We start from the raw sequence: 71,928 nt of genomic DNA on the forward strand, positions 1-71,928 counted from the left end.
ATGAGAATGACTTACATACATATCAAAGGTATTCTTGATAGAAATATGACAAGGGAAACAAACAGACTTTGTCTAGTGATTTCCTTTCGTAGATGGTATTTCATAGTCACATGAAGGACTAAGTCATTTGGAGAAGACATGTCTGTCTGTCTACCATGCCTGTTGACTGTTGATTATTAAAAAAAAAAGTTGAGGGCCTTTCTTTCTTTTGTCATGGAGACCTGGAAATGAGTCAGGTGGTATACAATACTGTTTCACTTAAGTACTTGTCAATGTGCAATTATGAATCTTTTGTGCGTTAAGCATTTCCTTTGTGGTCAGGACATACAGAGCTCTCCCATACCTGAGCTACATTGTATGTTGAATGCCTTTCTAGAAATGACTCTGGTTAATCCCTTTTGGACAGAGCTTAGACAGGAGCAGCTAAACTTAGTTTAGTGAGATTCCCCTCAGAGTTTGACTTTGTAGGGAGGGGAATCATGAGCCAGAGAGTGTAAGAAAGGTCTTTGGGGATCTAGGTTCCCCCAGGACTGAACACTGCCCTCCTGAGCCTAGAACTAGATCCAATTAGGGGAAAGAGCAGGAAGCGGAGTCACCCTTTGGGGTGTGGGTGACAAAGGAAAGAATCTGATCAGTCAGGGTTGGAGTGGATTTTGGGGAGGGAAGTGGATTTGTCCCATCCTGCCCAGTAGCCAGGGAGGAGTAGGGAAAGAGAATGTAAAGTGGGTGTTGACACCTTGAGGACCATATTCATGCTCTTCCACCCTCATTATACCAGTTCTAGCTACCTGGGGAATGCTGCCAAGGTTGTCAGAAGGGGCTGCCTATCTCAGCTTATAACTAACTCAGTCTGATCTGAAGAAATCCCATTATAGCATCTTTGTTGCAAACCAATATCTCTAGTTATAATCTCTTTGCTGAATCCACTTGGATGTGTCAACCCTCACAATTTCTTTTTTCAACAATTTTTGTTATTTTTATCCATGTCTTTTGTTTTCAAGCCACATTCATTTCAGATTATCTTCCTCCCTACTTCCCAAGACAGTAAACTATTCCTTATGGCAAAGGTTTAAAAAGAAAGAGAAAAAGAAATTCAGTAAAACTAGCCAACATATTGAGTTAATCAGATAGTACTTGCAGTATTCCACACCCATCCTTCTCTGCCTCTGAAAAGAACTGCATATTCTTTATTTGTGGGTCTGCCTGCCTCAAGTCTCTCCCTGCTCCAATCTATTCTCCATTCAGCTGCACGTGTGATTTTCCTGAAGTGCAGGTCCAACTCGTCTACTCATTTCATGAGTTCATTTGGCTATAAAATTATTTTAAAAATTTTTATTCATTTTATTTTTAAATTATGGAATAAAACACACACAACATAGTATAATAACATAACAGTATAATAATAACAATTTCACATGAAAGCACATATCTATTATGTACAGCTTTCTATTCCTTTTAGATATTTAATAAAATTATCATGTAAATTTCTTTTTTTCTGTCCTTTCCCTCTCCCACCGCCTTAGAGATGGCTACCATTAGACACAAATATGTATATACACACACTTCTATTTGTCAGTTCTTTCTCTGGATATTGATAACATTTTCCTTCATATGTCTTGGGCAGTTAATTTGGGTATTTATAATAGTCAAAATATCTGATTCACTTAAAGTTGTTCTTAAAACAACGTTGCCATGACTGTATACAACATTCTCTTGGTTCGGCTCATTTTACTCTTCATTGTTTCATCAAGCCTCTCACATACTTCTAAAATCGTCGAGGTCATCATTCCCATCATTCCTCCATCAGCACAGTAGTATTCCATCATGATCATGTACCTCAACTTGTTCAGCCAATTGAACAGTTCAGTTCAGCTGAACTGCTAAGCATTCAGTCTACTGTAGAGAGCACAATTCTGTTGGATCAGTCACTTTGAATGCCATGTGTCCCTTTACCTAAAAGACTACTTTACAGAAAACTCACACAAGGCAAGCACTCACATGGAGATCAGAAGAAATCATACAAGGACATTCTCAAGATGTCTCTTGGAATCAATAGTGATACATAGGAGATGCTGGCACAGGACGGCCCAGCATGGGGTGCCCACAGCAGAAAAGGTGCTGGAGTCTATGGGCAAGGCAGAAAGGTTGTATCTCAAAAGAGACATGAGATGCACAAATTTAGAGCCATCTCCACTCCAAATGTTCATATAGGTTATTTGTGCCTGACCTGTGGTAGAGCATTCTGAGCTTGTATCTTCTGATCAGCCACAGCTGGACACAATCTTGACCTTGATGGAATGATGTCACTCTGGTCCTCTTCAGTGCCCAAAGGACAACCACCAACCAAATTGCATTGACTTCCTATCACCTAGACACCCCTCCCCCACCATTTCAGTCTTTTCACACCTTCTGCCCCATCCTGTACTCTTCTATCCAGTGACGCTGGCCTCCTAGTTGTTCTACAAGAAAGATGCCCATTTCTCAGGTTCCAGCCTTCTCTCCCTCTGTCCTCCATACCTGGAGCTCTTTTTCCTCCTCTGTTTTGCTTACTGACCTTTCCAGCTTCCTTTCAGTCTCAACTAAAACTTGATCTTTCACTGGAAGCCTGCTCCAACCCCTCTTCATTCTAGTGCCTTCCTTCTGTTAATGATTTTTTCCCCTGTATATACACAATTGTTCGCTTGTTGTCTTCCCCACTCCATTGAAAGCTTCTTGAGGACAGGGACTGTCATTTGTCTCTTTTCTATCCCCAGCTCTCAGTACAGTACCAAGCACATAGTAGGCACTTAACACTTTTGGACTGACCTACTACTCCTCTGTGGGTCCAAGTTTGGTAATTATAATCACACAATGTTCATCTTTACTTTGTGTTTCCTGCATCCATTATTGTAGGACTCTTCATCAGTGAATAAGCCTTCCCAGTGTCTCTGAATTTTTCATTTTCGTTATTTCTTATGGCACAACAACATTCTATTACGTTGGTCTACCACAATCTAATGATCAATAATGACTATTCAATAGCTAATATTTATATAGTGTGTTAAGGTTTGTGAATCCTTTTCTATTATTTCATTGTATCATCACGACTTCCCTATGAGTCAGGGTTTGCTATTGTCTCTGTTGTATGGATGAGAAAACTGAGGATGACTAAGGTTAGTGACTTGGCCAGGGTCACACAGTCAGTAAATATCTGAGTCAGGATGCAAACTCAGGTCTTCCTGATTCCAGGTCCAGCCCTCTTCGCTCCATGACAGTGCTGTCAAACTCCAATAGAAATGGATCCTTGGGTTTGGGAGGGGGGAGGGGTGCACCTATTGACTCAGAAAACCACATATCAGCATTATCTATGTTGTACTTTATTCTTATTTTCTTGAACATCACCCAATTGCAGTTTAATCTGCTTCCTGCCACGCTCAGGACTCTGGCTTTGAGTCTGACACTTCTGCTCTAGGCTGCCTACATTGCTAGTCATTCCCCAGCTGATGGGGACCACCTCCTTTGATCCCAGTTCTTCGTAAGCACAAAAAGTTCTGCTGGGAATATGTTGGTGTGTATCAGGCCTTTCTTCCTATCTTTGGCCTCCTTGAGGTATATGCCTGGCAGGTGGATTCCTGGGCCAGAGAGTATTGGACATAAAATGACTTCATTAACAGAAGTATCAGCAAAGCTCTCTGAATGATTATCTGCCATGGAGAACAGCTTTGAAGAAAGAAATCTATCAATCAGGCAATCACCAAATATGTATTAAGTGTCTCTCAAGTATCAGACACTGTGTCGGGTGCTGGGCATACAAATGCAATTGGTGAGACAGACAAGGATTTCAGATCTGTCAGGGCAAGTCAGATTAATGGGTAGAAGTCCTTGGGAGGCAGCGTGTAGGGACGAGAATCAGAGGGGCTGGCTGGCTGATTGTGGGGGGTGTTAGAGAGGGTATCCAGGGATGTTTCAGACAAGAGTCCTTCCAAGGTCCCTTCAGGCTCTAGCCAGTCTGTGGTTCTGAGGTCTAGCATGGGGATGACTTGAGAGGAAAGTATGATAGGGTCAAATACTGTGGGCACCAAAAAAAAAAACCGTTCTTTAAATGGTTTGTGATCAGTCAAAAGAATCATCCTGGTTCTGCTTTGTGGAGACCCCCGTGAGAGATTTCTGTATTGCTATATCTGCTCACCTGGGCCTTTCGGTGTGGGAAATGCTATCTGCCCATAATGGTGGTGTGGGGGATGGGGAGGGGATTGGTGAGATGCTTTCTCTAGGGCCCCCCTCTCTTCCAGAGGGACTTGAGAAATTCTGGTGAGGCTGAAGAAGGGGTCAATTTTAAAAAATGGTCTGTAGCTCTAGCAGACACCTTCTCTGGGTGGAAATGCAAATACAACCTGGCAGCCTTTTGGTTCCTGGACCAAATGTATATAAAAGGAGAGGTGGCCATTTGGTTGTTCCGAGAAATCTTGAGGAATGTTCCTCCTCCTGGAAGGACTTATATGACCTGATGCTGAGTGAAAGGAGCAGAACCAGGAGAACTTTGTGCACAGCAATGACCACAGTGTGCGAGAGTTTTTTCTGGTAGACTTGGAATTTTGTAATAACGCAAGAACTTCTCAAAAAAAAAAAAATCCCAAAGGTGGTTCTCAAGGCAAAATGCCTTCCATGCTCAGAGAAAGAAATATGGAAGTCATTTGCAGAATGTAGCAGATCATGTTTGTGTGTGTGTGTGTTTTTGTGTATCATGTTTTGATTTGTTATATGATTTCTTCCATTTATTTTAGTCCGACTACATAGCATGACTATAGTGAAAATATAGGAAAGTATATGTAGAACCTATACAGAATTGTATGCAGTCGTGGGGAGGGAGGGGGGTAGTGGGGGGTAGGTGGGGGGGCGGATAAAATCTCAATTGTATGGCAGTGATTGTTAAACATTAAAAAATTAAAAAAAAAAAAGGAATGTTCCTCCTATCTCCCTTTCCTTTAAGGGCAGCCATCAAAAAGAAATCCCCAGAGACTGGAAGAAGCACATTCATGTTTGAATGACATAGGTTTTTTTTTATTATAAATAGATAGCAAATCAACTTTACAAATGGTCAGCAGGGGAGAGAGAGAGAGAGAGAGAGAGAGAGAGAGAGAGAGAGAGAGAGAGAGAGAGAGAGAGAGAGAGAGAGAGAGAGAGAGAGAGAAAGGGAAGCATCTTTGGGCCATGTAAAATTCAATACCCCAGTCTGGAGAATCTGGTGAGAGAGGGTCCAGTCTTTGGAGTCAGTGAGTCATGGAAGAGGTGTTCAGCACTGAGACCTCCCTATGTGGATTTTCTCTATGAGGAGAGAAGCTCTCAGATTCAGGGTGAGATCAAGTATTGGATAGGAAAACTTTCTGCCAATCCTGTAGAAGGCTAGATAGAGAGATCAGCTCACCCTTCTCCTCCCCTCCCCACAGGTCTGATTCTCTGGTTAGAGCTGGACTAGAAGACTTTTGAGCTCTCCCACCATTTTGACATTATTCTGTGATTCTAGTTGGGCAGAGGGTCTTGTAGAGCCATTTATGATGGATGAGGACCTGAGAGAAAGATCCTCAGTGTCTGGGCAAGGCAAGATCGGTAGGTGGGTTGCCCCTTTCATTCTCCCCTGAGGATCCCAGCTCCATTGTGATATCTGTGCTGAACATATGAGGGTCATGTAAACATGCCCCTTGGGGGGGCTCCCAATGCTCCAGGGGACCAAACCTACCCACACAACATGCCTTAAGTGGAGATGTTTCCTGAGAGTGGATGCAGTGGTAACAGAGGCACTGGATGGTGTGCATGGGTGTTGGGGGAGGATGAAGTGTGGGCATCATACAACTAGCGGACTGATGTCTCCAGTGACCTCCAGGAACCCCCTCCTTGGCTTTGAGAAGATACTTCTCCTTTCCTCCTTATTCCTGACTGGAGACCTTGACTGAATCCCTGGGAAACCACAGTGACCAGGAAATATAATGTTGAGTGGATTGGAAGTTTCTGCATTAGGTAAGCAGGTTAGATAAGGCAATTATGTAAAAGACAGAACAGCAGAATCCTCCCAGCCCCTATTCCCATCCCTCTGGGACTGAAAGCACCCAGAAAAGGGAAAGATAACAACCAGATATTTGTATGCTGGCAACATTCACTGCCAGAGGCCAAGTTTTCTCTGTAAGTTTGGATTCCACTGCCCACCCCTCCACCCCGCCAAAATTGTTCTGGAAGAGGATGCTGACTCATTCTGAATTTGGGCCCCTCTTATCTCTTTGGACAACTTCCCTGAACAGAGATGGTAAGGACTTTGAAAGCCCTGCAGGTTGGACTTTTGCCTTTTCCATTAGGGAATTCCCTCAAGGCCTTGGCTAACAGCTTTCTGGCAGTGTCCAGGAAACTGGGCTGTGCATTAAGACAGGGAACATTCCCCTCCTGGGTTGACTGGGTAGTAAAGTGCCTGCTGAGCTCGTGTCCTGCCCCTCTCTTCCCTCCCCCCTAGGGAAGAAGGATGAGTGTAAGGAGGGAAAGGCAGAGACAGCAAAGTCCAGATAGAAAATGGAAAACCTGTTTTTGGGCAAAGGTGACTCTCACTCTTTCATCTTCCTGAAACTCTGTCAGAGGTGGTCACATGGTCTACAACTTCAAGAGTCTTTAGAGATCATCAATCCAATCTTCTCATTTTACAAAGGGGGAAATTGAGGCAGAAGGGAGGAAAGTCTCCCAAGATCAGAACAGTTTAAGTTGCAGAGCTAAGCTTAATATCCAGTCCTGAGTCCAAATCTAGCAGCTGCTCTTTCCATTGCTGATTTCTGATTGGGGGAAGTAGCCCCAGTTCACATTGTCCTAACTGGCTGAGCTAGGGCAATCATGATGATTGTGCTTTGAGCAGGTGTGTGATTGGAGAGTGCAAGGGATGAGATGTCTTGGTGGTTGCTCTCATCCAGTAACACGGTGCCAACTTTTAAAGAGAGAGGGATGGTGAGCTTCTGAGAAGCACTCAATGTGTCCCTGCCATCTGTTGACAATGGAAGGGAGGGGCTCGCCTGGACAGTTTCCAGGACATGAAGGGAGGGCCTCTCTCTTCCTGCTTCCCTGAGGTTGGTGGGAATGTGGTAGAGCTGGGCTGCTCAAGGCTGGCATCTCAGAGCTTGAGGAAGCTGGGGGAAGATCACAATAAATATGTCTGTCCGCAGTGCAGAGAACAAGAACAACTGGGTCATTTCTTTTTGATTTCGGAATAAACAGTGTCCTTGGGTGTTGGGGACTGAGCCGTGGCAGTTGGTTTCTGGGCATCAAAGTTCACAGAGGCATAGGTTACTTCCTTAGTCTGCAAGGCACAGAGAGGGATCAGTGGAAGACACATTTGAACAGAGGAGGAAGGTATCGCCCCTCAGAGCCCTTCCAACTCACAGAATCTAAGAACCATAGACTCTATGGGCTGGGAAGGACCACATCTAGTCTAACTTTTACCTGGAACACAACTCCCCCTACCCCCGCTACCACACCCAGCCAATCCCTTATCAGTGACCCTCCAGGCTATACCTGAAGACTTTTAATAACAGAGAGCTCACTACCTCCTGAAGCCCCCTCAACTTTTAAATCATTCTTGGTTATTATGGGAGGTACTTTTCCTTTTATGAAAGAAAAAAAAATTCTTTTTGTGATTCTGAACGATCCTGTTTGTCTCAGTCCCATTTCCCCTCTGAATCCTCTTGTTTTGGACATGCTCCTGGAGGGGCAAGGTCTATGCCCTATTTTTGTGTCCCTTGTACAGACCTTGAAAGACCAAGAGGTAACTACTAGGTGACATATCAGTCCTGGAGTCAGAAGAACCGAGTTCAAATTCAACCTCAGACGCTTACTAGCTGTGTGACCTCAGCATTTCATTTAACCTGTTTGTCTTAATCCACCAGAGATGGAAATAACAAACCACTCCAGAATGTTTGCCAAGAAAGTCCCTTGGGCAGTACTGGCATTTCATGGTCCATGAGGCCATGAAGAGTCAGATACAACTGAACAAGAGACTCTTATAGTGAGCTAATGGTTGAGACAGTGGTTTTGCGACAGAGGTGAATGCACCTGTGTGGTCCAGGGCAGATAGAGAAGCAGCCTCTTAAGGAATGGATGCAGGTGTGGAGTGAGGAGAAGAGGGTCAGCGAGGGGGGAGGGGCAGAACCCTGAGGACCCAGTGTGAGTCCTAGCCCTGCTTCTGGTCAGTTTCCTCACCAGCCAAATAAGGATAAGGCTCTAGATTTCAAAGTGTTAGGTATATGTAAATGCTTGTCGTTACTGTCATCTAATTTCTCTCTACCCAGTTTGTATGGGAGGGGTTAAAGCTTACCCTGTCAGGGGAGCTCTCACTGTAGGGTTGCCCTGGGGAAGCAGAGAGACAGCAGTTAGAAATCAGCGGCAGGTCTGTCCTGGGCAGTGAGCAGGGCGAGTCCACATCACCCTCTTCCTCATCCTTGCCCTGGCTCAGAATTCTCACCTTCTTCCCAGGGAGAGAAAAAGTGGGAGAAGGAGAAGTCTGCGTGGGAGGTGGGGGGGGGGACCCGGAGCTTGCAGAGTGACCACCAACCTCAGAAGGAAATGCTTCCCCAGTGTTCATAGTCCTGGACCAGCAACCTTAGCACCAGAGGATTGGCATGGAGAGGTACCTGGTTAACCCATTTCAGATTTCCCCCACTCCATAAAAGTCTCAATGTGATTCTGATGTCCCTCTAGATAGATTCCTCAGTAGCAATTTCCAGTCAAGAGAAGGGGCAGGAGGATCCCAGAACACCCACAAGAAATCCCACCAAAGCAAGACACCCACATCCCATGTGCAGTGCCATGAACAAAGGGAAGGAATAAGGCCACGGACATGGCTCCTGGAAACAGGTCCCTGTGCTGCAGGCCTTACTAGGCCAGCTTGGGATGAATGCTCTGCTAACCTGTGGCTCAGAAAACTGTAAGGATCTTTCTCTTAATGGCTTTGAGGGAACACACTCAGGACCCCTTTGCAAGTTAGATCAGGAGGGACCTGGCTCTGGGGAGACAAAGGTCCCACAAAGGGGGGTAAGGCTCAGGTCTGGAGGCTGGAGGAATTTTTCAGGGCAAGGGGCCCCCAGGAGAACCCACTGGCCACTAATGGGTCAGTGCCTTTACTTACTGTTGTTGGGTGCTGAGGATTTTTGCTCTGTAAGATGACGTTCGCTGGCCCTGAATAAATATCAGACATGATGTGACTGAGATCTCCATCAGAGCAACTGAGCCCTCTGCGCCAGAGGGACACTTGGAGCACAGAGACTTGTCTTTGGATCCCCTTAGATTTTGTGACTCCCCCCAGGCCTCTAGGCTCTTTTTCCCTCTGTCAGGGCTCATCCCTGAAGCACAACCTCCTCAATGTTAGTTCCTTCACCCCTGGGTCCTATGATTCTCCTTCTCAGCCCATTTATGCAGTGTGGATCTGCCTCAGTGGCCTTTTTCCTCACTTGGTCGCTCACTAGATTGTGAGTAGTTACCTATCCCCTTTCTCTCTGAAGTCTCTTCCTCTCTTTACCTCTGCCTTTTTGGACCTCAAATCCTGTGGTTGAGGATCTGAAAAACATGGTTATGTCTAGTCCACCCCAATGGGGAAATAAACACCTGTTTCCAAGAGGCAATTAAGTGTGTGGGATGGTGGAGGATGAAAGCCCAGAGGAGGCCACCCAAGGGAATTAGTGCTGAAAGGTAGGAGTTTGGGAAAGAGAGGTAGACCAGGTCCAGAAGTGGGTACAGAAGAGCATCCTCTCTGCCCGATTCAGGGACACAGACTAGGAGGGAGAAAAACCAGAGTACGCATTATTCTACCCTCCAACGCTTCTGAAGAACAGGAAATAGATGATGCCCCCAATGAGAGCCACTCCAGCCACGACTCCAAACACAATGCCAACGATGGCCCCTGGAGAGAGTGAGTTAGGACCTGGAGACTGTTGTTTCACTGTGGACAAAGAAGAGAAAAAGAACCTTGAGTGTGTTGAGAGGTCTCCAATATGAAGTGCCTCCACCTGTGCACAGTGCCTGGCACTCTGTAAATACTTAGGTAATGCCTGTTGATCAATGAAACAGTTTTGGCTTTTGTGCCTCAAAATCTGGGAATCTCCTTGGCAAGATCACATTGCAGGGTGTCTGGTAAACATTTGGAAACACGTGAACTTTGGGCAAGCAATCAAACTCTACATGACCAACTTCTGAATTCATAATTTCCTCCCCACATTGTGCCCACTGCCCTTCTCTCTTTCTATTGATGGTACCACCCACCTCCTGATAGGCTCAAATTGGCAAACATCTTTCACCTTCTCTCTCTTTCAAACCTATCAATTGTAATCAATTTCTATGACATTCTCTCTAATGTTGTGGTCATTTGTGTTGATTCTACTTGGACAGTATCTCTCGTATCTACCCCCTCCACTCAGCTTCTACTCCAGAGCCCCTCATCTCTTCTCTTCCTGATTATGCTAATAATTTTCTGACTGCTATTCCTGCCTCTGGTCTCTGACTTCTTTAATTCATCATTTTTACCACTCTCCAAATGTAATCTTCCTTAAATATCATCCTGATGATATCACTTTTCTCCTCAAAAACCTTTAAAAGAGCATCTCTGGACAAGACAGTGCACTGGAAGAGAAAGAGCTTGAGGTTTGGAATCTGGAGATCCAGATTAGAATCCTGGCCCTGTCACTTGCTCACTGTGAGATTACTTGGTCAACTTCTTTCTCTTCTCTGGACACTGATTTGTCAATTAATAAAATAACGCAGTGTATACTAGCTGATCTAATTGTAATGCTTATTCAAGCTTTACATCCTGTGACTGTACCTTTCTCTCTCTCCCCACTACCCTGGTCAAATTCAAGCCCTCATCATTTTCCATCTGAGTTTTTAAAGTAACCTCCTTACTGGTCTTTCTGTCTGAGGTCTTTTTCTCAATTTGTGTCCTTTATCTTTGCATTTCAAGTATTCCCTGTGTTGTCATTGATGACAATATTACTATGTGCTATAGAATAGGCTATAGTTTCCTAGTGGAAATGGGATCACTTACTCTGGGCAAGAGGGGAAATGCCAAAGCAGTCCTTGATCAGCCAGCTCTTTGTAATTAAGCTTAGAATTTAATTGATCATTTTCAATCTTTTCTTCCAAGGTTCTTTATTAAATATAATTTTTATTGTATTGTGATCAGTAGAAGATGTATTGGATATTACTCTTTTTTGTATTTGTGAGGTTTTTTTGCCTTAATGCAGGGTCAGTTTTCGTAAAAATTCCACATGCATTTAAGAAATATGTATATTCTCTTTTATTCCTATTCAATAATCAATGGAGATCTATCATGTTAGTTTTTCCTTTAATATTTAGATATTATGCATATTGGTACAAATTCATTGTTATATTTGTACAATAATTCATTGTCTATGGTACATTTCAGCATAATTCACTTTCTTGTTTGTTGTTTTTAATCAGGTCCATTTTTGCTGTTAGCTTGTCTCAGATCATGATCACTACTGTGCTTTTTTGAGGTCAATTGAAGCTTAATAGATTTCACTCTACACCCTTAATTTTTAACTCTGTGAATCTTTATATTTAAGACATGTTCCTTATAGACTACATACTGTTCTTTTTGTTGTTGTTTGTTTGTTTTTTTTTGCTTTCTAATCCACTCTGTTAACCTCTTCTGTTTTATGGGTGAGTTAATGTAGTTTACATTCATAATTATAATCATTGTATGATTTCCTTCATCTTGTTCTCTTATACTTTTCCCTCTCATTCCTCATTCTTTCCCCTATAAAGGAGAGGAAAGTGAGAGAGGGGAATGTTTGGAAGATTTCTGATTCCTTAAAAGTCCACTTCCCTGACTGCAGGATTATACTTAATTTTGGGGGCATATTATTCTCGATTGTAAGCGTATAATTTTACCTCTTGTAATGTCATATTTCAACATTCCCATTCCTTTATAGTGATAGCTGATAAATTTTGTTGGTACTTGAATGCTTTCTTTTTAAATAGTCACAGTATGTTTTTCTTTGACCTTGAAGCTCAGGATTTTGGCTATGATGTTCCTGGGGATTTTCAATTAAGATTTTTTTCAGGAGGATTCCCCCCCTTGCCCCATTTTCACTTTGCCTTCTGCTTCTTGTAATTCTGGACAGTTTTCTTTCATGATTTCTTAAGATTTGATGTCCAAACCCTTTTTTGACTGGTTCCTTCAGATTTCTTCTTTCTATTTTCCAGGTTTTTTTTTACTTTAAGATACCTTATATCATCATCATCATCATCAATCTTTTTTAGTATTTGAACTTTGTTTTAATATTTCTTTTTATCTCCTGGGTTCATTAATTTCTGTTCAGTTCATTCTAATTTTCAGGGAGTCTGTTACTTGAGTAATTTCTGAACCTCTTCTACTAAGCTATCAATTCTCCTTTTAGCTCTTTTCTCCATAGTTAGGTAGAGTGAATCAAGTACTGGACCTGGAGTCAAGAAGCCCTAAATTTAAATCCAGTCTTAGACATATATGAGCTGAGTGATCCTGGACAAGCTGTTTGCCTTAGTTTTCTCAATTGTAAAATAGAAATGATAATAGCATTGACCTCCCATGGTTCTTGTGAGGATTAAATGAGGTAATGTTGTAAAATATTTTGTAAACCTTAAAGTTCTATAGGCTATGAAGAGTAACTATTTGTAAAATAATTTTAAACTCTTAAAAAACTATTATTATTTTTAGGAATTCTAATTGACCTTGTATCCAAACTATATTTTTTTTATTTGAGACTCTACTTGTAGATGTTTTCAAGTAACTTTCTCCCTTGGGTTTGTATTTTGGGCATTTCAGTCTCAATGATAGTTTTTTTTTCATGGTAGTATTTTTGGTTTATTCAATATTCTAGCCCAGAAGTGGGGAACCTGCAGCCTCAAGGCCACATGTGATCCTCTAGGTCCTCAAGTGTGGCTCTTTGACTGAATTCAAACTTCACAGGATAAATATCCTTGATAGAAGGATTTCTTCTGTAAAATTTGGACTCAGTCAAAAGGCCACTCCCAAGGACCAAGAAGACCTTTTCTGGCCTCAAGGCTGCAGGTTCCCTCACCACTGTTCTAGCTTTACCTCTTGAACTGGTACTTTGTTATTAGGGCCAGGCTCTGCACCCATCTGGAAGGAATATCTGGTCTTATTTTTGGTTTGTATTCCCTGGTATTTTGCTGCTGCTTTCTCGGGATATTCAGTGTTCTGTTCCTTGCTAAAAAGGCTCTGATGGTATAGAATTACAGGCTTCCCCTTGTTCTGAGCTCTCTGCCATGCTCACTCAGCTGCAAGCCTCAGCCCCAGATAGAGGATGAAAATTCAGCTCCTTGTCCACTATACAGCCACAGGTCCATACCTGCTCCCAGCCCTCAGCACTGAATCTATGACCTAGCTCTAGACTTAGACTGCAGAGCTGGCCATTGACTCCTCTGGCCGTTCCCTGGCCAGTGCCAGGCCATCTCTGCTGAATCCCTGCCCACTTCTTCTCCAAAGTACATAGCCTAGGGCCCTCATTTAGTCCCTAGTCTTCTCATCACCTTCCTGGTTGGTCCATGTGCCTGGACTTTGGCCTTTATATCTATGCTGAACTGGGGAGGAAAATCACTCTCTGCATTTTCCTCTTGGTTTTTGGCTCTTTGGAGCCCTTTGTTGGAATGGTTGTGAAGGAGAGCTGGGCTGGAGAGCTTCTTTCTCCTCTTCCTTCTGCTACCTTGCATGGCCTGTCTCTCAATTAAAAAAAAACATTCTACAAATGCATTTGTATAATGACTCCTGCCCACTCATGGCTCTATTTCCTATATTTTCATCACCTTAGCTTGGAGTTGGGGACAGTTTTACCTGAAATTGAGGGAGTGAAAATTAACCTTGGATTCCCCAGATTTTTACACATCCAGGTTGTTTGGGCCAAGTCAGAAATGAACTAGTGATGTGACAGTGGTCAATATTAAACATGCTCTGAGACTTGAGTGTCAGGTTCAATCTCACTGGTCTACCCAGTATTGATGAATGGCATGTACCAACCAGATATGTCTGCGATCCTCTCTTTTCTCTGCTAATTGTGCTTTGCCTTCTAAGTAACCTTTAGTGTACTAAGTCTGGCATTCAAGGTTTTTCCACAAAATGGCAGCAGACCTTTATAATACTTCTCCTGGTCATATATGATCTGCTCAGGCTGCATTGTTTTACGTTCTGCTCTCAGACCCGTGCTATAGCTTCCCTCCTCTGAACATCGGCTCAGGCTATTTCTCCATGGAATAGAATATTCTCCCTGTTAAAGTACCATCACCCGTCAAAACAAAATTCAAGTTTCTTTGAAACCTGACCTGGTTTTTGCCTACTCCCGAACCAGAATGGTCTTTTCCCCCAGGTCTCCCACAACACTATTTTGTAGCCATAGTCTAAGTATGCATATCATGTAATATTGTACCTCAATTAGCTGTGTTTGGGGTCTGATTCTTCCACTAGATTGTAAGGTTCCTGACAATAGGAAATGGAGTCTTAGCTAAACCTTATATTTCCCTCTTTGCCTGTCAGAGGGCTCTGCAGAAGGTCTGCACCTAAATGTGTGTCAAATGATGAACGAACTTGTATTGCACATGACATTTTCTAAGGTGATTTTAGGAGAGAGGGAGACTGGTTTCCATTTTTACCAAAGATAAAATAGTTATAGTTGGACTGACATTCACTACAAGTCTGACCACATTCATCAGATCTTTACATGTCGTCTCCTAGTTCACCATGAAAAATGATCCTCCTTAATGGGCCTGAGCACCTGCTCCTGGCCTCCCACCTTTGGCCAACGCAAAAAGCTAATTCTCTTAGGGAAGGGAGAGACCACTTACCAACCGACACTCTGACATCCTTAGAGACTGATAAGTTGGTCACGTTGTTCCATGCCAAACATGTATAGCTTCCTGAATCTTCCCAAGATGTACTGTTGATGATGTACGTGTTATCAGAGAAGTTAGAGTTCACAGTACCATTGACTTGCCATTCATACTGTGCAGGGGGGTAAGACTCAACCTGACACACTAAGGTCAGTGGATTGTTGATTGTGACCTGAATCTTGTCTCCTTCAAAGCTTGAAGAAGATATTGTGATATTGTCTGGTCCATCTGTGAAAAGAAGAAAGAGATGAGATGTGAGCCATTGTTGGGGAAAGGATTGGAGAAGGAGGAGACCAGAGTCACTCACAGTTCACAGTCAGAGTAAGGGGGTCACTTCTGTTGTTACTGATTGGATTCCAGACTTCACACTGATAGGACCCTGCATCCTCCCTCCTCACATTCGTGATGTTGAGCGTCTGGTTATTCTCAGACAGGTACTTCCTCTCATTGAGTGACAGAGATGCATTATTGAAGAACCACAGAATGTTTATCCCCTGGTGTTCTGTGTTACATGTGATGACCAAAGTGGTATTCTCCAGGACGTTGGTACTGCTGGCAGTGATATTAGGTTTAGATACTATTTCTGTAGAGAGGAAAAGAAGAGAGAGTTGTATGAGGGACTGCCCTGTATTTTCATCGGGTCATGTTGTCCAAAGCCCAAGCCCAAACCCTTCTACTGCAGGCATACAGCAATGGTCCCTGGCCCCATGGGCAGGGAGATGCCCCCTGGTTCTATAGCTGTGCCAATAAGGAAGGTGAGGAAGAAGCCCAGGGGATGAAGTGCTGTGTCCTGGGCCAACCCCTCCTCCAGACAGGACCTGGGAGATGCAAACCTAGTGACTAAGGTAGGAATGGGAATCAAGCATTTATGAAATGCCTACTATGTGCCTGGCACATGGTGGGAGCTATCTACATGCTGTTATTTACCTCATTATTATAATTATCGTTCTTGTCAAACATAGTGTTAAGTGTCATGTTATCTAATTTATCCTCTTGGGAAGTAGGGGCTACTATTCTTTCCATTTTACAGTTCAGGAAACTGAGGCAGACAGTGGTTAAGTGACTTATCCCAGGTCACACAGCTAGTAAGTGTCTAAGTCTTTCTGAATCCAGGCCTAGTGCCCTCCCTATTCACTGGGGACCCCAGCCTCTCACCAAGCATCTCATTCTAATCCAGGTCCTTAACCTGAAGTCTGTGAATTTCATCTTTAAAAAGGGTTGAAAACTGTATTTCAGTAGAATTCCTTCCTCTGAATTCTATAGATTATATTTTCTCCAATTAAAAGCAACTTTCTGAAAAGGGGACCCTGGACTCCCCTAGCCTTCCTGGGGCTCTTTGACATAAAAGAAAGCTCTCCTGGCTCCCATCGCCCTCTGTTCCTCAGTTATTCCCTTAATTTACTTTGCTGCTTCCTAACTGTGGTACCAGGAAGTATATAATGCACATATTATTGTGGGTCTTGTTTCCTCTCCTTGTGCTGACACTCACCTCCTCTGGGCCTCAGTTTCCCCATCTGTAAAATGAGGGAGCAGGACTAACTGCCTTCTAGGTCCCTTTCACCAGGATCCTCACACCCCACTTTACAAAGGGGAAAGTGGAGGTTCAAAGAGATGATGAGATATTGTTTAGAAATTGAGAGACTTCTCCTATTCCAGGACCTGAGCTTTTACCCTCTTTGCCCAGTGGTCCTTGGGGGCCTTTCTCAGACCAGGAACCTGAAGGCAGAAATCAGAGGACCCTGGATCTCCATCTCAAAGAGCCTTCACCATCATCTAATGCACCCCCTTACTTTCCTGTTGGGAAAAACGAGGGCTCCCAGGGGTCAGGTGACTTGTTCAAGGTTCATTGGATAACAATAACAGACTTAAGGTTGGAACCCAGGCATTCTGGTTCTGAAGCCAAGTTCTCTTCAGCACACCCTAAATTCTCTGAGGATGTTGTCTCCCTATAGGTATGGGAGCAATTGGCAGAGAAATAATCCTGAGCTCAGAGCTGCTATGCTTTGGGTTCCCCCTTCCTCAGGTGCCTTAGGAGGACCCTGGGGCCCCATGTAGTTTCACTGGAAAATCCAGTCTCCTTTCCAAATCAGAGCCCCTGCCAGGGTTGGGCTCCCATGTGTGTGAGGGTGGCTGTTCTCCCTTCCAAAAACCTCCCCTGGAGAGGAGTATAGACAGGGTACCTCATGGGGAGACCCAGGACATCCACAGTGCCTGGCTTGTGGTATGAAAACCTTGGGCTCCCACAGGCTCCCTGCAGATTTGAGCCTTATGCACCATCCATGGTCAAATGAGATGACATTTATAAAGAGCTCAGCATGGTGTCTGCACACAGTAGGCACTCAAAAACTCCTTGTTCTCTTCCTCCTCACCCTAGAGCTGTGTTTGTTTCTCCCTTGACCAGCTGGGGACACAAAGAAGTCAACAGATGCTCTCTGCCCCAGGAGAGACACTGCAGCATCCCCTAACGGCTCAGGAGCCTTGGCTGGGATGAGACCCAGGGTAGACCAACACTCTGCCCCTGTCTGATCAGCAGAGAACCAGAGATGGCAGGGGGCACCTGGCCCAAGATCCCTCAACTTGACTGATCAATGGTCATCCAGCCTCTGCTCATTCATGACCTTATCAATGTTCAGGTCCTGTTTCCCTGGTGGTCACCTCTGCTTGTGAGGTCTCCCTTATGCTGTGTGACACTGGCACTCTAGGGCCCTTGGGTCCTAGTTCTCCCCTCAGGAACAATATAGAGCATCGCTGACCTGCTACCACACAAAGGCCTTTCAGGATCCTGAGAACTGTTTTCTTGTGCCCTCCCTACTCTGATCAATCCCTCCAGCCATGACTGAGTCACCACATTGTTGTGGGTGGATACTCTGATGCTTCAATTAACTATGATTTGTAGGAGGTCTTCCCTCTACCCCATAGTTCTTGCCCCTCTATCCTTAGCAAACGAATATCGTGAACTTCTGAAACTGAAGAATTCATCTCGTGCCTAAGCTTGGAATGATGGGCCTCTCCTCACTTGGCAAAGAGCAGTCTCCTAATGATGGACCTTCCTGGCTCCATGAGACATCACTGGGGTCTTGTCCACGTCCATCTTAACATGAGGTGCCCAGAAAGGAACACAGCATTTGATCCCAGGCTGGCCTGTCCCTCCCAGAGCCCAGAAGGACCCCTGCTTCCCTGGCTCCAGACAGCCTGCTTCTATTGCTACAGCCCAAGATTGAGTCAGCTTTTAGTCCGAACAGTCCATGAATTTTTTCTACACCAACTGTTGTCAGGTCTCTTTCCCCACCATTTGTATTCAGTCAATTCCTCTGAACCTAGAGACTTTGAAGAGAGGGTCATTTAGTCCCAGTTGAATCTCATCTTTGTTTGGAGACCTCTACTGAGGAGAAGCCTTCTGTCTGTCAAGGCTATCTGCCCCCATTTTGGATCACTGTAACAGTTAGAAAGTTTGCTCTGACAATTAGCCTGATTCTACATCTCTGCACCTTTGATTCACTGCTCTGGGGTCAAGTACAGCAAGACAAATCCCTTTTCTGCTTGATAGCTACAAAAGACTTGGAGACACAGCCCTGTGATTTTGGAGTTGATGGGACTTTGGTGACCATCAAAACCATCTCAGGCCTGAAGAAGAATCTTTAGTACATTCTACTTGACAGATGCTAGTGGAGCCCCCAAAGAGGAGAAAAGGAAGGATGGAGAAGGGAAGGAGCTTTTATTAAGCCTTTAGTGACTACTGGGTGTGCTCGGCACTGTGCTAAGTGCTTTACAGGTACAATCTCCTTTGAACCTACTTGCTCTTGAGGAACCTATTCTAACTTGGGACCACTTAAGGGAGTTTCCCACTGAAGACCAAAATGTCCAGTTGCATGGGACCTTTAAGGCCATTGTGCCCTCTCTCCGTTTACCTCTGTGTGCTCCTGGCTCTGCCCTCTGAGGCCAGATGGAACACATCTGATTTCCCTTCCCTGGAACAGTCCAACAAACTGCTATCATATGTCTCCCCCAAGCCTTCTCTTCCCCAGGCTAACCTAAGTTCCCTCAGCTGGCCCACCAATGATATGGATAGCAGATGCTTCACCAATCTTGTTGCCTTCCTCTGGACACTCTCCAGTGTCTCAATGTCCTTTGTAAACTGTGTCATCTAGAACCAGATACAATACTCTGAATGCCACTGGATGGTCTGGAAGGGCTGTTATCTCCTTTTCCTTGGCAGTGGCCATGCTTTAATTGCAGTACGTTTTTTGGCTACCTTATCATTCCATTGACTCAAGTATGAAGCTTGTGGTCCACTCAGAGCCCTGCCCCTCCTCCCCCTGTCAAGTTATTTTTTCAGATGAACTGCTGTTTTACCATTGGATTCTGAGTTTGTGATGATCCCCTCTTTCATGGGAGCTTGGCCTCTTTTTAGGAAATTTAACATTATGTCCAAAAGTCAGGTGTCCTGTTTGCCCCAATCTCCCCCTCTCTAAGCCAACTCTCCTTACTTTCTTGAACTATATTTTCCTATAACTTGGTGACTAGTACTTTCCCCATCTGGACCCATTTTTGTTTATGCTTTGGACTTTTTGAACTCAAGGGCAGGACCTGACATTGGTGCCCAATAATTTTCATCTGGTCACATTTCATTCACCAGACCAGCTTGCTGAAATGCTTCTGGATTCTAATTGGTCCACGCATATTGTCATCTTCCTCTTGACTTTTTCCTCTTAAATTTCAAAATTATGCTTTCAGTCTGTATAATTATTAGAATAAGAGCCACCACTTACACAGCTCTTTATGTATATTGTCTCATTTGACCCAAGTCAGAGATAAGAACATCTACCAAGACAGGGTCAAGAACGGAAACCTCCGAAGATTTGTATGAACTGATTCAGAATTAAGTGAGAAGAACCAAGAGAAGAATTTATACAATAACTACAGCACTATAAAGGCAAAGTACTTTGAAAGACTGAGGACTCTAATCAGTGCAGTGACCAACCAGGAGTCACAAAGACACACAATGAAATAAGCTCCTCACTTCCTACCACAGAGATGACAGACTCAGGGTACACACTGGTGGAGAGATTTTGTGGGTATAGCCAACATGAGAATTAGTTTTGCTTGATTGTCCATATCTGTCACAAGAATTTCCTTTTTCTTTAGTGGGGTAGGCAAGAAGAAGAAGGGAGAGGAAATAGACTTGGGGTAATTGAAAATTTTAAATTAAGAAATTAAAGCCAAAGGTATAAAATACTCTCAAGTGCAGAGTGAACCAGACTGAAATGTAAATGGAAAATATTTACCAAGACAAATAAAAATATAATAATGCAAAGACAATAATACATTTAAGAAATAAGTCTTATGTGGGCCTTAGGGATCTTTCTGTGCAGCTTTAGGCCAAGAAGAGTCATCCCACCTTGAAGGCACATCCTGCTGCAGCCTGAATTTCCCAGGGTCAAATCCCCAGCCCACCGTTCTACTCTTTCTCCTGTTTTCCATTCCACCTACCTCAGACTCAACTCCTTTCAACACAACACATATACGTGCAGGAAGCTGTGGGTTTGTAACAACAAAAGTCCATGAATTTTGCCAGAGATCTTAATGGGGCTAAGAAAGAAAAGGAAACTGAGGCCACAGATGATCTCTCTAGTATCCTGCTATACACCAGTGTGAATCAGGATGCAGAGGGTCTGTCATCAGTACATATGAGTGACAATATCTACTCAGAAACCATTGTCCACAGAGCACATGTGGAATGGCAGGCAAGCTGCGAGACCAGGGAAGTGAGACAGTTTTGAGATGCCAGATCTAGGTACAGGTATTCAACCAGTCACCCAGACAAGAGCCCAGTTTCATATCGAGTATGTCTCTGCGTGATACTGCATGTCACAAAGAAGGAACGTATGAATGCAAAGGTGAATCTGTGTGTGAAAGGAGACAAAGCTGAAATTCCCCTTCCCATCTTCTGAATTTCCCTTTGAAAGGGATCAGAGCCAAGCCTTTTACATGATCAGAGCTTACTTTCCAACCAAGACCCCCATGCAGGCCCATAGCGCCACGTGAAACAGACTGAAGGAAAGACTGTCCAGGGACAGTCATTGATGCTGGGGCCCTAGAACTTGGGGGAGAATGAGAGGTATGCCTCTGGGACAGAAGAGAATGAAAATGAGAAGGAGGAGGAGAATGACAGCAACAACTCACATGCTTTTTGTACCCAAAATGTAAAAAGAACTTTCTCTACCACAGAATCTTGTGCTAAAGGACGTGAAGGATTATCCAGCCTTCCAGAGGAAGAGACTGAGGCTCAGAATGGAGGAGGGACACCTGGGTGCACAGGTAGATGATAGAGTCAGGTCTCCAGCCCAAGTTTCATGATTCTGAGCTCAGAGCTCCTTCCACCACAACATGTAGTGCCAAGGGACCCAGGGGGCAGGATGCCACTAATTTTTGTTTCTTTCATGCCAGGGAAGGGGAGAGCCCCCCAAAAAAAGCTGAGGACCAGGTCCATCTACTCACCAGAGATTGTGATATTGACATCTTTGCTGCTAGACAGGCCAGTGACTGAATTAGATGCATTACAGGTATAGGTTCCAGTGTGATTCAGAGACACATCAGGAATACTGAGCTGGGGTGTGGACGTCATCTGAACTCCATTGAAAAGCCAAGTGTACTGGGCAAGTGGATTAGAATCAGCAGAGCAGGACAACTCAAGAGTTGCCCCTACAGGGTAATTAGGTTCTATGGGGACAATTACGGGGGTATCTGGTCCATCTGGAGCAAAGAGAATGAGTCCATATTGAGATAAAGGCAGAGAGAAGGGAAATTTCCTGTTCTATAACCCATCACCAGAGATCATTGTGTCTCCCTGATCCTTCTTGGAGCTGGACATTCATAGCTCATCCTCCACCTTTCAGGTTTCAACCTGAGATTGCTTCACTTGGAAGGTTTTAAGGCCTTTTCTAGCTCAGCACCATTGCTGATCCAACTCCATCACAGATGGGAAATCATCATGGCCAATGTGGGCCCCCTAAACTCAAGAGAGATAGGAACCTCAGAGATCTGATCTTCAGCACTCAGGCAAGTGACTGAATGAGCCTGACCTCTGGGAACACACCACCAGACTATGAGCATGCACCACATAGAAAGATAATTTACTCACAAGTAATATTCAGGGTGAATGGTTCACTCCTATTTCTGCTAACTGGGTTCCAGATTTCACACTCATAGGGTCCTTGGTCTTCCCTTGTGACACTGATTATAGTGAGTGTCCTGTTATCCAGGGACAGTGATATCCTATCACCAACTGGGGAGCTTTGGTTTATGAACCAAACCAGGTCTGTGACATCTTGACTGTCAGACTGGCATGTCAAGGAGACATTGTCCTTGTTCTCCACTGGGGCCATGTTGTTGCTGGTGATGTTAGGTTTGGATAGTAGTCCTGTGCAAAAAGTAGATAGAAAATGATGATTTACTTCCCTTTCTTACCTTTCCAACCAAACATCTGGTTTGGAAGTACCTCCCTATGACCTTGGCAAAGAGGGAGGTCTTGGAAGATGAAGCCAAGAGCTTGTGATCTCAATGGGATGGACTGCTTTCTGTGATGCAGATCATGACTTTTTCAGGCCTTAGGAGGGCTGCAACATCTTGAGTTGCTGTGGCTGACAACCACATTCACCTCAATCCCAAGCCCCTGGAGCTGAATGTTTCCAGTATGAGAGTCTGGTCCAGAGATGACAGGCTCCCATGGCCATTACCTTGGCTGTATTTGAGGCCTTTCTAGATTGGCAGGACCTGGGAGAGTTTATGCTCTCTTGGCCTGAACTTCAAGAAGGCAGGGTTACCTCCACACCTTGATGAGATATTGGTGAAGGTCAAAGGACAAGCTAGAGGCATCACCTTAATTCCAAAGGAAAGGGGGATATTGGGAATAGATCAGCTAACAGCCACATGCAGAATGGAGAGTCCTGGGGTGGAAATGAAGAGACCTGGTTTTAATCTGGGGCTTCTAAGGCATAATAGCACCCCCTGTGCCTAGGACTGTGTCTTGCTCTTAGGGGAAGTTAATCCCCATTTACAGAATATCCTTGGATTCTCTGCTCTGGACCCTCCCTTTCCTCAGGAGTTTCTTTTCCTACCCCATGAGAATGTTGAAGGTGATTTTCTTCAAGGTCCCCTCAGGCTCAGATGTCTTTTTGTTACACCAGGAAGCAGAGCCTTCATGGCCCAAGGAGGGCCCAGATACTGGCCTTTCCTTGTCCCTGGCTTCTCTGTAGTAGGCAGGTCAGCCTAACCACTGAGAAAGGTGTGTGTCTCAGAATAAGCCCTGGGGCAAATTCAGCAGACTCACCAGACTCCCTCCTTGGGTCATCCTTCCCCAGCTGTCTAAGGATTGATTTCTAAAGAGGAAAAAGTTAGGAATATTTGCATTTTTTTGACTTTCTTTCTCCCTCCTTTTGGTAGAGTTCCCACTCCCTCCCTTGGTCCCTGTTCAGAGGTTTAAGGTGAAGGAGAGTGTGTCTCATCTCTTGTAGAGATACTGGGAGAGCCTTGTCTGTTGTAAGGCTGAGTGCGATTGTCCAAGGAGCTGAGAAGGCTGAGGCCAGCTAGCCATTTCTGATGTGTCATGAGGACATGCAGGGCAGTGAGCATACTCCTGGGAAAGAAGGTCATGGTAGCCTTTTTAGAGGGTGTCTTGGCAGCCCTGATGGATCTTACACCTGACATGGCATAGTGCAGTGTTAGACTTAAGAAAGACCTGAGTTCAAATCCTGAGATCAAATGACTCAGGGATATGACTTACTAGCAAGTTATTTAAACCATCTGTGCCTTAGGCTCCTCATCTGTAAAATGGGGATAATAGTGCTCACCTCTCAGTTGTTGGGGAGATCAAATGAGACCATCTATATAAAGGTTTTTGTAAGACATAAAGTGTTGCACAGATGTAAATTGTCACTTTTTGTAATGCGGAGGGTCCCAGTAAGTAGACTTGGCTGGAGGGAGATGGGGTAGAGCAAGGCTTTGAGGTCATGGTCTCTCCTGGTGTAACAGGAGCTAAGGCGGATGAAATATGGAAAGAGGGAAGTAGGAGACAGGCCAGTGGAGACAAGACAGAGCCCATGCCATAGGGCAAAGGAGAAAGAGCAGTGGATTGAGGGTTAGAGGGTCCTAGATTCAAATATTTTCTTTATGTGACTTTGACCAAGTCTCTTCCTCCCTTTAGGACTCAGTCTCTTTGTTTGTAAAATGAGAGGGTTACATTAAAGGATATCTGATATCCTTTTCTAGAGCTAACTGGAGGATTCCATCATCCTTGCATGACTGGTTTCTCTGCCTTTCTTTGTGCCCCTCCCATGCACCCATCACACCACTGTGAAAACAATGGGAATTGTACATAGATCTGATCATATCACTCCTTTCCTCAAGGACCTTTGGGGGCTCACTATTACCTACTTCTCAGGATCAAATTTCTTTATCTGCTATTCAGGCCTCTGCACAACCTTGAGCCATCCTTCCTCTGTAGCCTTATCTCATCCCACTCTTACACCCATGTTAAATCCTCTGACCAAACTGGATGACTATCTGCCTATGAGGTGTGCCCCATGCTGTACAACCTTCAAGCCTTGGACCATGATTCATAGGGCTATAGTGTAACAGATTCTCAGCTGGCAGGGACCTCAGTGATCATCGGGACTGCTAGCTCTCCACCTTCTTTACCTCATGGTTCCCTTGAACTGTCAGTATGAGGAAGCCTATGGGTCTGTCTCAGTGTCATGGTTCTCAACTCACAGAAGTAATACAAAGGAATATAAAGAAAACCAAAAGTTGGTGAAAAGAAAGATGTGAGTTTTTCCCATCCATGTTTATGGATCCCCTGAAGTCCAAGAATCCTTACCTGAGTTGATGCCCTTGTTGTTAGAGGAGAAAACTGAATCCCCACATTGTGCCTTGTCTGTGACCAAACAGCCAGCCAGCAGCAGATCTGAATTTGAACCCAGGCCCTCTGACTGCAGGCTCAGCCCTCTTTCCCCTCTAGGAAATTACTGAAGGCTCAGACCTTCAGAGAACAGTCCATTGCTACAGGAGTCAGCAGCGTCTGATCTCAGGTTTTCCAATGTCTGAAAACATTGCTTTTTATACCGCACTGCCCTGTGTCTTGCATATGATGAAATGAAATTTTTTTTTTAAAGCAGTCCCAGAGTTATTCCAGGAAGAAAGCACAGCCAGAGTCCCCAGTAACTCAGGCCTGAACTAACTGGTTTCTGAGGCTCCTCTAGCTCTAGGGGCTCTCCTTGGTCAAAGGGCCAGCTTTGATAAGCCCAAAGACAGCTCCATGTTAGAGCAGAGGAGGAACAGCAGTCAGGGGTCTGAGATTCCCCAGGGAGCTCACTCATCATGGACACTCCATGCCCTGATGACCCAGAGCAGAGAGTGTGGCTAACAAGATGCCCAGGAAGTATTGGAAAGGACGGCCAATGAGAAAGGAGGAAGCCAGAGGAAGGAGCCAGTTTCTCAAGGGTTAGGATCTGTTCAGAACCATGAGCACCAGGAAAAACTAAGGAATATCAGCAGCCCAGAGATCTTGTGCTTGCAGATAAAGAGAACACAGCAGTCCAGAAACAAAACCCGAAGCCAACATCCAACAACAACCCTTCTGGTCTCAGGACATCACTGCAGAGAGTGGAGGAGGGGAAGTAGGTCCCTTCAGGTGTTCTCTCTCTCTCTCTCTCCACCCTCTATGGCTCAGGTTAACACAGCCTCCTCCCAGCTGCATTTCATACCACTACCCTTTAGACTCTCAATGTTACAGCACACTAGACTTTCATCACAAACCATGAGACCCTTCACCCAGACAAGAGCCCAGTTTCATATCGCGTATGTCTCTGCATGATACTGCATGTCACAAAGAAGGAACATATAAATGCAAAGGTGAATCTGTGTGTGAAAGGAGACAAAGTTGAAATTTCCCTTCCCATCTTCTGAATTTCCCTTCAAAATGGGATCAGACCCAACCCTATTACACGATCAGAGGTTACATTCCAACCAAGACCCCATACAGGCCCATAGCACCAAGTGAGACAGACTGAAGGGAAGACCACAGGGTCCAGGGACAGTCATTGATGCTGTGGCCCTAGAAGTTGGGGGAGAACAAGAGGAGTGCCTCTGGGACAGAAGGACAGACCAGGATGAAAATGAGAATGAGAACGACAACAACAGCTCACATGCTTTTTGTACCCCAAATGTAAAAAGGGCTTTCTCTACCACTGAGTCTTGTGCTATGGGCAGTGAAGGACTATCCAGCCTTCCAAGGGAAGAAACTGAGGCTCAGAATGGAGGAGGGACACCTGGGTGCACAGGTAGATGATAGAGTCAGGTCTCCATCCCAAGTTTCATGATTCTGAGCTCAGAGCTTCTTCTACCACAACATGTAGTGCCAATGGGCCCAAGAGGCAGAATGCCACTAACCTTTGTTTCTTTCATGCCAGGGAAGGGGAGAGCCCCAAAAAAAAAGCTGAGGACCAGGTCCATCTACTCACCAGAGACTGTGACATTGATGTCTTTGCTGCTAGACAGGCCAGTGACTGAATTAGATGCAATACAGGTATAGGTTCCAGTGTGATTCAATGACACATTAGGAATAGAGAGCTGGGGTGTGGATGTTATCTCAACTCCATTGAAGAGCCAAGTGTATTGGGCAGGTGGGTTAGAATCAGCAGAGCAGGACAACTCAAGAGTTGCCCCTACAGGGTAATTAGGGTCTATGGGGACAATTACGGGGGTATCTGGTCCATCTGGAGCAAAGAGAATGAGTCCATATTGAGATAAAGGCAGAGAGAAGGGAAATTTCCTGTTCTATAACCCATCACCAGAGATCATTGTGTCTCTCTGACCCTCCTTGGAGCTGGACATTCACAGCTCATCCTCCATCTTTCAGGTTTCAACCTGAGATTGCTTAACTTGGAAGGTCTTAAGGCCTTCCCTAGCTCAGCACCATTGCTGGCCCAGCTCCATCATAGATGGGAAAGCATTATGGCCAATGTGGGCCCCCTAAGGTCGAGATAGGAACCTCGGAGATCTGATCTTCAGCACTCAGACAAGTGACTGAATGAGCCTGACCTCTGGGAACACACCACCAGACTATGAGCATGCACCACATAGAAAGAGAATTTACTCACAAGTAATATTCAGAGTGAATGGTTCACTCCTATTTCTACTAACTGGGTTCCAGATTTCACACTCATAGGGTCCTTGGTCTTCCCTTGTGACATTGATTATAGTGAGTGTCTTGTTATCCGGGGACAGCACTATCCTATCACCAACTGGGGAGCTTTGGTTTATGAACCAAACCAGATCTGTGACATCTTGACTGTCAACCTGGCATGTCAAGGAGACATTGTCTTTGTTCTCCACTGGGGCCATGTTGTTGCTGGTGATGTTAGGTTTGGATAGTAGTCCTGTGCAGAAAGTAGACAGAAAATGATGATTTACTTCCCTTTCTTACCTTTCCAACCAAACAATTGGTTTGGAAGTACCTCCCTATGACCTTGGCAAAGAGGGAGGTCTTGGAAGATGAGGCCAAGAACCTGTGATCTCATTGTCATGGACTGCTTTCTGTGATGCAGGTCATGGCATATTCAGGCCTTAGGAGGGCTGCAACATCTTGAGTTGCTGTGGCTGACAACCATATTCACCTCAATCCGAAGCCCCTGGAGCTGAATCTTTCAAGTATGAGAGTCTGGTCCAGAGATGACAGGCTCCCATGGCCATTACCTTGGCTGTACTTGAGGCCTTTCTAGCTTGCCAGGACCTAGGAGAGTTTATGCTCTCTTGGTCTGGATCTCAAGAAGGCAGGGTTACCTCCACACCTTGATGAGATATTGGTGAAGGTCAGAGGACAAGCTAGAGGCATCACCTTAATTCCAAAGGAAAGGGGGAGATTGGGAATAGATCAGCTAACAGCCACATGCAGAATGGAATCCTGTGCTGGAAATCAAGAGACCTGGTTTTAATCTAGGGGCTTCTAAGGCATAATAGCACCCCCTGTGCCTAGGACTGTGTCTTGCTCTTAGGGGAAGTTAATCCCCATTTACAGAATATCCTTGGATTCTCTGCTCTGGACACTCCCTTTCCTCAGGAGTTTCTTTTCCTACCCCATGAGAATGTTGAAGGTGATTTTCTTCAAGGTCCCCTCAGGCTCAGATGTCTTTTTGTTACACCAGGAAGCAGAGCCTTCATGGCCCAAGGAGGGCCCAGATACTGACCTTTCCTTGTCCCTGGCTTCTCTTGTAGTAGGCAGGTCAGCCTGACCACTGAGAAAGGTAGTGTCTCAGAATAAGCCCTGGGGCAAATTCAGCAGACTCACCAGACTCCCTCCTTGGGTCATCCTTCCCCAGCTGTCTAAGGACTGGTTTCCAAAGAGGAAAAAGTTAGGAATATTTGCATTTTTCTGACCTTCTTTCTCCCTCTTTTTGGCAGAGTCCCCACTCCCTCCCTTGGTCCCTGTTCAGAGGTTTAAGGTGAAGGAGAGTGTGTCTCATCTCTTGCAAAGATACTGGGAGAGCCTTGTTAGGTTGTAAGGCTGAGTGGGATTGGGCAAGGAGCTGAGAAGGCTGAGGCCAGCTAGCCATTTCTGATGTGTAATGAGGACATGCAGGGCAGTGAGCATACTCCTGGGAAAGAAGGTCATGGTAGCCTTTTTAGAGGGTGTCTTGGCAGCCCTGATGGATCTTATACCTGACATGGCATAGTGCAGAGTGTTAGACTTAAGAAAGACCTGAGGTCAAGTAACTCTGAGATATGACTTATTAGCAAGTCATTTAACCCATCTGTGCGTTAGGCTCCTCATCTGTAAAATGGGGATAATAGTGCTTACCTCTTAGTTGTTGGGAGGATGAAATGAGACCATCTATATAAAGGTCTTTGCAAGACATAAGGTGTTGCATAGAGGTAAGCTGTCACCTTTTGTAACGAGGAGGGTCCCAGTAGGTGGACTTGGCTGGAGGGAGAGGGGGTAGAGCTAGGGTTGGAGGTCATGGTCTCTACTGGTGTGACAGGATCTAAAGGGGATGGATCATGGAGAGAGAGGGAAGTAGGACACAGGCCACTTGGAGACAAGACAGAGCCCATGACACACTATAGGGCAAAGGAGAAAGAGTACTGGATTCAGGGTCAGAGGGTCCTGGATTCAAATCCTTCCTCTATGTGACCTTGGCCAAGTCTCTTCCTCTCTCCAGGACTCCGTCTCTTTGTTTGTAAAAGGAGAGGGTTACATTAAAGTATATCTGAGATCCTTTTCCAGAGCTAAATGGAGGATTCCATCATCCCTGCATGACTGGTTTCTCTGCCTTTGTGCTCCTCCAATGCACCCATCACACCACTGTTAAAACAATGGGAATTGTACATAGATCTGATCATGTCACTCCTCTCCTCAAGGACCTTTGGGGGCTCACTATTACCTACTTCTCAGGATCAAATTCCTTTACCAGCTGTTCATTCCTCTGCATTCCCTTGTGCCATCCTTCCTCTGTAGCCTTATCTTATCCTGCTCTTACACCCATGTTAAATCCTCTGACCAAACTCGATGACTGTTTGCCAATGACGTGTGCCCCATGCTCTGCACCCTTCAAGCCTTGGACCATGATTCATAGGGCTATAGGACAACAGATTCTGAGCTGGTAGGGACCTTAGAGATCATCAGAACTGCTGACTCTCTACCTTCTTTATCTCATGGGTCCCTTGGGCAGTCAGGCTGAGGAAGCCTATGGGTCTGTCTCAGAGTCATGGTTCTCAACTCACAGAATGAAATACAGAGGAATAGAAAGAAAACCAAAAGTTAGTGAAAAGAAAGTTGTGTGTTTTTCCCATTTATGTTTATGGATCCCCTGAAGTCCAGGAATCCTGATCTGAGTTTACACTCTTATTGTTAGAGGAGAAAACCAAACCCCCAATTGTGCCTTGTCTGTGACCAAACAGCCAGCAAGCAACAAATCTGGATTTGAATCCAGGCCCTCTGACTGCAGGCTCAGCCCTCTTTCCCCTCTAGGAAATTACTGAAGGCTCAGCCCCTCAGACAGCAGCCCATTGCTACAGGAGTCAGCAGCGTCTGATCTCAGGTTTTCCAATGTCTGAAAACATTGTTTTTTATACCACGCTGCCCTGTGTTTTGCATATGATGAAATGAAATTGTTTTTTTTTTAAAGCACTCCCACAATTATTCCAGGAGGAAAGCACAGCCAGAGTCCCCAGTAACTCAGGCCTGAACTAGCTGGTTCCTGAGGCTCCTCCAGCTCTAAGGACTCTCCTTGGTCTCCTTGGTCAAAGGGCCAGTTCTGATCAGCCCAAAGACAGCTCCATGTTAGATCACAGGAGGAACAGAAGTCAGTGGTCTGAGACTCCCCAGAGAGCTCACTCATCATGGATACTCCATGCCCTGATGACCCAGAGCGATGTTTGGCCAACGAGATGCCCAGGAAGCATTGGAATGGATGGCCAATGAGAAGGGAGGAAGCCAGAGGAAGGAGCCAGTTTCTCAAGGGTTAGGATCTGTTCAGAACCATGAGCACCAGGAAAAAGAAAGGAATGCCAGCAGCACAGAGACCTCGTGATCCCAGACAAAAACAACACAGCAGTCTAGAAACAAAACCCGAAGCCAACATCCGACATCAGCTCTTCTGGTCTCAGGACATCACTGCAGAGAGTGGAGGAGGGGAAGTAGGTCCCTTCAGGTGTTCTCTCTCTCTCTCCACCCTCTATGGCTCAGGTTAACACAGCCTCCTCCCAGCTGCATTTCATACCACTACCCTTTAGACTCTCAATGTTACAGCACACTAGACTTTCATCACAAACCATGAGACCCTTCACCCAGACAAGAGCCCAGTTTCATATCGCGTGTGTCTCTGCATGATACTGCATGTCACAAAGAAGGAACATATAAATGCAAAGGTGAATCTGTGTGTGAAAGGAGGCAAAGCTGAAATTCCCCTTCCCATCTTCTGAATTTCCCTTCAAAAGGGGATCAGACCCAACCCTATTACATGATCAGAGCTTACATTCCAACCAAGACCCCATACAGGCCCATAGCACCAAGTGAGACAGACTGAAGGGAAGACCACAGGGTCCAGGGACAGTCATTGATGCTGTGGCCCTAGAAGTTGGGGGAGAACAAGAGGAGTGCCTCTGGGACAGCAGGGCAGACCAGAATGAAAATGAGAATGAGAACGACAACAACAGCTCACATGCTTTTTGTACCCCAAATGTAAAAAGGGCTTTCTCTACCACTGAGTCTTGTGCTATGGGCAGTGAAGGACTATCCAGCCTTCCAGAGGAAGAGACCGAGGCTCAGAATGGAGGAGGGACACCTGGGAGCACAGGTAGATGATAGAGTCAGGTTTCCATCCCAAGTTTCACAGTTCTGAGCTCAGAGCTGCTTCCACCACAACATGTAGTGCCAATGGGCCCAAGAGGCAGAATGCCACTAACCTTTGTTTCTTTCATGCCAGGGAAGGGGAGAGCCCAACACAAATCTGAGGACCAGGTCCATCTACTCACCAGAGACTGTGACATTGATGTCTTTGCTGCTAGACAGGCCAGTGACTGAATTAGATGCAATACAGGTATAGGTTCCAGTGTGATTCAGAGACACAACAGGAATAGAGAGCTGGGGTGTGGACATCATCTGAACTCCATTGAAAAGCCAAGTGTACTGGGCAAGTGGGTTAGAATCAGCAGAGCAGGACAACTCAAGAGTTGCCCCTACAGGGTAATTAGGGTCTATGGGGACAATTACGGGGGTATCTGGTCCATCTGGAGCAAAGAGAATGAGTCCATATTGAGATAAAGGCAGAGAGAAGGGAAATTTCCTGTTCTATAACCCATCACCATGGACCATTGTATCTCCCTGACCCTCCTTGGAGCTGGGCATTCACAGTTCACCCTCCACCTTTCAGGTTTCAACCTGAGATTGCTTAACTTGGAAGGTCTTAAGGCCTTCCCTAGCTCAGCACCATGGCTGGTCCAGCTCCATCACAGATGGGAAAGCATCATGGCCATTGTGGGTCCCCTAAACTCAAGAGAGATAGGAACCTCAGAGATCTGATCTTCAGCACTCAGGCAAGTGACTGAATGAGACTGACCTCTGGGAACACACCACCAAACTATGAGCATGCACCACATAGAAAGAGAATTTACTCACAAGTAATATTCAGGGTGAATGGTTCACTCCTATTTCTACTAACTGGGTTCCAGATTTCACACTCATAGGGTCCTTGGTCTTCCCTTGTGACATTGATTATAGTGAGTGTCCTGTTATCCAGGGACAGCACTATCCTATCATCAACTAGGGAGCTTTGGTTTATGAACCAAACCAGATCTGTGACATCTTGACTGTCAGACTGGCATGTCAAGGAGACATTGTCTTTGTTCTCCACTGGGGCCATGTTGTTGCTGGTGATGGTAGGTGTGGATAGTAGTCCTGTGCAGAAAATAGACAGAAAATGGCTGTTTGGTTCCTTTTCTTACCCTTCTAACCAAACATCTGGTTTGGAAGTACCTCCCTATGACCTTGGCAAAGAGGGAGGTCTTGGAAGATGAGGCCAAGAAACTGATCTCATTGTCATGGACTGCTTTCTGTGATGCAGGTCATGGCAGCAACATCTTGAGTTGCTGTGGCTGACAATCATATTCCCCTCTATCCCAAGCCCCTGGAACTGAATGTTTCCAGTATGAGAGTCTGGTCCAGAGATGACAGGCTCCCATGGCCATTACCTTGGCTGTACTTGAGGCCTTTCTAGCTTGGTAGGACCTAGGAGAGTTTATGCTCTCTTGGCCTGGATCTCAAGGAGCCAGGGTCACCTCCACCCCTTGATGAGATATTGGTGAAGGTCAGAGGACAAGCTAGAGTCAACCCCTTAACTCCAAAGGAAAGGGGAAGATTGGGAATAGATCAGCTAACAGCCACATGTAGAATGGAGTCCTGTGCTGGAAATCAAGAGACCTGGTTTTAATCCAGGGGTCTAAGGCATAATAGAACACCCTGTGCCTAGGACTGTGTCTTGCCCATAGGGGAAGTTAATCCCCATTTACAGAATATCCTTGGATTCTCTTCTCTGGACACTCCCTTTTCCCAGGAGTTTCTTCTCCTATGACATGAGAAGGTTGAATGTGATTTTTTTCAAGGTCCCCTCAGGCTCAGATATCCTTTTTTTACACTAGGAAGCAAGCCTTCATGGCCCAAGGAGGGCCCAGATACTGGCCTTTCCTTGTCCCTGGCTTCTCTTGTAGTAGGCAGGTCAGCCTGACCACTGAGAAAGGTGAGTGTCTCAGAATAAGCCCTGGGGCAAATTCAGCAGACTCACCAGACTCCTTCCTTGGGTCATCCTTCCCCAGTTGTCTAAGGACTGGTTTCCAAAGAGGAAAAAGTTAGGAATATTTGCATTTTTCTGACCTTCTTTCTCCCTCCTTTTGGTAGAGTTCCCACTCCCTCCCTTGGTCCCTGTTCAGAGGTTTAAGGTGAAGGAGAGTGTTTCTCATCTCTTGCAAAGATATTGGGAGAGTCTTGTACATAGTAAGGCTGAGAGGGATTGGCCAAGGAGCTGACAAGGAGGCGGCCAGCTAGCCATTTCTGATGTGTCATGAGGACATGCTGGGCAGTGAGCATACTCCTGGGAAAAAAGGTCATGGTAGCCTTTTTAGAGGGTGTCTTGGCAGCCCTGATAGATCTTATACCTGACATGGCATAGTGCAGAGTGTTAGACTTAAGAAAGACCTGAGTTCAAATTCTGAGTTCAAATGACTCAGGGATATGACTTACTAGCAAGTCATTTAACCCATCTGTGCCTTAGGCTCCTCATCTGTAAAATGGGGATAATAGTGCTCACCTCTCAGTTGTTGGGGAGATCAAATGAGACCATCTATATAAAGGTTTTTGTAAGACATAAAGTGTTGCACAGATGTAAATTGTCACTTTTTGTAATGCGGAGGGTCCCAGTAAGTAGACTTGGCTGGAGGGAGATGGGGTAGAGCAAGGCTTTGAGGTCATGGTCTCTCCTGGTGTAACAGGAGCTAAGGCGGATGAAATATGGAAAGAGGAAAGTAGGAGACAGGCCAGTGGAGACAAGACAGAGCCCATGCCATAGGGCAAAGGAGAAAGAGCAGTGGATTCAGGGTTAGAGGGTCCTAGATTCAAATCCTTCCTCTATGTGACCTTGGCCAAGTCTCTTCCTCTCTCCAGGACTCAGTCTCTTTATTTGTAAAATAAGAGGGTTACATTAAAGTATACCTGAGATGCTTTTACAGGGCTGAATAGAGGATTCTATCATACCTGCATGATGGGATTTCTCTGTCTTTCTTTGTGCCCCTCCAATGCACCCATCACACCACTGTGAAAACAATGGGAATTGTACATAGATCTGATCATATCACTCCTTTCCTCAAGGACCTTTGGGGGCTCACTATTACCTGCTGTCTCAAGGTTAAACTCCTTTACCTGCTGTTCAGGCCTCTGCACTCCCTTCAGCCATCCTTCCTCTGTAACCTTATCTCATCTCACTCTTACACCCATGTTAAATCCTCTGACCAAACTGGATCACTGTCTGCCTATGAGGTGTGCCCCATTGCTGTACAACCTTCAAGCGTTGGACCATGATTCATCGGCCTATAGGGTAACAGATTCTGAGCTGGCAGGGACCACAGTGTTCATCAGGACTGCTGGCTCTCCACCTTCTTTATCTCATGGGTCCCTTGAACCGTCAGTCTGAGGAAGCCTATGGGTCTGTCTCAGAGTCATGGTTCTCAACTCACAGAATGAAATAAAGAGGAATATAAAGAAAACCAAACGTTAGTCAAAGAAAGACGTGAGTTTTTCCCATCCACGTTTATGAATCCCCTGAAGTCCAAGAATCCTTATCTGAGTTGGTGTCCTTGTTGTTAGAGGAGAAAATCAAGCCCTCACATTGTGCATTGTCTGTGACCAAACAGCCAGCCAGCGGCAGATCCGGATTTGAACCCAGGCCCTCTGACTCCAGGCTCAGCCTGGAAATTAGTCAAGCTCAGACCTTCAGAGAACAGCCCAATGCTACAGGAGTCAGCAGTATTGGATCCCAGGTATTCCAATATATACCACACTGCCCTGTGTCTTGCATATGATGAAATGAAATTGTATTTTTTTAAAAAAGCAGTCCCAGAATTATTCCAGGAAGAAAGCACAGAGTCCCTAGTAACTCAGGGCTGACCTAGCCAGTCCCCAAGGCTCCTTCCAGCTCTAGCTCTCCTTGGCCAAAGGGCCAGTTCTGACCAGCTCAAGGGCAGCTCCATGTTAGAGCAGAGGAGGAATAGCAGCCAGGGGGTCTGAGATTCCCCAGGGAGCTCACTCATCATGGACACTCCCTGTCCCGTGAACCAAAACAGTGGGTGTGGCCAGCAAGATGCCCAGGAAGCATTGGAAGTGATGGCCAGTGAGAAAGGAGGAGGCCAGAGGAAGGAGCCAACTCCTCAAGGGTCAGGATCTGCTCAGAACCATGAACACCAGGAGAAAAGAAGGAATCCCAGCAGCCCAGAGACCTCGTGCTCTCAGACAAAGACAACACAGCAGTCCAGAAACAAAACCCGAAGCCAATGTCTGACATGAGCCCTTCTGGTCTCAGGACATCACTGCGCGGGGGGAGGGGGGGGGGTGCGAAGCAAGTCTCTCCAGGTTTTCTCTGTCTCTCCACCCTGCATGGCTCAGGTCAGCACAGCGTCTTCCCAATGGCATTTTGCACCACTCCTCTTTAGAATCTCAGTGTTCCAACATATTTGACTTCCATCACAAACCACACCTGACAGAGAATTTACTACAGTCTTGGGATCCTTTCTTCCTTATTCACCCACCATCACCCCCACCCCCTTCCCTACATTTATACTGCAGGATCCCTGTAGAAACCGTCTTCCTGCCAGCCTCAGCTCACTTTCCATCTCCTCCAAGAAGCCTTTCCTCATGTCCTCTGCCTCAGCTGACAACCCCTTCTCAAATTATCCTAAAGCCCTTTACCCCAGGCCCAGCACTGGGCCACCTAGCTGCCCAATTCACTCATTGGCCAGGATTGAGTAGGAGGAGCAGTATCCCCATTTTACAGATGAGGTAATGGAGAGTCATAGAGCTCAGGTGACTCATCTGAGGACACACAGTAAATTCTGGCTTTGAATCCAGATTTTCTGATCCCAGGTGTAGAGCTCACTTCTTTCCTTGACCCTATACCTCTAGAAGAAGCTGGAAGCCTTGGGAGAGCCCAGCTAACCTTCTATCTCTGGAAGGGCCCAATCTTCTGCTGCCTTCAAGCTTGAGAAGACTCTACAGTCTTGGTTCCACACAAGTTCCTTGTCTCAGCTCCTATCCCTGGGTCTTCTTGGTGCCCTGTTTTCTCCTAGGTTCCTCAGTGAGTCCAATGGGCTGAGCTTCCTTCTCAGGTCCCAGTTGCCATAGTGTCCTCTACTAGAGGGGAACGATGCCCCCCAGCCTGGGATGCCCTCCTCTTGTCCTCCCCCTCCCTTCCTCTGGCAGGATGTTTTCCAGGAAACCTTTCCTGATGCCATTGTCTGCCAGTGCCCTCCCTACCTAATGACTTTGCATTTAACTAGAGGGCCTGCCTGGGGGAAAAGGGGACCTGGGTTCAAGTTCTGCCTCAGTCACATCACCTGCTTAATACTGGGGAAGTCAATTCCTGCCTTAGTGCCCAAGAGAACCCTCTAAGACCAGGATTGGAGACAAGGTGCCAGCCTGCCTTGGCAGAGGGGTTGCCTCCCCCAGGAAATCATCAGTCCAGGACTGATTCCCCTCATGTTTATTCTACATCCATGTTTCCATGTTTCCTCAATAGAATGTGTGCTCCTTGACTTTTTTTTTTTATGCCCTATATCTACAGCTGCATGCCTACCAAATGCTTGTCAATCAATGACCTCGAGATCTTCCTCCCACAATATCTTCTGCATACTTCCTGAGGGAAAGGAAAACTGCTGCAGATGACCAGGAGGGCCCTGCCCTAACAGTGGCTCCTGCCTCTCACCTGTAACCTTTGAATACATCTTGCCACAGACAGATGCCTAGGACCATTTCCAGAAGGCATACCCTGGAAAAAGGCTTTGGATGTGCTGGACTGTCACCCCTCCCCCACAGACCACAGCATTTCAGAGCCAGAAATCTCCCAGAAGCCTCTGGGAGTCTGCTTCTGAGCCTCAGAAGTCATCTTGTCCAGCCCAAGCCTGATGAGGGATCCCCACTCAAATATCCCTGGAAAATGGTCATCTAATCTCTTCTTGAAGATTCCCAGTGCTGGGGAGGTCACTCTCTCCTCAGGTAACCCTCCATGGTAGGAGGCAACTACATCATTCAATGGATGGAATGGTCTACATGGGGGTCAGGAAGGCCTGAAATCAATCCTGCCCCAGCTACAGACTAGCTGTGTGACTCTGGCCTAGTCACTCAATCTCTCTCAGGGTCATTTTCCTCATTTATACACACAGCACCAACATTGCAGGCTCTTTGAGAGAATCCAATGAAATATAATACACAGAGGATATTTCCCACCTCCAGGCACTGTATGAATGGCAGCTCTTGTTGACCATTCCCCACCTAGAAATCTCTCCTTGTTGGGAAAGTCATCCCAGTTGGGACCCCGAGGTGGCCTCTTTGCTCCCCACATTGAATTTCTCTTCTGCTCCACCTGAGACCCCAGCAGGAGCTGTGACCCTCTGCCCCAGCCTACCCCTTCAGGGAAGCCTGGGCCCCTCTGTCTTGGCTTTTTCTGTAGAACATGGAGGAAGTCTGGCTTCTAGGTCTGCTGGGCACAGGTGGAAAGGGAGTGTTGTGACTGTCCCTACCCCCAGCAAAGTTCCCTCTGCCTCATGGACTTTTAACTATTTTGGGGCAGGTGAACTTCAGGTTTCCTGCATCAGGCACAACTGGAGCAGTCAGGTGCCCCCTCCTAAGGCCTCAGCAGCCTCTCCTAGCTTCACATAATGGCCTTGGAAAGCTGGGAGGAAGAAGGAAGTTCCCTTCCAAATACTGATTGCCTAGGGCCTCAGAAGATAGGGACCTCTGAACTCTCCTGTGCTCCCAGTGACCCATAAGCAAGCAGGTCCGGGTTTCAGGGGTTCCCATCTCTTTGGTCTACTTTATGTGGGGGTGGGTCATGCTTTGAATTCTCCCTGCTCCCTGGACAAGGAGATTAGGGGAGGGCTCTCAATCCAGACTGAGGGAGGGGATTGGAGGGATGATGTGGGCCCATGGGAAAGGCAGCACTTACCATACACGACCAAAGGTCCTTGTACTGTTTCGAACTGAGCATTGGAATTAATAAGTTGTGCAATGTAGGTGTCAGTGTCACTGAGGCTGAGGTTGGAGATGAGCAGGGAGCCGTTGGAGAATATGTTCATCCGACTCTCTGATACTCTCTGCTGTCCATCAGCAACACGGTAGAAAGCAATCTCGTTGCCTACTATCCTTTTTTGCCAAGTGTAGCTGAGAGGCTTCTCAGACAACCCCTGGAGGTCCAAGATGACGCTGCTGCCCACTGTTCCATAGGGTGGGTTTGGCACAATGCTGACAGAAGCACTTTGGGCAGATGTTGGCTGGATCCAGCAGCTGAGGATGGAGGCTGAGAGGGGAGGAAGGAGGCAGAGGTCAGCAGGGTCCTCTGCCCTCCTGAGGGGCCCAGGTCACTGAGCTGTCCCCAACATAGGGGTAGGGGCTGCTAAGCCTGCCCCAGGGTCTGCTGGGGGCACAATGGGGTGTGTTTGAAGGGGATTCATGGGTCTCTGCATCAATCTGTCAGTCCCAGTCTCTGAAGAGGACCTAAAACTTTGCTCTGTAACCAATATTGGCTCCCTCCATTGACTTGATTCAGAATGTGCTGGTATGGTCAGCCAGACATTGAAGGGAGAAATGAATCAATAAAGTGTTGTGGTTAAGGATAGAAATCAGATCTTAGACCTGGAGAAGACCTTAGAGATTCCTGAATCAAACACCCTCAATTTACAATTAAGGAAACGGAGGCCCAGATAAGGCACCACATATGACCAATATTAAATAGGAAACAGCAAAGGCAGCATTTGAACCCAGATCTTCTGGTCCAAACCCAGGGAGGGCCTTGCCCACTAAGCCGTGGGTTCATTTTAAGGCTGACAGTGTAGCTCCCAAGGAGCCCTGGGAGGAAGGTGGTGTTCCAGGAAAACACAGGATAAGAGGAGTAAATGGCCTGTCCGTGGTCACACAGCTAGAGTGGGAATTACACATTAGAGTGGGAATCCCCACCCCTCTGACTGTAAAGCCTCCCTGAGCCTCTGCACAGATTACTAGCTCTAAGGCTGGATGTTGCCCTCAGTGTCAGGGATGTGGACTGAGAGCGATGAGTTGTTAGGTCCTCCTCTGCCCCTGGGTCAGGGAAGACTCCCCTGGCCAAGTGTCCACAGACTGTGTCTGGGACAGCCCCCCGAGACTGGTCTCCTGCCTCCTGGTCCTTGTGTTGATTCACTTGTCTATACCCGGATCAGAATCCACCAAGCCCCCTCTCTCCCCCTGTGCCCCAGCCGAGCTGGTGTCTCACCTGTAAGCAGGAGCCCCTTCCAGGGGCTGCCCCCACTATGGGGAGCTTGTGAGGGGCTCTCCATCGGTCTCTGCTGTACACTGTGTGTGACCACGTCTCTCCTTTCCAGGAATCTCTGCCTTCCCCTCCTGAACTGTGTCTTCCTTTACAGAGCCTCTGTGCAGATCCTGGAGGTATCTCTGCATGCAGCCCAGGGTGGTGTCTGCTCTGTCTCCTCCTTCCCTAGAGGACTGAGGTCTCTCTCTTCAGGGCTGGAGCTCTTCTATCTGCCAGGATCACATGGGCCCCACAGGGCAGGGACTTGGCCTCTAACTTTCTCCTCCCCTCCTCTTTCTTCCCCTCCCAGCTTCTGTGGTTTCCTGCCTCTCCCAGGGAGCCCCTCCCCTGCAGAGATCCCTCCCACTGTTCATGGAGAAGTGGTTCTGTCCCCAAGGGGAACAAGGGTCACTCAGTATTACCTACTGTCCAGTTGTGCTGACACCTGACCTTTACCCCTTATTTCCCTCCTGGAGTAGAGAATGTGCACAGAGAGCGGTAGGCAGGGGCAATGAATGTGCTTGGTCCCTTTTGGGGGCCTTTAGGACCCAGACTGCTGAGTGTCTCCTCCCCTCTCAGGCCAGGCCAGAGTGCCCTGGCCTTTCCTCAGGGATTTCACTGTGGCTTCTGGGAGGGTCCAACAGGGTGTGGTGGGGGGTGGGAATAGGGAATGCTGAAGAGTAGAGCTGCCTCCCCCATACTATGAGCAGAAAAGGGGCATCTTTCTCTCCCCACACTCCTCCCCACACACTCCTAGCAATGCTCCCTTCCCAACCTTTCCCCTTGCTGGCTGGTTCAGGTTGAGAGAAGGGCTGGGTCTGGAGGCAAGAACAGGACAGTTCAAATCTAGCCTCAGATACTAAGTAGATTTATGACCCTGGGCAAACTACTTAAACTTTACATGCCTCAGTTTCCTCAACTGTGCAATGAGAATGAAAATACTTGCGTCTATCTCCCAGGCTTGCTGTGAGAATCAAATGAGACCATGTTGGTAAAGCCTTTGGCACAGTAAAGGAGGGAATTGGAAGGGCACAGGACCTGGAGCCAAGATAGCCAGGGATGGGGCTGAGGTGGAGTGTGGAAAATGGTCGAGGGCTGGGGACTCAAGGGGCCTTTGTTTGGGTTAGTCAGTCAATAAACACATTGTAGGCTTCTCCTAAGTGCCTGGCCATGTGCTCATTTCTGGGGATTCAAAGGAAGGTAAAAGGCCCTGCTCTCCCAGTCTAATGGAGTCTGTACAAGTAAGATCAATTAAGGACAAATTGGAGAACATCTCAGAGGGAAGGCACTAGCCCTGGGGGGAGAAGAGGTGAGGCTCAGGAAAGACTTGTCCTGGAAGATGGGATTTTGAGTGGGACTTGAAGGAAGCCAGGGTGGGGAGGAGGAGGGAGACACCAGCTCAGAGGATTCCCTCAGATATTAAGCTCAGGCACTGAGCTCCATACTGGAGAAACAGAAGACTTCCTATGCCTCCACCCACTTCTGGAGCTTGGGTCCAATAGGAGAAGAAACACTCGGTAAAACAGACATTTCTCTAAAGCAGTTAAAGACTAGCTCTTGTCAAATAGCCTTGTGGGTTTGCAAGGTCAGCCAATATTTTCCCTATATTGAAGAAGAGGAAACTGACACTCAGAGTGGTCCAGTGACTAGCCCCTGGTCACACAGGGAACAAATGGGAACCAGGCAACCAACTTTCAGTCCATTAAACCAAGGGCTAGAGATCAGTGAGGTTTGGGTGACAGGAAGAGGAATTCTGGGTCAAGGGGCCAGATGCAATGACATCCCCTCCCCGACCAAGGGAAGATGAAAACCCAAGATTATGGATTGGACAGCGGGAGAAAATGACTCAAAGAGGGTAGTGAGTGACCTGCCCAGGGGCCCAGAGAGAGTAAACAGAAAAGGTGGGAAGCAAATGTCAGTCATCCAACCCAGAATCCAGCATTCATCTGTTTCGGGTATAAGCCAGGGAACTCTTGAAACTTGTAACTCTGGAGGAGAACACAGCTCCCTGCTCCATCTATATAGGGGGCTTCTAAGGGTGTCCTGGTTGGACAGGGCTTTGGGTCTTGGGACTATGGAGCCAATTATTACAGGGTTTTCAAGGGTAACTTTGTGGTGAGTCCCTCTCTTTCCTCTTCCCTCTGCTCTGTGAGTCTAAGCTTCATTCCTGTGTATTCCCTGATGTCTCCAGGAAGCTTAGGTCCATTTCCCAAGGGCTTTGTCCTTTTTCCCAGGGAGGCTCAAGTGCCCTTAGATCCATTGTGGGTCTGCTGCCTTTAGAGGCTTCTCTGAGAGGTCTGGTGTTGGACAGAGGAAACTCCTTCTTCTGTCTCCCAGGGGGACCTGCTTAATAGGATAACAGGAGAGAGCCATTTACATCCTGCTAGTGCCACCTGGAGGACCCAAGGAGAACTACAGGAAGAGACAGATTCTTGGGGTCAGGGACCCCCAGGGAATATAATTTGTGAGTGATCACAGCTGGGCAGATATTGGCTCTCATCTTCACCCGCATTTGAAGCCTGCCTGGTATTCTCGCTTCTGCTCTAGACCCAGTGCTGGAACGCTGTTCAGTCAAGCCCATCAGGCTATTGTAGAGCAGAACTGAGCCCCTGGGACACCCAACCCCACAAAGTTGGGTTATTCTTGGCCAATGAAACCAACAGGAGCCAATTTCTTATCCCCTAGGCCATGACTTGTTCTTGACTATTGAATGGGACTATGTCTTCTGCTGTTGGCTGTCATTGATGACAGACATGGTGGGAGAGATTCTGAGAACTCACTTTCCCTCCAACACCCAAACATCATAAAATTCAGAGATTGAAGAAGGAGACAATTAGATTTATTTCATCCAATTCAGCTGGTATGAACTGAATCAGTAGAGAGTCTGCAGGTAGGAATGGACAGTCCACTTGATGACCATTACTTGAGGTCTCCTCTAACTCTGAGTCTCTGGGATTCCCTGGAGTTGAACCCTGTGTTCTTCATTGCCTGGAGGAGTTGAGGCCCATCCTCACTAAGACCCTTTTCAGCCACCTGTGCCAGCCAACAGCCCAGCTCTCTGGCTGAGGGAGCTCGTGGTTTATGTGAAGGATCCTGGAAGTAAAGCTGCCTGTTTTTTGGATAGCATCTCCCCCAGGACCTGAGAGTCTGGATCCCCAAGGAGCTGCCCTCCTGGGAGAGCCTTCCCAGCCCCTATTAGTTCAGGATGGCAGAGAGGCTGTTAGGCAACAATTCAGGCATAAATTGGGGTCGAGAGGACAATGCCTGGAACAGAGTCATTGCTTAGAAATGCTTGTCACTGATCTGACTACAAGCTAAGCATAAGTAAACATTTTGTGATGAGGCTGCCAAAAAAATTAATCTGATTTTTTTTCTAATTTACTAATTTGTTTTCAGTTTTCAACATTCACTTCCATAAGTTTTAAATAATTTAATCTGATTTTGCTTCAATGCTTCATGGATTCATAATTTTCTTAGTGTAGAAAATCCATCCACTGATGCAGATTTACAACCTTCTCTCTGATCCTTATCAGACTTTCTGAGCCTTGCTGTCAGTCTGTGAGTATCCTGTGCTAAGCATCTATGATTTAGCTGGGCTGGCCCTCACACAAGAGATGCACAGTCTGTCCCTGGGGCCATAATCTCAGTCTTTCTCATATGTTATATCCTCTTGGCTTCTATTTTGCTGGTGTAGCCACCTAGGACCCTGGACCACCTCCCCATGACTTCATGGAGGACCTCAGGCTGCTGCTGGGGGTGTTCAAAGCCCAGTGGGAGGGAGGTCATGGATTTACTTCATACCCCAGTAGAGTTCTGTGTCCACCCACAGGCTTCACATTTAAAGAAAGAGTGAGGTGTCATCCAGAGGAAGTGACAGGAATAGGAGGGGAGATGAAATTGTGTGTCCTGAGAGTGAACCATTGAAATAATTGGAGACACTAGGACCTAGGGGGTATGGTCACTCTCTGCAAACTTCTGAAGGACAGTCCTGGGGGAAGGCAATCAGACTGGTTCTGTTTGGCCCCAGGAGGAAAGCTAAGGGCAAAGCTCTAGGAAATTCTAATGACTTTAGCTCAGTGTTGGGGTATAAGCTCAGTTTTCATGTGGACAGTCTTGGGCAGGTAAAAGTGAGGACTTCTAAACCTCAGAGTTCTCACGAGGCCCCCCAGGGAACAGCTGGGGATTGAGGCGTGAAACACGGGCTATCTCGTGCATTTCCACCTCTTCTCAGTGGGAAACTTGCTGGGGAGAGCATCCCACCCTTGAGATTGGTCCATGGTCTGAGCACACCTGTTGTTAATTAGCTAGGGGCTGAGAGCACGCACAGTATTCACGTGCAAACTATGCAGCGGGAGAGCTTAAGAAGGGACAGGAATCTACTATAAATACCACTGGATCCTCCAGCCTCCAGGCTTTTATGTATGCTTTTCCGTAGGCCTGGAATAAGGGCAGCTAGGTGGCAGAGTGGATAGAGTGCTGAGCCTGCAGTCTGTAAGATTCATCTTTCTGAGTTCAAATCTGGCCTCAGATACTTCCTAGCTGTGTGATCCTGGCCAAGTCACTTAACCCTGTTTGCCTCAGTTTCCTCATCAGTAAAATGTCTAGAAATTGTAAACTACTTCAGTAGCTTTGCTAAGAAAATCCCTGGGGACAAGAAGAGTCTGACACAATTGGAAAAAAATGCCTTAATGTGCTTTTTGAATTCTCACTTATCTTTAAAGACCAAATCAAATGTCCTTCCCTTCAGGAAATCTCTTATAGGTGTTCTTAACTTGGGGGGTCCATAAAATTTATTTTGATAACCATGTCAATATAATGGTTCCCTTTGTAATTCTACATATTTTATTTAATGGTTTTAAACACATCACCTTGAGAAGGTGTCCATAGGCTCCTTCAGACTGACTAGCTAAGGGGTCTAGGACACCAAAGAGGATGAGACCCCTGGTCTCCCTATCAGTAATGACACCATCCTTTCCCCCTCCAAACTTCCCCATTTTTATGAAAGCACTCCCACCCTTCCAGTCATCTAACTGCATGACCTTGGAGCTGTCCTTGACCCTTCCCTCTCTTGGATTCCCTCAGTTTTGAATTTTGTCACCTTAATCTCAACAACATCTTTCTTGTCCAGATCCTCCTCTGTTCTCATCCCATTCAGGGTCTCATCACCTCTTTCCTGGACTACCTTCTAATCATTCTCCCTGCCTCCACTCTCTCTCTCTTTCCTCCCCGCAGATGCCACAGGTCTGACAGTGCCCCTTCTGCTACTGAAATGTCTCCAGGGCCCCTTGTTGTCTCTAGGACCAACCACACACCCCTCAGCCCTTTCTGGGAGTTCTCCACTATCTGGCAACTATCTCCCTTTCTACTGTTGTTTTCTCTCACTTTTCCTCAAGCACTTTCCATGCAGCTAAACTTCTTCCCTGCTCCCAGCTAGTCCCTCTTCCCCAACATTCCCTGTCTCTCCTGATTGCCTTTGCATGAATGCACCCAAGTGTTGGGCATGGGCTTTTTCCTCAGCTCTGTGCCTTCTGGAACCCCAGGCTTCCTTGGACCCAGCTCAGGTGCCATGTCCTCCATGGGCCTTTCCTGATACCCACAGGCATTGGCACTCTCTACCTGGGGAAAGCAGCCCCTGTCTTTGTACCCCTCCATTCAAGTTCAGAGTGACTCAGCTTATGAAGGAGAAAACCAGCCAGAGCAGTCTGGATGGAAATTGATTCCCTTGTCCACATTGCTGGAGATGGCTAAGTCTCATGATCAAGCCATATCCTCAGCAGCAAGAGATGAAATCTTCCAGATCTCCTCCTCATTCAATGTCCACCACTTGAGGTTGATTTTTAGCTATCAAGGGAATTCCCTTTCAAGGATTATTTAAAGCTTTCAGGCTCTCCATCTATTTTGTCTTTGGTTATTGAGATAGACCACTAATCATCAATTTATCTCTTATTAGCTTGCCTAATTAACAAATTGATTATTAATTACCCAGAAACTTTGTCTTTTGCATTTTTCATTAGCCACACTCCCTTGGGCCCTACGTAGCCCTATGTTTGTAACTCTGGGAGGACAGTAGTCTTGCTCTGCTCATATGACTCATGTTGGAATCTGATTCCCCCCATTTAATTTCAGCTACTCGGGGGCAGAGACTGAGATTTTTATCCAAACTTTGTGTCTCTTACAGAGTCAAGCACATTCTACACAAGTAGAATATAATTTATAAATGCTTGTTGTATCATCCCTTTTACCTTTAAATTTACATGATTTCTATTGTGACATAAAAAGATATTCTTGAAGAAAAATATTAATACTATACTCTGATTTTAGGCCCCTGTCTTTCAGAAAAAATTTTATTTGCATTATTCTAAATCTAAGCATCTTGAGACAGAAATATGCAAACTAGCAGGGTTTCCTGTTCCCTCAGACATGTCCCTCCCCAAGGTTGAAAGAGGATAATTATGTTAGATTCAAATACAATTTTGAATTGATATTCCAGAATATTTCCTACTCAATTCCTTCCTTGACCATTCTCTTTAAAGATGGGAAAGGATCTCTTCCCTGTGACCACACTGACATCAACGTGGTATCCTTTATTTTTAGTTTAAGCATTATTTTCAAATTATAAATATTTATTTTTTCCTCCATCTCTTTTTCTCTTGACAAAATGAAAAAAAAAAACAACCCAGCCCTTTGAACATATATTTAGAGTCAAGCAAAACAAATTTCCACACTATCCACGGAAAAATTTCTGAATCTTTCTGCATTTTGAGTCCCTCTTTTCGGAAATGGGTAGCTTGTTTCCTCATGGACTATCTGGAATCTCAGATGGTTGTGCATTCACTGGAGTCCTTAAGGTTTTCCAAGGTGATTGTCACTTCATTCACCATGTTCTGCTGCTTCACACTGCATCAGTCCATTTCAGTTCCAATGCTTCCCAGGATTCTCTGACACCATCACTTTCATCATTTCTTGTGGAGCAGTGTTGTTCCACTACCTTCATCTACCACAATTTGTACTGTTATTCTCCAATTGGTGGGAACTCCCTGAATTTCCCGTAGTTTTGCTACCACAAAAAGAACTGCTACAAATATTTTGTACATATGAGTCCTTGTTCCCTTCCTTTGATCTCTTTAGATAGAGGCTGGTAATGGTATCACTGTGTTAAAGGATATACACAATTTAGTAACTTTGGGAACCGAGTTCTAAGCACCTTTTCCAGATGACAGGACCAATTCACGTCTCTACCAACAATGCACTGGTGTGTCTGTTTCTCCTACAGCCCATCCAGCATTTGTCATTTTCCCTTTTTGGGTCAGCTTTGGCAATCAGGGGTGTAAGTGAACTGTAGGGCTGTTTTAATATGCATTTCTGTAATTATTAGTGATGTGGACCATTTTTTCACATGGATAGTGACAATATTTATTCTTTCTTTCTGTAAAATTTATTTATTCTTTTTTTTTTTTTTATATAAAATATATACAAGGTCATTTTGGTGGGGAGCCAGTAGACACAGAGTGGATGAGGAAAAGTTACAATTTAAGAAGTGACTTTTTTTTAAAATTAAATTTATTTATTTAACTTTTAACATTCATTTTCACAAAATTTTGGGTTACAAATTTTCTCCCCTTTTATCCCCTCCCCCCCCCAAACACCAAGCATTCTAATTGCCCCTATGACCAATCTGCTCTCTCTTCTATCATCCCTCTCTGCCCTTGTCTCCATCTTCTCTTTTGTCCTGTAGGGCCAGATAGCTTTCTATACCCCTTTACCTGTATTTCTTATTTCCTAGTGGCAAGAACATTACTCGACAGTTGATCCTAACACTTTGAGTTCCAACTTCTTTACCTCTCTCCCTCTCCACCCCTTCCCTTTGGAAAGCAAGCAATTCAATATAGGCCAAATCTGTGTAGTTTTGCAAATGACTTCCATAATAGTTGTGTTATATAGGACAAACTATATTTCCCTCCATCCTATCCTGTCCCCCATTACTTCTATTCTCTTTTGATCCTATCCCTCCCCATGAGTGTTGACCTCGAATTGCACTCTCCTCCCCATGCCCTCCCTTCTATCATCCCACCCACCCTGCTTGTCCCCTTATCCCCCACTTTCCTGTATTGTGAGATAGGTTTTCCTACCAAAATGAGTGTGCATTTTATTCTTTCCTTTAGCGGAATGTGATGAGAGTAGACTTCATGTTTTTCTCTCACCTCCCCTCTTTATCCCTCCACTAATGAGTCTTTTGCTTGCCTCTTTTATGAGAGATAATTTGTCCCATTCAATTTCTCCCTTTCTCCTCCCAATATATTTCTCTCTCACTGCTTGATTTCATTTTGTTTTTAAGATATGATCCCATCCTCTTCAATTCACTCTGTGCACTCTGTCTCTATGTATGTGTGCGTGTGTGCATGTGTGTGTTTGTAATCCCACCCAGTACCCAGATACTGAAATGTTTCAAGAGTTACAAATATTGTCTTTCCATGTAGGAATGTAAACAGTTCAGCTTTAGTAAGTCCCTTATGACTTCTCTTTGCTGTTCACCTTTTCATGGTTCTCTTCATTCTTGTGTTTGAAAGTCAAATTTTCTTTTCAGCTCTGGTCTTTTCATCAAGAATGCTTGAAAATCCTCTATTTCATTGAAAGACCAATTTTTCCCCTGAAGTATTATACTCAGTTTTGCTGGGTAGGTGATTCTTGGTTTTAGTCCTAGTTCCTTTGACTTCTGGAATATCCTATTCCATGCCCTTCGATTCCTTAATGTAGAGGCTGCTAGATCTTGTGTTATCCTGATTGTATTTCCACAATACTTGAATTGTTTCTTTCTAGCTGCTTGCAATATTTTCTCCTTGACCTGGGAACTCTGGAATTTGGCCACAATGTTCCTAGGAGTTTCTCTTTTTGGATCTCTTTCATGCGGTGTTCTGTGGATTCCTTGAATATTTATTTTGCCCTCTGGTTCTAGAATCTCAGGGCAGTTTTCCTTGATAATTTCATGAAAGATGATGTCTAGGCTCTTCTTTTGATCATGGCTTTCAGGTAGTCCCATAATTTTTAAATTGTCTCTCCTGGATCTATTTTCCAGGTCTGTTGTTTTTCCAATGAGATATTTCACATTATCTTCCATTTTTCCATTCTTCTCTCTTTGTTCTGTGATATCTTGCTTTCTCATAAAGTCCTTAGCCTCCATCTGTGCCATTTTAATTTTGAAAGAACTATTTTCTTCATTGAGCTTTTGAATTTCCTTTTCCATTTGGCTAATTCTGCTTTTGAAAGCATTCTTCTCCTCATTGGCTTTTTGAACCTCTTTTGCCAATTGAGTTAGGCTAGTTTTCAAGGTGTTAATTTCTTCAACATTTTTTGGGGTCTCCTTTAGCAGGGAGCTAATCTGCTGTTCATGCTTTGACTTCATGTTTCTCATTTCTCTTCCCAGCTTTTCCTCTACCTCTCTAACTTGATTTTCAAAATTCTTTTTGAGCTCTTCCATGGCCTGAGCCCATTGGGTGGGCTGGGACACAGAAGCCTTGATTTCTGTGTCTTTGCCTGATGGTAAGCATTGTTCTTCCTCATCAGAAAGGAAGGGAGGAAATGCCTGTTCTCCAAGAAAGTAACCTTCTATAGTCTTATTTCTTTTCCCTTTTCTGGGCATTTTCCCAGCCAGTGACTTGACCTCTGAATATTCTCTTCACACCCACCTCGCCTCCTGATCCTCCCCAAATTTATTTATTCTTTAAAAATTATCTGGTCACATTCTTTGGCCATTTATTAATTGGAGGAAATTACATTTTAATCCATTTCTTATATATTTTGAAAATGAGATCTTTTTCTCATTTCTCATAGTTGGGACAGTGAAAGGACATAGTAGATAGAATGTTGGGCCCAGAGTCAAGAAGATCTGTGTACAAATTCAGCCTCAGGTGCACCTTAACTGTGTTACCTTGGGCAAGTCATTAAACTTGGTTTTGCCTCAGTTTCCTCATCTGTAAAATGGGGATAATAATAGCATCCATTTCCCAAGGTTGTTGAAAGGCTCACCAGAGACATTTCCAAAGCACTTAGCATAGTAACTGACACATGGTAAGCTCTATACAAATGTAAGTTATTATAACTATTATTATTTTTCAGAGAAGCTTTCAATGAAGATTTTTTTCCTTTAATTATTTTTCTTCCAATCTTGGTGGCCTTTAACCTATACCCTCCTGTGAAAAGACTTTTTTTAATTAATGAAAATCCATATTCTTTTCCTTCCCACCCCCTTTGAAAAAAGACTTGTAACACATATGAATAGTCAACTAAAACAAATTCTTGCATTGGCCAGGTTTGGGAAAATAATTTGTTTCAGTCTGCACTCTTGAGAGCATCACCTCTCTGTCAGGTTGTAGGGGGCATGTTTCATTATTATTATTATTATTATTATTAGTATTAAGTCATTATTATCCCATCTCCTGAGGACTAATCCCATCTCCCAATGCTGCTAATTGTACTTGGAATTGTACTTAGTCATTGTGTTGATCAGAGTTTCCTGTCCTTTTTTTGTGTTTCTTGCGACTCCTTTCTTTATATTTCAAAGTTTCTACTCAGTTATGATTTTTTCATCAGGAATTTGCGAAAAGCCTGTCTCTATTTTATTAAAGACTCATTTTTTCCTGCTCCTGTAGGACTAAATCCTGTTTTCTTGGGGAATGTTTTGCTTTCCTGTGCTTCTTTTTAGTGATGGCTGTCAAATCTTGTGTGGTCTTGACTGTGGCTCATTGGTATTTGAATTCTTTCTTCCTGCCTACTTGTGGTATTTTTTCTTAGACCAGGAGGCTCTGGATTTTGAATATAATATTCTTGAAAGTTTTCTTTTTCGGGTTTCTTTCAGGAGGTCACTAGTAGATTCTTTCTATTTTTACTTTGCCTTGTAGTTCTAACACCTCAGGAGTTTCCTTTTATAATTTCTTGAAACAGATCTCTCTCTCCACCCCCCTCCCTCTGCTTTTAGTCCCCCCTTTTTTTCTTGGTTATGGCCTTCAGGTAGTTCCATGATTCTTAAATTATTTTTCCCAGATCTGTTTTCAAGTTCAGTTATTGCTATGAGATATCTTATACTTCTCTTTTTAACTTTTGACTTTATTTTAATATTTCCTGTTGCCTTATGAAATCATTAGATTCTCTTTGCCCCATTCTAATTTTTCACGAAGTCTATTGCTTGGGTAAGGCTTGTGCCAAGAATTTCCAATTCTTTCTTATATAGCTCTAACTTTATTTCTATTTCTTCCCCCAACATTCTTGTTTCTTCTCCTTTCCTTCCTCTAGTGCTTTCTTTTCACTTATACTTTAACGTTTAGCCATTTCCCCCTCTAACTCTTGCTTCATCTCTTCCAGTAAATTGAATTCAACTAATTTTCAAGCTGTTTTGTCTTTTCCTAGAGGTATGTATAGTCAATCACTTCAGCAGAATTTAATCTGAGTGACCCTCCTCCCACCAATATTTTAATCTTGCTTAACCTTTTGGGTATGGAGCTCAGCTAGCATGCAGGAGAGAGCTGTCTACTCAGGACCAATTCCATTTTTCTGAGGACTAATCCCATCTTCCAAAGATTTTCTAACAGGGAAAGGGCTGAGGTGACATTAATCCCATTTCTTCATATGTGTTAATCAGAATTATATTACCCTAAAATGGAAATTGTTTTACTCCTGTCCACAAAAGCAACTTACACTTTGACTTCTGCCTGCCCTCCAAGGGCTGCCTTGGTTTACTCAGTAAACTCCTTTTCCTGAATTTGCCTTAATTGATAAGGGCAAGACCTGAACCAAGATTTCTTTTAAAAATCATGGTAATGGGGGGCGGAGCCAAGATGGCGAAGTAGAAAGATGCACATACGCATAGCTCCGAACCCACAAACCACAGAATGGCAGAGGGGACTAACCCAGGGTGAATTCTGCACCCAGAGACCACGGAATATTGGAGCGAGGGACATTTCTGTTCCAGAGAGACCTGCAAACCTCTCGCGGGGTGCTCCTTCGCGCCGTGGACTGGGCGCCGGGATGGGGAGCAGAGACCAGCCCTACCGCGGCAGCGACACCAACACCGTGAGGAAAAGATCCGAGAGGGCTATGGGGACGGGATCTCCAGCGGCCACGCGGGTCTCCCCACCCACAGAGGGACCTGCAAACCTCTCGCAAAAGGTCCGTCGCGCTGCAGACGCGGTGCCCAGCCCGGACCTGCGGCGGCGGCGGTGGCTCTGAGAGGTACAGATCCGAGAAGGCTCCAGAGACGGGATCTCCAGCGATGTTACAAGCCCCCCCACCAACAGGGGACTGACGGGGGTAGGTGAGAGAGTCCCTTTGGCGGGTTGAGAGGGGAGTGGGGTGCCCCCGTGGCTCGGGCCCCCCCAGGAGATAGAAGCTGAGAGGCGGCTACAGACAGGGGCTCCCCAAACGGGTGGGAGCCTGGATCCATTGTGGAAGGTTTATGCATAAACCCCCGGAGGGAACTGAGCCAGAGAGGCAGCCCTGCCCCTGACCACCTGATCTTAATTCTCACACTGAATAGCAGCCCTGCCCCCGCCAAAAACCCTAAGGCGGGAAGCAGCATTTGAATCTCAGTCCCCAAACGCTGGCTGGGAGGACCAGGAGGCGAGGTGGGTGTGAGGAGAACATTCAGAGGTCAGGTCACTGGTTGACGAGAATGCAAAGAAAAGGGAAAAGAAGTAAAACTATTGAAGGGTATTTTCTCGGAGAAAAAACACTTCCTCCCTTCCTTTCTGATGGGGAGGAACAATGCTTGCCATCAGGCAAAGACACAGAAATCGAGGATTCTGTGTCCTAGCCCACCCAATGGGCTCGGGCCATGGAAGAGCTCAAGAGGAATTTTGAAAATCAAGTTAGAGAGGTGGAGGAAAGACTGGGAAGGGAAATGAGAGGAATGAGGGAGAAGCATGAAAAGCAGATCAGCTCCCTGCTAAAGGAGAACCAAAAAAATCTTGAAGAAATTGGCACCTTGAGAACTAGCCTAACTCAGTTGGCAAGGGAGGTGCAAGGGGCCAGTGAGGAGAAGAATGCTTTCAAAAGCAGAATCAACCAAATGGAAAAGGAGATTCAAAAGCTCACTGAAGAAAATAGATCTTTCAAAACTGGAATGGTACAGATGGACGCTAAGGACTTTATGAGAAAGACAGATATCTCAGAACATACCACGCAGATTCGAAAAATGGAAGACAATGTGAAATATTTTATTGGAAAAACAACTGACCTGGAAAATAGAATCAGGAGAGACAATGTAAAAATTCTGGGACTACCTGAAAACCATGATCAAAAGAAGAGCCTAGACATCATCTTCCATGAAATTATCAAGGAAAACTGCCCTGAGATTCTAGAACCAGAAGGCAAAATAAATATTCAAGGAATCCGCAGAGCACCGCATGAAAGAGATCCAAAAAGAGAAACTCCTAGGAGCATTGTGGCCAAATTCCAGAATTCCCAGATGAAAGAGAAAATATTGCAAGCAGCTAGAAAGAAACAATTCAAGTATTGTGGAAATACAATCAGGATAGTACAAGATCTGGCACCCTCTACATTGAGAGATAGAAGGGAATGGAATAGGATATTCCAGAAGTCAAAGGAACTAGGACTGAAGCCAAGAATCACCTACCCAGCAAAACTGAGTATAATACTTCAGGAGAAAAAATGGTCTTTCAATGAAATAGAGGACTTTCAAATTTTCCTGATGAAAAGGCCAGAGCTGGAAAGAAAATTTGACTTTCTAACACAAGAATGAAGAGAACCATGAAAAGGTGAACAGCAAAGAGAAGTCATAAGGGACTTACTAAAGTTGAACTGTTTACATTCCTATATGGAAAGACAATATTTGTAACTCTTGAAACATTTCAGTATCTGGGTACTGGGTGGGAGTACACACACACACACATGCACACACGCACACATACATAGAGACAGAGTGCACAGAGTGAGTTGAAGAGGATGGGATCATATCTTAAAAAAAAAATGAAATCAAGCAGTGAGAGAGAAATATTGGGAGGAGAAAGGGAGAAGTTATATGGGGCAAATTATCTCTCATAAAAGAGGCAAGCAAAAGACTTATTAGTGGTGGGATAAAGAGGGGAGGCAAGAGAAAAACATGAGGTCTACTCTCATCACATTCCATTAAAGGAAAGAATATAATGCACACTCATTTTGATAGGAAAACTTATGTCATAATACAGGAGAGTGGGGGACAGGGGCACAAGCAGGGTGGGGGGGAGGATAGAGGGGAGGGCATGGGGAGGAGAATGCAATACGAGGTCAACACTCATGGGGAGGGAAAGGACCATAAGAAAATAGAAGTAATGGGGGACAGGATAGGATGGAGGGAAATATAGTTAGTCCTATACAACACAATTAGTATGGAAATCATTTGCAAAACTAAACAGATATGGCCTATATTGAACTGCCTGTCTTCCAAGGGGAAGGGGTGGAGAGGGAGGGAGCTAAAGAAGTTGGAACTCAAAGTGTTAGGACCAAATGTAATGTTCTTACCACTGGGTAACAAGAAATACAGGTTAAGGGGTCAAGAAAGCTATCCGGCCCTACAGGACAAAAGAGAAGACGGAGACAAGGGCAGGGAAGGAGGATAGAGGAGAGAGCAGATAGGTCACAGGGACAATTAGAAAGCTTGGGTCTGGGGGGGGGAGGGGATAAAAGGGGAGAAAATTTGTAACCCAAAATTGTGTGAAAATAAATGTTAAAAGTTAAATAAAAAACAAAACAAAACAAAACAAAAAAAAATAAAAATAAAAATCATGGTAACCATGAAGGGATCACTCTCTGGCATGGCATCACTGAGTGAACTCACCATCCAATTGCATAGATGGCACCCAGACTTTTGTTCAATAGCAGATCAGAATGAACGCTCTCAGTGGCTGGTCAAACATGAAATGGTCAGAGAATTAAACTGCCTAAATTCAAGAAGGATAAGGAGAAATAGGTCCTGAGCCTAAAACTCATGAAAAGGGCTGATTCACATGCTGAAAAAGAGCAGTGGTAAGTAAGTAGATGGGATGCCCAACACTAGGTTGCCACAAGGCAAGAGGATACCAGTATCTATATGGGATCAGCACATAGAAAAGCTTCTGTTGACCCCCACTTAGGCAAGCACTTAAAAGCTTGGGACAACAGAAAACTGCCTGTTCAACGAAGAATGAGCAAAAGTCAAGTAACAGAGTTCAGTTCAGACTCGAATTGTTACTTAGATACCAATTGTGGGAAGCAAGTTTGGGCAAATAAATATGGGACCTTTGGTTATTGGCAGCTGCATGTGCTAAAAGCCAGACCTAAAGAGCTAGAATCTTTGCAAATGAATTCATTGGTGCTATGGGGTAGGACTTTCAGACCATGACTGCCCCTTATTACCATTCCTATTGTGCTGGTTCAAAAAGGATGGTCATATAACCCAGATGTCTCAGAGAACCAAAGACCGTGATGCCCTTAAGAACCACTTTTGTAGGAAAAAAATCAGAAGAGAAAAAGGAAAGAAAGAGAAAGTTTAAACAAATACAGTAGGTGAACAGGTAGTGAGTCAAAGAAAGTTCGTCTGTGCTGTCAGTGTGATTGCAGGATTTGAAAGTAAAGGGCAGAGGCAATATGATGAATTAGAGACATGAACTTGGATGAACTCACCCAACAGTCCCCTCCAAACAACTTAGAATAATACCTCATATCAAAATTTGGCTTAGCAGAGTGGACAAAGGGTCTGGACAAGATATTTTCCATCCCAAGACAACTTGAGAGATTGACAGAAGAGGTTTGTGACACTGGATTGGGCGTCTTCAGGTTGATTGTTTACAAGCAGTAAGTGGATACTTTTACAGCAGCCCACACACGGCAAGCCACCTCTTTCTAAGGTTGGAGGAGTGACTTTGAAGAAGAACTAAAGCTACCAGGACTGGACCCCAGCTGAAATAACTTTCCTTCTGAGATATTCTAATTCAGAATGTCTGCAGAATTCAATGAAGATTCAATATTGATTTCTCTCTCTCTAATTGAAAAAGAATATTTTGAGAGTGAAGATAGAAAAGTATAACACTTATGGACAGGAGCTAGCATCCAGTGGAACAGCTGCCATGGTCCAGGATCTTTTTCCAGAAGTTTAGGCAGTTTTGGTACCAAGATTTGTCCTGTGAAGCCCCGAGCCAACTCTGTTAGCTTTGCCATCTGGGGTTTAGAACAGAGGTGCACACAAAAGAGCAGATCTTAGACCTATTGGTCCTGGAACAGTTCCTGACCATCTTGATCAAGGAACTCCAGACCTGGGTTTGATAATGTTATGCAGAAGATGGAGAAGAGGTAAAGACCATTCTGTAAGATCTGGAAAGAGAACTTGATGAACCAGGGTATTGGGTCTCATCTAGTGGCCAAGAACAAGAACACCTTAGAGATGGGATATAACCTCAGGGAAGAGCTGAGGAGACCCTAAATATACAGACCCTGCCTATGGAGCTTAAGTGGGAAGCTTGGGAGCTCCACCCACTAAGACACAGTGATTGGTGATACTGAGACTGAGACTGGAGAGTTCACTCCAAATCAGGAGATTTCTTCAGACACAGAACCACAGGATGACATTTCTTGCACCCTTAATATAGATATTATTCATATTTTCAAATATGTTAAGTGTAAGGGTTGTGTTCATCTTTCATTACAGGAGAAGACCATGCCATCAGAGACATGATGACATGACTTGCACTTGACTTTGTTTTGAGTGAGGGAGGGCTGTGCAGGTCACCAGTCTCAATTTTCCTCCAGAGCCATCTGAGAGGAAGGGTGCATTTGAAAGAAAGCAGGGAAATCCCTATCATGAAAACAACTCCAATACAAATGTGATGAATGTGATAAACTCATCACTCGGTCCACAGCCATTATTCTATACCAGAGGAACTACAGTGGGGAGGAACCCTGTAAACATGATGAGTGTGTGAAAATATTCAGCTTTCAACTCTTATTCAACATCAGAGAATTCACACTAGGGAAAAACTTTATGTCATAAATGTGAGAAGACTTTCATTCTAGACTTATAAATCATCAGAGAATCTGTACTGGGGAAAAACCTTAAGAATGTAGTGAGTTAGGGAAAGTATATTGTCAAAGCTGAAATCTTTTTAGGCATCAGCAAAGACATAGTGAAGAAAAAATCCTATCAGTGTCATGAACGTGCAAAATATTCTTTGAGAAACTGATCCTTTCTCATAAGAAAAGAAGGTGTAATGGGAGAGAGGGGATCAGTTTAGTTTTAGTGGACTAAATAGCTCCTTCTTAACATCAGAAAAGCCTCTGTGGAAAATTGGGGAGGGAGAGGTCTTTCACCACTGTTTCTGCTTCCTATATCTTTATGTTGTCACCCCTTTCTAAAGATTTTCAAAATCTTGACCTTCTTTTGGTATTTACTCCTGAATTTCCTGTTTGTGAAATGTCTCCTCTGCCTGGCCCATTTCAAAGCTTCCATATTAGACAAATAAAGTATTTAACTATCAGGAATATGAGTCTCTTCAAAGACAGATTTTGTGCCCTATTAAATATAATATATAATGTATATTATAATATATAATATAATATAATTATAATATATATAATATAATATATAATATTAAAAATGTAAAAAGAAACCTCAAAAGACCAAATCCTCAAAGCATCGTTTTAGACTCTTAAATTGTGTCTTCTTTTATCAGGCCCAGGAATTTGATAGGAGGCTGAAAAGAAAGAGATGGATCTTAAAATCTAGAACAAAAGAAAATGAGTCAGCAGTGTGCTAAGCACTGGGGAAAGAAAAAGAGGCAAAAGACTGTACCTGCCCTCAAGGAGCTCCAGTCTAATGAGGTAGGCAACAAGCAAACTAATTGTGCAAGCTATATACAGAATAAATAAGAAACAATTAAGAGATGGGAAGCCCTGGTATGAAGAGGGACTGAGAAAGGCTCCCAGGAGAAGATGGATTTTTGTTGGGACTTGAAGGAAACCAGGAGGCAGAGATGAGAGGGGGTGCATTCCAGACATGGGGAACAACGTCACTGTCACAGGAATGAAGAACATAAAACAGGGAGTGAGGTGTAAGAAGAACAAAAATGAGAGAGGAGCAGGGGTGTGCTGCCCCTCATAATGGCAAACATGAGAGTATATATTTGATTCTGGAGGTAATAGGGAGCAACTGGAATTTGTTGAGTAGGGAGGTGACATGGGTCAGAGGCAAACAATAAAAAGTAGACATGGCACTTAAATCAGGAAAGGAATAAACTGTGTTGTTGAATAAGGATTGATTGAAGGTAAATTAGACTGTAAGCAGTATGGATACAATTATCTAACTGAAAATGTTTTCCCCAAAGCAGTCTAATTTATAGACAGTTTGCTGATGAGATTGTAGTACTGCCATATATTTCATCAGGAAATATTCAGTTAAAATATAGCCTGTATGAAATATAGCTATAAGATGGGAAATTTCAGGAGATTATGGGAATTCATCGTAATGACAAAGGGAAACAGGGAGATGGTATCATCCAGGTCATCTTGGAGTCTAGAAAAGGGAGAGCTGGAGAATAAGACTCATCAGCATGGACACAACCAAGATAAACTGAGGGTAAATTAGAGATAAACTCAAAGAGAAGGCATGAGCATTGAGAGGGCTCAGGAAAGGCTTCTCTGGGAAGACTGAGGAAGGCAGAGGGTGAAGGGGAGGAGGGTGAGACTAGCTTAAGGGATTCCCCAAATATTGAGCACATATGCTGTACAGAGCTCTGTACTGGGGGAGGGAGAAGGGGAGCTATCCCTTGGGGAGCTTGTGGCCCAGGAAGGACAGAAAGACAAACTGAAAAACCAAGGCTGAGTCTAAAGTGCTGCAGTGTTTAACTCATGATCACACAGGGACCTAGTGGGAACATTGAGCTAGGCTGAGAGATCAGTGAGATTTTAATGACAAGAAGAGGAATTCTGGGCCAAGGGGCCACATGGAACGACTTTTCCTCCTACCCCCAGACATGAAATCACAAGATCATTGGACTTACTGACCTTAGGGAGGATCTGGTCCAACAATCTCATTTGACAGTAGAAGAGAGACTCAAAGAATGTAGTGAGTGACCTGCTCAGGCTCACACAGGGTGGCATTCAGATGGGGTCCTCTGCTTCCATAGCCAGTGGTCGGTCTACCCCTGTCAGTCTCAGGCACAGTTCAGGCTCAGCTATAGGAAACAAAAAATGTGGCCTTCTAGGGGAGGACATCGATGCTTCATCTGTACAGAAGGCTTCAATGGGGTATCCTGTGACAAAATGGAGTGAAGACCAGTTACACACTGGAGCTGGTTTGCTGTAGGAATTGAGAGAACCAGTTAGATTCTGTCTCCTGAGCAGTGACTCCAGCCTATGTTGCTCCATATATTATCCGCCATTGTTCGGCCTTGAGGCCGAAGGGCTACCCGAGCCTTTTCTTACCTGTCATCCAGGTCTTCGGGGATCAACCAGATAAACGTGTTGAGAGAAGAGACTTTCCAGAGTAGAACAAGGGTTAGGCTTTATTCAGGGTCTTAGTTACATGTGCAGGGTGAATTCTTCGTCAGGAGAGAGGAATCCTTCTCCTCCCAAGGGGCAAAGATCGTACAGCAAGAGGATGGGAGCAGGAGAGGGGAGGGACCCTCTGCCCTCTAAGGGCCCCTCAGCACGAAGAGCGCCTTCAGGCTTTCCTGACCCTACTTAAGCTCTCCCGCCGCATAGTTTTCACGAGAATACCCTGCGTGCTCTCAGCCCTTAGCTAGTCAAGAACAGGTGTGCTCAGACCACGGGCCAATCTCAAGGGTGGGATGCTCTCCCCAGCAAGTTTCCCACTGAGAAGAGGCGGAAATGTATGAGATAGCCCGTGTTTCACACCTCAGTTCCCAGCTGTTCCCTGGGGGGCCTCATGAGAACTCTGAGGTTTAGAAGTCCTCACCTTTACCTGCCTGAGACTGTCCACGTGAGAACTGAGCTTACACCCCCAACATGCCATCTTTTTTCTACAGATCTCACATGGGAAACTAGAGGGCATAAGCTCTGAATCGTTTTGTAAATGGGTGAGGATGCAATTAAGCAGCATTTCTCAATTCTGGGAAAAGAAAGACCCCAAAACCTACTCACCCCTCTTCCAACTTGGTCCCCCTCCCAACTTGGAAAGCTTCTGACTGTTCCTCCAATTAGAAATCAGATCACTGGGTTTTGCATCCTGATAACTGTTTTCTTTTAATTAATTGATTACATTTAATTAATTGTTTTTAAGACATAAAAATTCACCTCATTCTGTATTCAGTGTCTTTGGACTGACCAGGGAGTCCATTGACCCTTTTATTACATCTGTTTTGTTAATAAATCATATAGCTCAGATCGCTTCCTCAGTTTGTAATTATCCAGTACACCTAATGGGACAGGGTTATGTGATCTAGATGTTTTGGGGCTGTGTGTTGCAGTGTTATTGGGGGTAACTTTGTGATGAGCCCCTTTCTGTGTCTTTCTGCCCTGTGAGGCCAACCTGGATCTCTGTATCAGGAAGCTGAGATCTATTTCCCAAGGCCTGTGTTTATCACCTTTCTCATCAAGGACTGAAGGGAATGTTTCATCATCCATCTTTAATGTCATGATTGGTCCCACTTCGGAGGCCTTCCACAGTATTTCCTGCCCCCCACATCATTATTCTAGCTACTGTGTGAATGTTCTGCTGCTTCTAGTCTCTTCACTCTGCATCAGTTTATACACTTATTTCCATAACATCTGATGTCTGTTTGACAGAAATCCAGAATCTCATGAATGCTGATAGGTCCTCTGACAACATAGATTATAAACCCTTTTTTCCAAATTATACAGTTATGTGATGTGACTGTGGACAAAATCTGCATCTTCTTGTGACCAACCTGACTTGGAGTCTCCTTCCCTCAGCTGGGTGGGTCCTGTTACAACAGATGCTTCCCTGGGCCCAAATGCTCAAGTTTTCCTCCTTGGTAGATCCTGCCTAATACGTGCTTTGATGGCATGATGTAGGAAAATTGAGATCCTAATCATTGGCTGGTGGAGTTGTGAACTGATCCAAGCATTCTGGAGAGCAGCTTGGAACTATGCGTAAAGGAAAATCCAACTATGCATACCCTTTGACCCAGAAATGTCAGTGTTAGGTCTGTATGGCAATGAGATTTAAAAAAGGAAAAGGACTTATATGTACAATCAGATTTATAACAATTCTTTTTGTGGTGGCAAAGAATTGGAAATGGAGGGGCTTCCCATCAGTTAGGGAGTGACTAAACAAGTTGTGGTATATGAATGCAATGGAATATTTTTGTATTATAAGAAATGAAAAGCAGGACACTTTCAGAAAAACCTGGAAAGATTTGAATGAACTGATGTAAATCGAAGTGAGCAGAAGCAGGTGATTATTGTACACGGTTACATCAATATTTTATGATGATCAATTGCAAATTACTTAGCTATTCTCAGCAATACATCGATAAAAGAAAATTCCGAAGGATTCACTATCAAAATGTTATCCACCTCCAGGAAAGAACTGATGGCATCTGAATGCAGGCTGCAGCATCGTTTTTTTTAAAAACTTTATTTTTCTTGTTTTTTTGCCCCATTGTGTTCTCTGTGGCAATATAGCTAATATGGAAATGTATTTCTCAAGGCTTTACATGTATAATCTATATCAAAATGCTTACTTTATCAAGACAGGCCCAGGGAAGGGACAAGAGGGAATTTGGAATTCAAAAATTATAAAAAATGAACGTTAAAAATTATTTTTATATGTAATTGAGAAAAATGAATAAAAACATTATTAAAAAACTAAAACACATACTGACTTTGAAATAAATTCTTTTTGTCTGATTTCCTGAGTTTGTCTTCATTGATTAAGGGGAGGCTGTAATCAAGATTGTTTTCTCAACATCCCGCTTCAGTCAAGGTCTTCTGTGGCATTGTAGAATTAGGGGATTCGTAAGAGACTTTACACTCAGATCGTGCCGTTGTTTCACTGGAATGATGGGAGGCTTAGACAGGGAAAATCCAATTGAGAAATTGTTTCTCTTCCAAGTGAAGGGAAACAGTGTAGCCTTTCTGAGGCTACACCTCCCTCAAAGTCATACTAATGACTTTCTCTGCCCACAGAAGCATCTCCTTAATCTGGCTACATTTTTATGTTTGTATATAAACCCATTCAAAGCAGACTCTGTGTAACCAGCAGAGGGGATCAGGAAAAGCTGATATAGAAGGGCGCTTCAGATTAGTCTGGGAGGAAACCAGGGATCCCATACAGCAAAGCTGAGGAGGGAGAGTATCCTAGGTAACGGGTGGTCAGTAAAAGGACTCAGAGATGGAGTGTCCAGTACAAGGAGCAACAAGTGGACCAGGTCAGCTCCTTATGGAGTCTGCGGGGAATCCAATAAGGCCACACAGCCAAGACACTGTGCAAACCTTAAAGTGTTGTGCTAACATTTGCTGTTTTTATTATTGTTCATGAGAAACAGCCTAGAGAGGTAGGAAAAGGGTAAGGTTGTGAAGAGCTTTAGAAATCTTCCAGAGGAATTTGTACTTGATCCCAGAGGTAATGGGGAAGGCTCTGGATCTTTGTGAGTGGGAGTGCATTTAGATGTACTTTAGAAAGTGACTTTAGAAAAGCTACTTTGGGGGTGTATGGGAGAAGGATTGGCAAGGGGAAAGGCTGGAGCTGGAGAGACACCCCTTAAGAGGCTAATGAGAAGCCCAGATGAGAAATGAAGAGGGTCTAAATTAGGGCTGTGGCTGATCAGAAGAACAAAGGACATGCATATGACAAGAGCGGTGGAGACAGAAAGGATAAGATTTTGTAACTGCTTACAAATATAGAGTGAATGAAAATGAGGAATTGGGGATACTAGCAGAACTGTATGGAAAAGGACCATGATATCAGGAGGGTGAATTGCATTTAAGAGAGGGACGGCTGTGCAGTCATCAGCCTCATTCTCTCCTCTAGAGCCATGTGGAGGAGTCATCTTTACAAGAAAGAGACCACAGAGAAGGGCCAGGAGGCAAGGTAATGGAAACTGATCTGTGGATGGAGACAGTTGGCATGGAGGGCTGGTTTTGGTTGTAGCACCTTACCACATGTTTTCTTCTCCTTCCTCGCAAGGGGAGGAGACACACTGAAGCTGTGGGGACCAGTGGTGGTTGCTGCTTTCTCTCCCCCTGCCCCCACCCAGCCCCAGCTTGAGACCATGGGAGAAGGAAATTGATGAGCATGGTTTCATTCCCTCCTGGTGCAGCTCATAATTGTTTTAGAAATGTTTAATTGCCCTTGAATCCACTCTCTGATTTGGGAAATATTTATAACAATAGCTAACAATAACAATATTTACTCTTTATAGGGCACTTTAAAATTTGTGACACTCCTTACACATTTTATCTCATTTGATAAGGGGCCATAAGGCACCCCAGGGGGCCCAGGAACCCATCTCTGGTGCTGTTGCTCTGGGGTTGATATCTTTTTGTTAGACTGCTCCTCCTGCTTGGTACTGATGCAAGATGCACCTGAATGTCCTGGTGGCCCATGTTGAACAGGATTCCTGAACTGACTCTAGAACAGAATTGGGACTCTCAGGCAGGCACAGAACCAGCTCAGACCCTTCATGGGGGAGGATAGGAGCTAACTTCTGCTCAGTTGTCATCAAACACACATCAGACTCACTTCAGTCTTTCTTGGTCCCGTCTTTGGGTGCAGCTCTCCTTGTGTCCTTCAGGTGGCAGTAGCAGGACACAAAGGGCTTTGTTCTGACCCAAATAGAGGTAGATGGAAGCTCTCCCAGTTCCACATCTGACCCTTCCCCAGAGTTTCTAAGGACAGCAGCTGACACCAGTTTCTAAGGCTCATGGCACCTGAACCTCCCTAAAGTACCATGTGGGTGCAGCCCACAAGGAAACTGACCTTGGCTTTCTGGCAAGATCAGGGAACACCCAGAATGCCTCTGAGACCAGAGGGAAGAGGAAAGTGGGGCAGTGATCTGCACAGGGACCCCTGAATGACAGATCCTCTAAACCCTCCTACCCCAAGCTCCTCACCTGACTGAACACCTTCTAAGAGCCCCCTACACAGATGGCCAGGGACCTCCTACACACACACATGCACACACACACACACACACACACACACACACACACACACACACACACACACTAGCTTAGCCTCAAAGCTGAGGAGGCAGTGTTTCAGGGGCAGATGGACCTCTTCTGAGCAAAGCAGAGGAAAGTGGAGAACACTGGCTTTGGAGTCAAATGATGGTACTGGAATTTCCCTTTACTACTTACTGTCTGTGTAGCATTAAGCAGGTCCTTTAACCTCTGGCCCTGAATTTCTTTGCCTGTGAAATAAGGTGGTGAGAATGGATCATCTGAAAGTTCCCTTTTCGCTCTGGGGTCCTGGGATTTTTACCTTTCCTGGGAAACATCCCACCCAGACCACTGGCCCTGTCATGTAAATTGTTGCAAGACTTTTCAGGGTGTTTGCTAACTGCTGCCCGAATAAGCCAGCATAGGATACAGATGGGTAAATCGCACACTGGTTTATTTCCCTCTTGGAGTGTGACGCACTCATCAGTAAGTGATGAACAGGTGTCTCACAATCTCACAAATCACACATATGTATGTATGTATGTATATGTGTGTAAATGCTTATATTTATATATATGTAGGTGTGTATATACACACATAAACATACATATATGCATATGTATTCCCTCTTCCTGAGCCATTTAGCACAAAGAGAGTAACACAACAGACCAAGCGTTTCTTACAAAGTAGTTTTGGCTAAGATCTAGCAGGGCTGGCAGACAAGAAAGTGCATCTCTTCAGATAAGAAAAAGGATGCTTAAGTTGTTACAAAGGAAAGAATGTATCAGAGCATAGGCTTCTACACTGGATTAGAGGAAACAGTTGCTTCTTTATCACTCAGTTAATCAACGTTTGTGAAGCCCCTAGTCCAGGCTCTTTTGAATTGGATAAAGAGAAAGGGATGAGTTCCTGGCACTATTCCAGGAATCTCAAGCGTTTTCTTGTCTGATTGTAAAGTCATTGGGGGAAGAGAGGTAGCAGTCAGCACTGTCACAGAAGCATCTGGCAGAAAGGGATAGATTTACAATAACAGCAAATACAGGGGGAAATGGAGTCAGTGACCTTCTCCCCCAAATCCACTTTCCACAGAACTCTGCTGGTCTCCACTCCTGACTCAAAGTCCTGAGGCTCTCTGGTCCTTGGGGCCTTACCTGGCAGCTGCGTGATCACTGTCTCTAAGCCTCATTTTTCTTCTCTGCAAATGAGGAAAACAATAACTGAACTGGTGACGTCACAGGACTGTGGAGAGCAAAATACTCTTTAGGAGCCTGACCTGTATTCTGTCCAGCTGCCAATGATCAAAGGCCACCCATTTATCTGGCCAGAGTTTGCCCCTCTCCCTCCAAAACTTCAGCACCAATTCCTGTCTCACTGAGCTTTACTGCTGAATTTTGGACATTCTTGGTTGAACAGAGTTTTCCCTTTTAATTTTTTCTCATTTTCCATCCTATTTCTTGTCTTTAGATTTTATAATATGTATAACCTATAGCAAACTTCTTGTCTTCTCAAGGAGGGGAGGGGAGAGAGCGAGGAAGAGAATCTGGAACTCAAAATTTTAAGAAACAAATCTTAAAAATTGATTTTTATATAGAACTGGAAAAAATATTTTAAAACAACCTTATGTTAAAGTTGTGTTTTGCTCCTGGGATAGAGGGGGCACTGTCCTAAGCTTCAGGTTTTTCACTGTGCTGTCTTCAGTGCTGGTTCTGGGGGTCTGTAAGTTTTCAGTGCTTCCAAAGAGGTATGATCTGAGGAGATATGTGGCCACTGCTCTTCTGGTCTGTGCTCTGCTTGTTACCTGGGAAGGGACCTTGTTCCCCTGTAGCCACACAAGCTAGAACTCCTCTTGACCCTGGAACTGTGACCTGGAATCACCTCTGGGCAATGAACAGGATCCTCAATCCAGTGTCAGCAAAGGGTTCCTAGTAATCTCTTTCTGATCAGTTGTCTGACCCCCTTACCATCTCTGGATCAAAGTTTCCCAAGGTGCCAGTGCTGTTATTATAGGCACCTCCAAGACCTGATGCTGCTGTTGTAGCTGTGGGATGACCACTGCCCCAGAGTCACAGACCTTCCCTGCTCACCTCCTCGGTTATCTTGGGCTGGAGAAAGTCTCATCCTGACCTTGTGTTGGCCCTACAACTCTAGAATTTGATCCAAGGCATTATTTTCAAAGTCATTTGGAGGGGAATGTTGGGAGAGTCTAACTCAGTGCTTTCTCTGCTCTGCCATCTTGGCTCTGCCTCCCAGACCTTTGGCTTTCAGATCCTCCATTCACACTGTTAGTGTAAATGGACTTCAACTTTCTTTAGCTTTCTACCCATTCTTCTCTCATCTCTATTTGCTAAAACTTTCTCTTTTTCTTTTTCTCTCTTTTTATAAAGTTTCTTCTGATTTTTTCCTTCTCTCTACAAAAGTGGTTCTCAAGGGTGCCATGGTCTTTGGTTCTCTGGAAATCTGGATTGTTTAGGGGTCCTTTACAGAGGATACCTCTAGTGAACCTGGTAATGAGGGACAGTCTTGGCTTGAAAGTCCTACCCCACAGCACCATACATTCACTTCTCTCCCTTCTAATTCTTGAAGACTAGTGTTTAGCATGGGCAGTTGCTAATAATCGAAACTTCTGAATTAATCTGGCCACATTTATTCCCCACAATTATCTAAGTACTGATTCCAGTTCAAACTGAGTCTTACCATTTGAGTTTTGGAAATTTTCTTTTCAATGTGCACTTTCCCCATATTCCAAGCTTTTGATAGATTACCAGGTGGGATTTGGTAGAAGGTTTTCTCTGTGCCAGTCCCAAATAGAGACTAGTATCTCTCTGCCTTCTGGCAACCTAATGTTGGGCAAGACCATCTACTCATCAGGATGCCTTTTCTGCCTGTGAGTCACTCCTTTTCTTTGTGCAGAAATGAGAAAGAATCTGTTTGGCTTTGGAACCTATTTCTCCTTATCCCTCCTGCATTTGGGAAATTTAATACTCTGACCACTTCATGGCTCACTAACCAGTGAGAGAGTTCAATCTGATGTGCTGTTGGACAAATGTCTGAGAGTAGGCTGTGGAGCTGGATGGTGAAATCACCCAGTGATAGCCATACCAGAGAGTGAATCCTTTCTGGTTGCTATAAGTGTTAAAAAAATAATCTTGGTTAAAGACTCATCCCAGTCAATTAAGGCAAACTCAGGAGATAAGACAAAAGTAGTTTGTTTTGTAAGCACAGCAAGGCAACTTCGGTGTGAGGAAACTGAGGCAAACAGTTCAGTGACTTGCCCAATGTTACACAGTTAATGAGAAGCTGGATTTGTACACAGATCTTCCTGACTTCCAACACTCTATCCTGTGCCACCTCATTCTCCCAGCTACGAGAAGTCAGAAAGAGTCTCATTTCCAAAATAATAAGGAACCGATTAAGATGTATAAGAAAAATAGCAATTGCCTGACTGATAAATGGTCAAAGGATATGACCGGACATTTTTCTAAAGAATAAATTCAAACTATGAGTAGCCATATAAAAATACTCCAAAATCACTAATAATTACAGAAATACAAATTAAAACAGATCTGTGATTCCACCTCACACTTCTCAGATTGCTAAGACTGACCCCCAAAAGAAAACAACAAATGTTGGAAGGTGTGTGGGAGAAAGTGACACATTAATGCATTGTTGGTAGAGATGTGAATTGGTCCAGCCTCCTGGCAAAGCACTTTAGAACTTTGTTCCCAAAGTTACTAAACTGTGCATATCCTTTGGCACAGTGGGCTCTATTCCACCACTGTCTTCTGTCCCAAAGAGACCAAAGGAAGAGAAAAAGGACTTATGCATACAAATATTGGTAGCATCTCTTTTTGTAGTAGCGAAAGTATTAGAAACTAAGGCAGTTCCCACCAATTGAATGTATGTATGTATGTATGTATGTATGTATGTATGTATGTAATATGAATGTAATGGGACAGCATTGTGTTGTAGGAAGTGATGGTTTCAGAAGAATCCTGGGAAGATTTGTATGAATTGATGCAGAGTGAGTATATGAATGAAGTGAACAAAGTAACAGTATTGTAAAGATGAACAACTTGGGAAGACTTAAGAACCAGCCAGGCTTCCAGATATCCCATGAGGAAACAAGCCGCCCATTCCCTAGAAGATGGATGAGGGGATGCAGAATGAGGCAGGCAGTTTTACACAGGCAGTGTGGAAATTTGTTTTGCTTAATGAGAAATATTATGAATATTTGTTAAAAGGTTGTTCTTACCCCTCCCCCCCATTTTGTGAAAGGAAAAGTAAGGGAGGAAATAAATAGTTGTAATTTGGGGAAAAAATTAAATAAAAAGAAAGGATGGCATACTGATATTGATCTGGTCTCAGGGAGATCTTTTTCTATCCTTAAAGAGAGTGGTTAAGGAAGGAACTGAGTAGCAAACATTCTGAAATATCAGCTCAAAACTGCATTCAAACGTATCATGGTTGTCCTCATTCAATCTTCCTATAAAGGGTACCTTGGGCCGTCTTGGAGGAGGGATTTACATGAGGGCATGGAGGACCTTGCTAGGCTATCTCTTTTAGTTGGAATGCTTGGATTTAGCATAATGTTAAATTCAATACAATTGTTTCTGGAAAACCCAGACCTACAGATAATTCAGAGCATAGGATTAATGTTTTCTTCCATAGAGGCATTATTCTCTTTGCAGCAGACATCATATAAGTTTCAAAGTGGAAGGGATTATACCATCCACATTTCTAAAGTGCCTACTAATCCTTATTGTGCTTGACTCTGGAATAGATACAAAATTCAGATGAAAATCTCAGTTCTTAGCCTCAAGAAGCTGAAATACAAATGGGAAATCTGACACCAACACAGTGGTGCTAGACATAGCAGGATAATGTTCTCCCAGAGTCATAAAATGAAGGGCTGTGTGGGGTGCAGGGGAGAAACTGAATCAGTTATTCAATATTTATTTGATATCTAATAAATAAATGAAGGAAAAATCATTTCTTAAGTGACTACTGTATGCAAAGCACTTTGTGTTGGAAGGACAAATAAATACCTTCCCCAAAGCAGCTCACATTCTATTGGGAGGAGACAATAAGTCTAGACATATACATATATATGTCTATATACAGGACTCATGGAGGAATCATGGAGGCAGTGCCCAGGAGGAGTTCCTGATCACAGGTGAGATAACATCTCTGCTGGGGCCCAGGGAAGGAGAGGGAAGGAGCTTGGGGGAATTCCAGCTGAGATACAGACAAGTGAATCAACACAAGGACCAGGAGAAAGGAGACCAGTCCCAGGGGGCCTGTTTCAGAGACAGTCTCTGCAGACCTGGCCAGGGGATCTTACCTGAGCCAAAGTCTGAGGGGGGAGTAGTGCTGAAAGTTATAATGATTCAGTATCCCACTGTTCCCAGCTGTGCTTACCAACCAATGTTGTGGGAAGTTCTGGTGGGGAAGGAAACCCCAAGTCTGCAGCTTTTTGCACTGTCTTTTATCATGTATCCAACTTGCTCTTCCTATCTTGGGGAGGAACAGAGGTGCAAAGATCCAACTTCTTCTCCTGAGATACACCTATCTGAATTGTCTTAAAGTTACCTATAAAAGTTATCCCCCAACTTTAAAACGATGGCTGATCTTCAGTGATTCACCTGTCAGTGGCTTGCTGCTGAATCCAGCCAACATCTGCTCAACGTACTCCTGTCAGTGTTGTGCCTATGGGATAGTGGCAATGTGACGTGGACTGTCCTAGGGTTCTCAGAGCAAGGCCTCAGCTATACTTGGTACAGAAACACAGCAGAGGCCCCCAACACTATCCTTAGTTACTGCGTTCTCACTGGAGTGCAGACAACAGATATCTGGAAGATAGTGCTCCCCAGTGGCTCCTTGCTCATCATCTCCAGTCTCAGCCTCTGTGACACTGGCCTCCACATTGTGGAAATTGTTGATCCTGGAGGTCAGATAGTAGGGATAGAAGGAACACAATTAGCAGCATAGGGTAAATGTTGCCATTCCCATGGGCCATTGTCACTCCAGTACCTTGCCTCTGTATGGGGTGAGAGGCCTCCCCTAAGTTCCCTACTCAGGGAGCAGGGGTAATGCAGAACATGATTCATGCCCACAGAAAGGAGCTTGAGGAGGTGAGAATTCCCAAACCCAGACCTGGGTTATCAGTCACAGAGAGCACACTAGAGTGCAGAGGTCCCTAGCTGCTGAAGCCCCAAGGACACAGGGGACAAAATGGTTTCTCTCTCCCAGCTGAGTTCATAGAGCACCTGGCTGGCTGTTTCCTGGTGGGCTAAATTGCCTTGGCCACCAGGCCCTAGCCACCCAGACAATTGACAGCACCAGGAATAGTGTAAAAGAGACTAGCCCCAGGGAACATCTGGAGGTCCAATTCAGGCAGGGCCAAGGTGGACTGACAAGAGCAACTTTGCCTCACATTTGCTTACTGAACCTTTGCAATCCTAGCTTAGTCCCAAAGGTATACATCCCAATTAACCCCTTTGAAGCTTCTACTTAACTCAAGGAAGTCTGAGGGTAGGACAGATAAAGAAGGTGTGGAGGAGGGGGATGAACTTGACACTGACTCATTTTCTCTTATACTGTACAAGCCCCAAATCTAGATAGAGTTCTTTAGAGAGACTGTGAGCCCAGGAATCCTTGGGGGATAAAGGTGATTAGGAGTGGGAATCAGCATTTGGGGGGCAATTTCCTACTTCCTCCCAGCTTTCTCAAGCCATACTGTGAAACTAGAAGGGGCCACTGAGGGCTGAGAATGGCACCTGGCCCCTCCAGTTGTGCCTGAGGCAGGCAACCTAGTACTGAAGTTCACCTGCCTCAAGACAGTTAAAAGTCTATGAGGAAGGGGGAGCATTGCTGGGCGTGGGGACAGTCACTGACACTCCCTTTCCAACTTGGCCCAGCAGACCTTGAGCCCAGACTCTCCACTGCCCAAGAACCAGAAGCCTGGTTGCCTGGGCGCCCAGCACTGCCTGGCTGCCTGTTCATCCTGAGGTTCCCAGGGCTGGAAGGGGGACCTCTGAGGGAGGATACTTGTATCCCCTCCATGTTCTAGAGGAAAGGCCAAGACAGAGGGGCCCAGACTTCCCTGAAGGGCAGATTGGGACAGAAGATCACAGGTCCTGCTGGGGTCTAAGCTGGAGGAGGTGAAGAGATATTCAACGTGGGGAGGAAGGAGGCCATCTGGGGCTCCCAACTGGGGAGGCATTCCCAACAAGAAGAGATTTCTAGTTAGGGAATGGATCAACAATTGGTTGTCATTCAATCATTTGTCATGTCTGACTTTTCATGACCCCATTTGAACTTTTCCTGGCAGAGATACTGGAGTGCTATGTTGTCTTCCAGGACATTTTACAGATGAGGAAACTCAGGCAAACAGGCTGAAGTGATTTTCTCATGATCACCCATCTAGGAGGTGTGTGAGATCAGATTAAAACTCAGGAAGATGAGTCTTCCTGCTTTCAGGCCCAACACTCTATCCATTGCATCACCAAGCTGTACCTGGATTTGCAATAACTAGCATTTATATAGTTCTTATGTAATATACCCAATATATACTGTCTATATATCATAATGCATTTGATCTCACAAAACCACCTGATGTTGGGGCTATTTTGGTAAATGAGAAAAATGAGACTGAGAGAAGACAAGCGACTTGCCCAGAGTCACATAGCTAGTAAGTATCTGAGGCAGGGTTTGAATTCAGGTCTTCTTGACCATATTTACCACTCCATCCACTGTGTACTCTAGATCCCTTCTACCATGGAGGGTTACCTCAGGAGAGAGTGACCTCCTCAGCACTGGGAATCTTCAAGCAGAGACTGGATGACCATTTGCCAGGGATGTTTGAGTGAGGATCCCTCATCAAGTCTGGGTTGGACAAGATGATGTCTAAGACCCAGAAGAAAAGACATGAAGAGGCCCCTGGGAGATTTCTAGCTCTGAGGTGGTGTGGTCTATGGGGGAGGGGTGACAGCCCAGCACATCCAGGGCTTTCTTCCATGGTCTGCCTTCTGGAAATAGTCCTAGGCACCTGTCTGCAGCAGGAGGCATTAAATGGTTACAGGTGAGAGGCAGGAGCCAGTGTCAGAGGAGGGCCCTGCTGGTCATCGGCAATGGCCTTCCTGTCCCTCAGGTCCTGAGAAGAGGATATGATGGGAGGAAGGACCTAGGAGTCATCATTCCATTGATGTAGAAGCATTTATTAGGCACCTACAGTGTGCAAAGGCACTGGGCTGGGTATGGGGTGTAGAAGGCAAAATATATGAGTCACTACTTTCAAGGAGCATGCATTCTACCAAGGAAACATGTATATATGGATGTG

The 71,928-nt window shown here is 45.0% G+C and overlaps 1 protein-coding gene across 2 annotated transcripts; it reads right to left on the bottom strand.

Moving 5' to 3' along the window:
- Window positions 1–5,012: 5,012 nt before the first annotated feature.
- On the bottom strand, window positions 5,013–39,726 carry LOC140503725 (cell adhesion molecule CEACAM1-like). Of its 2 annotated transcripts, none has more exons than XM_072607954.1 (8): window positions 39,453–39,726; window positions 38,154–38,504; window positions 15,206–15,481; window positions 14,854–15,126; window positions 9,811–9,940; window positions 9,131–9,180; window positions 8,321–8,352; window positions 5,013–7,306 (listed from the first exon to the last, which is right to left on the bottom strand). In XM_072607954.1, the coding sequence occupies exons 1-8, from the start codon at window positions 39,514–39,516 to the stop codon at window positions 7,196–7,198; spliced, it is 1,287 nt and encodes a 428-aa protein (XP_072464055.1). In that variant the 5' UTR covers window positions 39,517–39,726; the 3' UTR covers window positions 5,013–7,195. The 2 variants fall into 2 exon arrangements, with proteins under 2 accessions (XP_072464055.1, XP_072464054.1); XM_072607953.1 differs by lacking the exons at window positions 38,154–38,504; window positions 39,453–39,726 and adding exons at window positions 21,397–21,651; window positions 22,040–22,387.
- Between the last annotated feature and the right edge of the window lie 32,202 nt (window positions 39,727–71,928).

The sequence above is a fragment of the Notamacropus eugenii genome, chromosome 5 (assembly GCF_028372415.1).
Source record: "Notamacropus eugenii isolate mMacEug1 chromosome 5, mMacEug1.pri_v2, whole genome shotgun sequence".
Classification (NCBI taxonomy): Eukaryota; Metazoa; Chordata; class Mammalia; order Diprotodontia; family Macropodidae; genus Notamacropus; species Notamacropus eugenii.

Coding starts and splice junctions, on each gene's coding strand:
- LOC140503725 (XM_072607953.1), bottom strand. CDS start 22,283: ATGGCCCCAGTGGAGAACAAGGACAATGTCTCCTTGACATGCCAGTCT. Junction 15,482..21,396: donor TGTCAATATCACAATCTCTG/GTGAGTAGATGG, acceptor TCCTCTCTACAG/AAATAGTATCTAAACCTAAT. Junction 15,127..15,205: donor CCTTACTCTGACTGTGAACT/GTGAGTGACTCT, acceptor TTCTTTTCACAG/ATGGACCAGACAATATCACA.